Here is a 72,089-nt window from a genome sequence, read left to right as displayed (position 1 = left end):
TACCGCTCGTTTGGTGGTAGGCACAGTGTTATCCCATGTTTATTCCCAAATACTCACTAATCTGCTGTAGGGCATTATGGACAAATGGTGTCCCACTGTCACTACTAAGCCTAGAGTGTAGGTTTGCTCGCTGAGTTGTAGGTTTGATATCTAGACGTTTCATTACCTTGCATATGGAGGTTAGTGGGCTAGTGTAGGTTAAGTTGGCTTGGATCGGCGCAACATCGAGGGCCAAAGGGCCTGTACTGCGCTGTATTTTTCTATGTTGTATGTTCTCGGTAACATCATCAGTGACGAACGCCAAGTGAAGAGAAGTTGTTGTCTCCTGCTTTCTAGATATATGTTTGTCCGGGATGGGGTTGCTGGGGTTTGAGGTGATGCCATTTCCTGTTCGTTTCTTGAGGGGTTGACAGATGCTATCTAGATATATGTCCTTTTTAATGGCGTTGTGGTTGGAGTGCTAGGCCTCAAGGAATTCTCTGGCACATCTTTGCTTAGCCTGTCCCAGGATAGATGTGTTGTCCCAGTCGAAATGGTGTTTAAATTTCATCCGTGTGAAGGGCTATGAGGGAGAGAGGGTCATGTCTTTTTTGTGGCTAGCTGGTGTTCTGTATCCTGGTGGGTAACTTTCTTCCTGTTTGTCTGACGTAGTGTTTGTGCCAGTCCTTGCATGGAAATTTGTATATGACGTTGGTTTTGTCCATAGGTTGTACTGGGTCTTTTAAATTAGTTAGTTTTGTTTAGACTGTTGGTGGGATTCCGAGGGGACTTAATCGTCTGGCTGCCACTTCTGAGACTTCATTGGTGTATGGAAAGGTCGATAGGGTTTCTGGCTGTGTTAGGTCTACTTGTCGTGGTTTGTTCCTGAGGAATCTGTGGACTGTATCTTTTAAGTATCCGTTCTTCTTGAATACGTTTTATCGGTGGTTCTCCTCTGTTTTCCGAAGTTCGTCTGTGCTGAAATGTGTGGTGGTTCATTGGAATAGTGTTCTGATACAGCTTCTTTTTTGCGTGTTGCGATGGTTGCTGGTGTAGTTAAGTATTTGGTCAGTGCTTGTCGGTTTCCTGTATATGCAGAAAGACCAGATAATTCCGAGAGGCATCGCACTCCAATCACATCGCCATAATCAAACACATAGATCGATTTACCATCTGTCAACCCCTCAGAAAACGAATCGGAAATGATATCACCACAAACCCCAGGAACCCCATCCATAACAAACATATAAATAGAAAGCAGGAGACAACATGTTCACTTCACTTGCAGGTCGTCACTGATGATGTTATCTAGCCAGGTAATGAAACGTCTGGATAACAAACGTACAGCTCAGCGAGCAAACCTACACCCGAAACCTCAACCGGAGCTATAAACCTTCACAAACCTTGAGACTACTAAGCCTCTCATCGATGCTCCATCTCGGAATTATTTCAGTCAGGAAAGCTTTGGTTATGGCACTGGCATTCTGTTTAGCCGTGGGGAACGCTTGCCCCCATTTGGAAAACATATCAACTATTACCAGACAATACCTTTTTCCTTCGCAGGGTGTTAGATCGGTAAAGTCCAGTTGTAAATGTTCAAATTGTTTTTGTGGTTTTGGAAGTGCTACATTACTCATCTGTACTCCCCTCCCCACATTATTGTGGCACAGATAACACATCGTTCACAATATTTCTGGAAGTAATAAGTAAATCCCTCAGTGTACCACTGTGCTGAAATGCTGTCATATCTCCCCTCTTTTGACACATTTTCCTTACCGTGTGCCAGTTTGGCATAGAATGCAAATAATGATCGTGGTAGAAAAGGTTTAACATTGGGGCCACACCATACCCCTTAACTCAAACTGCACACTGCTTTTTACCACTCAAATTTGTTTTCAAGCCTGGACTTCGACTGTGACTCCAGTACGTCTGCTGTTAGCGTAAGGATTTTTGTCATTCCCATTTCAAACTGATCATTTACCGGCTGCTGGGCTGCTGTCCTTCCCGCTGAGTCTGCCCTTGCATTTCCTTGAGAAGCGGAATCGTTATTTTTCGTGTGGGCATCATATTTACACACATCGATTGATTTAGGCAATAGGACAGCTTCCAAGAGGTCAGAAATCTGATCACGGTGTGTGATGGGCTTTCCGGTGAAGGTCAAGGAGTCCCTATTTTTTCACAGGATTCCAACATCATGTGGGACTCCGAATGTGTATCTGCTCTCGGTTAAATATTCGCTGTCTTTCCCTTAGCCAATTTACATGGCTCAGTCAATGCAACCAGCTCCGCTGCTTGCGCTGACAGTTGTGGAGGGAGTGATCCTGCTTTGAATACCTCATGGGTAGTTACTACAGCATACCGAATACAATTCTGGCCTGTCTCCTTGCTCCTGAATGCTGACCAGTTAACAAAAAAAACGCCATATTTGGATTCTGAAGTGGTGAATTCTGCAAGTCTTCTCGAGGCAGCACATTTCATTAATTACAGCGATACAATCATGTGGGTCTCCGTCTCCTTCTCTAGTGAGAGGACTAGCAGCATGAAGGACGTTACATCGTTTTATTACAATGTTAGGCTTCTCCAAGAACACAGTATTGTATCTGAATGTATACGTGCTGCCGACGTATGTGCTGTCTTTTGCTCGGCAAGCAGTAAGGAGACTGCATGTGCGATCAGTTTGGTTAAGTCGCCATAGCCGATTATATCACAACCACAGCTCGCAGGCATTTACGCAATCCTGCCGCTACGAGGTCGGGCTTCGCCGAAAAATAAGTTGCCAGCCTGAATTTTCCCCCATGATCCTTCAACAACACAGATGTCATGCAGCCATGTTTTTCATCTACCCTTTGACAGAAGGCTTGTTTGGATTCGGAATCCCCAGTGTAGGTGTACTTTGAAACGTCTTTTTCAATTCAACTCGGCCGCTGTGATCCATTGCAACGGACCTTGGTTCTGCTACCCTTTTCCATGGGCCATGTCACTTCAGGGCGCCTCAAGATTTGTGTAATGTGGAATAAACGTTCTTCAGTAGGAGCGTATGCCCAAAAAAGAATAGCAATTGTTTGCTCATGTGAGGCCAGGAAATCTGCTGAATTACTTGCACTCTGACTTGACCTTCCCTTGGTCTTCCCTTGTTCAGATATTAAGTGACTGAAGAACTTCACCTGTTGTTGCATAAATTTAAGCTTTGCGAGACTGGCTTTGTGCCCTTCCCTCGTGCAACGCAAGGGAATCCTTCTCAAACTGTTCCTCTGTCGGTGCTACCATTAGGCAATCGTCTACAGATTGCAGAAGTGCAGACCCAGTGGTTAAAACAAAAGTCTCCAGATTCCTGCATAGAGCCTCATTATATATGGTGGGTGACTCACAGTAACATTGACAAAGTCGTGTGAACTCATAAGATTTCCCTTTGAATGAAAGAGTGAACCAGAATTGACTATCTGGATGCACCATTCCACTAAAGAATGTATTTGCTAAATCCACAGCAGGGAACCATTTACTGTCCGGTGGAAATTGAGCTAATACAGTATAGGGTTTGGGAACATTTGATGCGCGCGGGACAACACTGTTATTGACTGCCTGCAGGTCTTGAACAAACCTCCATTCCTCCGGTTCAATTGGAATTTTTGCCATTTTGATCAGAAAAATGGGAGTTCTCATCGGTGAGTTTACACAGGGGATTATCTCTCTAGCCTTTGGGAAAGACTGAAAGACTGGAGTAACTACGTCCATGGCCTCGGGTTTTAACGGGTATTGTGCTCTGGAAGGACGATACTCCGACTTCGTGGTTTCTCGTATTGGTTCAGAACATCATGTTTGCCTTTTACCCATAATTCAGTAGGGACCGTTATTAATCTTGGGTCTGAGAGGTTTATCTGAGGGAAACGCCAGGCCAGCCTTCTCGGCTCTTCAGGGCTAGAGGGGGTTACCACGACTGTTCTATTGCCTGAGTTAGACAAATTAATTTCTTCCTATATGTCGACACATCTGCATTGAACCACAGACCCACATCGTACCAGAACACCTAACATTTCGTTCTTTATGCCTTTAGTACCCATGGCCCCAAATCCTGCCACCAGTCACTGGACACCTTCGCCAGTGACACGCGAGGAGCATAGCCTTCCACATCAAAAATATAGAGCTTACTTGCCATCGCAGGTACTTTACATAAGTTCACACTGACTGCACATCTGCCATCCCTTCAATAAAATTCGCACAATAACAACTGACCTGGTTTAACCAATCTCCTGAACCAATACTTCTCTTATGGTTCCTCAGGGATATCGTGGTGTATGTGTGCTGTGCAGTGCAGCATATTCCCGCAAGAAAAAGCGGTGTTAATAGGATTAACATGGTTACCTGCTTCCAGGGCGAGTGAATTGCTTACTGAACTCATTGCTCTCTGGCTTAATAGCCACTCATAGACATACACCAGGGGTGGTGGGTTGTATGTTACAGTTTACACTTATGAATCTTCCCTTTGAATTACCTGCAAGCCCGTCTGAGTACTGAGCAAATGCAACCCAAGTCTCACCATGAGATTCTAAGCCATCAAATGTAAAGAACAGAATTCTGCTAACAAAATTGAGAATTAGAATGGATGCACATTACTGATTTCACACAATATGGGTGCGGTAAAACTCTCTCATATCACGATGCCTGATGCCTCCATTGAGTTCAGGAACATTCCACTCATCTTTATTGACGTCAACTCTCTGAACTGTCTTGATTTGAGGAGTGAATATGCTGGCCATGTATCTACCAAAAAGGTAACTGGTGTACCTTCCACACATAACACAGAGGTAGTTGTGGTTCTGTTCGCCGAGCTGGGAATTTGTCTTGCAAACGTTTCGTCCCCTGTCTAGGTGACATCCTCAGTGCTTGGGAGCCTCCTGTGAAGCGCTTCTGTGCTGTTTCCTCTGGCATTTATAGTGGCCTGTCTCTGCCGCTTCCGGTTGTCAGTTCGAGCTGTCCGCTGTAGTGGCCGGTATATTGGGTCCAGGTCGATGTGTTTGTTGATAGAGTCTGTGGATGAGTGCCATGCCTCTAGGAATTCCCTGGCTGTTCTCTGTTTGGCTTGCCCTATAATGGTAGTGTTGTCCCAGGCGAATTCATGTTGCTTGTCGTCTGTGTGTGTGGCTACTAAGGATAGCTGGTTGTGTCGTTTCGTGGCTAGTTGGTGTTCGTGTATACGGATCGTTAACTGTCTTCCTGTTTGTCTGATGTAGTGTTTTCTCCAGTCCTTGCATGGGATTTTGTACACTACATTAGATTTGCTCAAGTTGGGTATCGGGTCCTTTGTTCTGGTGAGTTGTTGTCTGAGCGTGGCTGTTGGTTTGTGTGCTGTTATGAGTCCTAGTGGTCGCAGTAGTCTGGCTGTCAGTTCAGAAATGCTCCTGATGTATGGTAGTGTGGCTAGTCCTTTGGGTTGTGGCATGTCCTCGTTCCGTTGTCTCTCCCTTAGGCATCTGTTGATGAAATTGCGACGGTATCCGTTTTTGGCGAATACCTTGATTAGGTGTTCCACTTCCTCTTTTTGTAGCTCTGGTGTGCTGCAGTGTGTTGTGGCCCTTTTGAATAGTGTCCTGATGCAACTTCGTTTGTGTGTGTTGGGTTGGTTGCTTTCATAGTTCAGGACTTGGTCTGTGTGTGTGGCTTTCCTGTAAACCTTTGTGGTGAATTCTCCGTTCGGTTTTCTCTGTACCATCACGTCTAGGAATGGGAGTTGGTTGTCCTTTTCTTCCTCTCTAGTGAATCGGATTCCTGTGAGTGTGGCGTTGATGATCTGGTGTGTTTTCTCTATTTCTGTGTTTTTAATTATTACAAAGGTGTCATCCGCGTGTCTGACCCAGAGTTTGGGTTGAAGTTGTGGTAAGACTGTTTGTTCTAACCTTTGCATTACTGCTTCTGCTGTGAGTCCAGAGATCGGTGAGCCCATGGGTGTGCCGTTGATTTGTTCGTATATTTGGTTATTGAATGTGAAGTGTGTTGTGAGGCACAAGTCCAGTAGTTTAAGTATGCCGTCTTTGTTGATATGTTCAACGTCCTGTTGTCTGTTATGTCTGTCCAGCAGGTTGGCTATTGTTTCTTTGGCTCGTGTTTTGTCGATAGAGGTGAACAGTGCCGTTATATCGAATGAGACCATAGTTTCTTCCTTGTCTATGTGTATATTTCTGATGATGTCCAAGAATTCCTGTGTCGATTGTATAGATTGTCTGGATCCGCTGATCAGGTGTTTCAGTTTCTGCTGTTGTTCTTTGGCCAGTTTGTGTGATGGTGTCCCTGGTAGTGATACTATGGGTCTGAGTGGGATGTCTGGTTTGTGCACTTTGGGTAGTCTATAGAATGTGGGGGTGTTGTTGCTTTCAGGTTTCATTCTTTGTAGGTCAGACCTGGTTATCTGTTCGTTTTTTATAGATTCCTCAGTGTGTTGTTTATCCTGTTGGTGAGCTGTCGGGTGCCGTCAAACTCCCTCTTTTGGTAGGTGTTGGTATCTGCAAGTAGTTGTTGTGCTTTTTGCATGCACTCTGCTTTGTCCAGGATGACCGTCATTCTGCCTTTGTCCGCTGGTAGTATAATTATGTTCTTTTCGTTTCTTAGTGATTTTAGTGCTTCCCTCTCCTTGGTGTTGAGGTTATGTGTTTGTTTTTTTCTTGTTATCAGCGGTACGATACTTTGTCTCACAGTTTGTTGTGTCTCTTCTGTCAGTCCATTGTTCCTGAGTGTGCATTCTAGTGCTGCTAGGAAGTCTGCTGTCTTGGCATCCCTGTGGTTGTCGTTGAGTCCCTTGGCCAGTATTGTTCTTTCCATGTCTGTGAGCTGTCTGTGGGAGAGGTTTTTAACCCAGGTATGTGTTGTGGTGTCCTCTTCATTGTGTGTTAGTTTGGCCATTTTTTCTTTTAGTACCGTTTTTTTGCAGTGTGTGGTCCTGTTCTGTCCTATGGTGACGGCCTGTTCTATGGTCCGGGTCCATTCCTGATTGGTGGTTTTTGAAATTAACGATTTTTGGCGCGCAATTTCTTGTCTGTATTTGTGTAGTCTGTTGTGAGCGTCTGTAATCATTACCTGGATCATCCTGAATCCGTTCTGTCTGGCTGTGTCCCGGACTTGTGGATTGTTGACTGGTGGTCTGTATCTGACACATGGTGGAAGGATTCGATTCTTTTGGCATTCATGCAGGAACCGGAGCTGTTTGTATGTGGCGCTTAGGCGGTTGGCACAGGATTCCCATTTCCTAGCTTGTCTTAGCATCTCTCGCCCGTAGGTGTTCAAAGTTTGGGAGAAGATTTGTAGCTCGGGTGCGCGTTGTTGTGGTTCTGTTCGCCGAGCTGGGAATTTGTCTTGCAAACGTTTCTTCCCCTGTCTACGTGACATCCTCAGGACTTGGGAGCCTCCTGTGAAGCGCTTCTGTGCTGTTTCCTCCAGCATTTATAGTGGCCTGTCTCTGTTGCTTCCGCTTCCTTCTCTCTCTCCTCCAATGGTGACCTCAGCATTTGCAGCTGAATATTACTAAAACTTCCTTCCTCCAGAAAAACACATTCCTTGATTTACATTTTTAACTGCTATACAGAAACTGGGCCATAATTATTTAGCATATATTGTATTTTTTCTTGACCATTCCGAGTTGTCTGTCGACCCTCTTTTTGTTCGCTCTTGCTTGCGCCGATTTTCATGGATATTGGAAAAGTGTTCATTCTCTCTAACTGTCTATCTGTCTATCTCTCTCTCTCTCTCAGGATACCATAATCTTCTCTTTGCCAATATAACTTGCTTTTACCTCCCGGAGGTCCCTTCTCATTGGGCATGACCGCCTCATTGCCTTGGTTTTCACAAACCAAGAACCCACGTAACTGGTACAGCTTTGGCGACTCCAACGCCGCCCATGGTGACTCCAAGTCTCAAACCACTGTTCATCTTGCTGTCACTTAAACTCTCTAGAGACGGCAATCCTTTCCCTTGAGTTTTACTCGAATACCGTGCGAGAGTTCACTGGTCCCTCTTCCTGGTTCGTATATTCTCTTCGAACAAGTCTCTATGTCAGATTACTTCAGCCACAACTCTTACCCTGACCCGATTTGATTCGGAACGCGACTTTGGGCTGATCCACTTATCCCCAGTCCTCTCACTCAAAGGGGCCAATTCAGCGCTCGAGATGAAGTGAAAGACCTTCAAGGCAGTGGCGCGTACACCTCCTGGGAATCTTCAAAATCTTACCCAGTCGCAGAGTCCCAGAAGAGCTCCCGAGTTTACTGCCGTGGAATTTCAATCGACTCGACGCAAATGCTACCAAGAGCAAAGAAAAAGTTTATTTTTGAAATTTGCAGAATGGACCCGACACATTTGCAAGACGCCTCATAAAATGGAGCCTAACGGTTTTCACATATTCCCTTTATACTATATATCGCCTTGCCTTATCACACCTCAAGCCAGGAACCTGGATCAGTCGAGTTCCTTTCCACGCATGGAGTTGTTTTTTTCTAATTCATTGACTGCTGATATTATAGATTATTGGCATTGACAGTCAGCTGTAAATTAGGTTGAACTTTACATTTTTTCTGTCTTTTTGCAAAGTTAGGTCCATACTTCTTTGTTTCAACCATGCTTTCACAGATTTCACAAAAAATGATACTTTTCTATTAAAGGGGATCAGGCTGACAGTGACTGATGGAGTGACCATGATAGTGACACAATGAGGGTGAGGTGTCAGTGTGGTAGTGATGCAGACTGTGTGAGTGGATCAGGCCGATAGTTACGCAGTGAGGGGGGGGTCAGAGTGATAATGATGCAGTAAGTCTGAGGGATCAGACCAATAGTGACGCAGTAAGTGTGAGGTGGTCAGGGTGATAGTGAAGCACTTCGTGTGAGGGGTCAGTGTGACAGTGACGCAGTAAGAGTGAGTGGTCAGGCTGATAGTGTACGCAGTAATTGGAAGGAGATCAGGCTGATAGTGATGCAGTAAGTGTTACTGTGTCAGGCTGATCCTGACACATAAAGTGGGAGTGTGAAAGTGACGTATTAAGTGTGATGGGGTCAGGCAGAGTCTGACGCAGTTAGTGTGAGACAGTCAGGGTGATAGTGAGTGAGTAAGTGTTTGCGTTCAGGCTGGAAGTGACACAGTAAGTTGAGAGCGTCAGGCAGATAGTGGCCAATAAAAGTGAGGTGTTCGGGGAATAGTGATGCAGTGAGTGTGAGGTGTCAGGCTGTTAGTGATGCAGTAAGTGTGAGGGGTCAGTCTGATAGTGAAGCAGTAAGTGTGAGGGGGTCAGGCTGATAGAGATGCAGCAAGTGTGGTGGGGTCAGGCTGATAGTGTCACAGTATGTGTGAGGGTTCAGGCTGATAGTGATGCAGTAAGTGTCAGTAAGTCAGAGTGATCCTAATGCAGGAAGTGAGAGGGGACAGGGTGATAGTGATGCAGTGAGTGTGAGGGGGTCAGCGTGATTCTGACAGAGTAAGTGTGAGTGTTCAGGCTGATATTGATGCAGTATGTTGAGGACGTCAGGCTAATACTGGCCAGTAAGTGTTAAGTGACAAGGTGATAGAGATCCAGGAAATGTGAGGAGTCAGACTGATAGACACGGTGAAATTGTGATGGGTCAGGCTGATAGTGATGCGGGAAGTGTGCGAGTGTCAGGCTGATAGTGACGCAGTAAGTGTGTTGGGAGCAGAGCGATAGGAACGCAATAAGTGTGAACGGCTCTGGATGATAGTGACAGGTCACTATGAGGGGGAGGATGGTGGTGGTCCAGTGAGTGTGAGGTGTCAGGATGACAGTGAAGCAGACTGTTATTGTGATGGTGACATGGCAATGTGATGGGTTAAGGTGACAGTGACGTCGATGCTTTCAGGAGGTCAGGTTGTAGTGATGCAGTAATTGTAAGGGGTCAGGGTGATACTGACGCAGGGAGTGTGAGATGTCAGTGTGTTAGTGACGCAGAACATTTGAGGGGCCAGACTTATAGTGATGCAGTATGGGCAAGGGGTCAGGGTGACAGTGATGTAGATGCAAGTGTGAGTGTGAGTGTCTCAGGCTGATAGTGATGAAGTAAATGCGAGGGGGTAAGGCAGTTAGGGATGTAGTAAGTGTGCAGGGGTTGTGCTAGAAGTGAGGCCATAAATGTGAGTGTTGAAGCTGATAGTGACGCATTAAGTGTGAGGGCATCAGGCTGATCTTGACGCAGTAAGTGACGTTGTCAGGATGATAGTTACGCTGTAAGTGTATGGGGGCACAATGCTCTTGACGCAGTAAGAGTGGGGAGTCAGGGTGATAGTGATGCAGTGAGCATGAGTGGGTCAGCCTGATAGTGACGCAGTATATGTGAGGGAGTTAGCCTGGTACTGGCACAGTATGTGTGAAATGGTCAGTTAGTGATGCAGTTAGTGTGTTGGGGTCAAAGTGATAGTGACGCAATAGGTGTAAGTGGCTCAGGATGATAGTGACACAGTGGGTGTGAGATACCTGTGTGATAGTGACGCAGTAAGTGTAAGGGGTCAGGATGACAGTGACACTAAATGAACGGCCCTCAGTGTGATAGTGCCACAGCAAGTGTGGGTTTGTCAGGGTGTAAATGATGTCGTAAGTGAGAGAGGGACATTGCGATAGTGTTGCAGTAAGTGTGAGGTGGTCAGGCTGATAGTGACACAGTCAATGTGACCGGGCAGTGTTTTAGTGACAAGATAATTGTGAGGCGTCAGTCTGATACTGACACAATAAATGTGATGGAGTCAGGCGGATAGTGACACAGTAAGTGTGAGGGGTCAGCCTGATAATGACACAATAAGTGTAAGGATTCAGGGTGATAGTAACATGTGAAGCGTGAGGGCGTGATTGAAAGTGACGCAATAAGTGTGTGGCAGTTAGGCTGATGGGGACGCAATAAAATGGCAAAGACTGTGTGAGTGGGTCAGGGTGATAGTGACACAATAAATGTGAGGAGGTCAGGGTGAGAGTGACAAAGTAAATGAGAGAGGATCAGAGTGAGAGTGACACAGTAAGTCTGAGGGGTCAGACTGATATTGACACAGTAAGTATGAAGGGGTCAGGCTGAGAATGACACAGTCATTGTGAGGGGGGAGAGTTTTATTTATACAGTAAGTGCGAGGCGTCAGACTGAAACTGATACAAAAAGTGTGAGTGGGTCAGGGTGATATTGACGCAATACGTCTGAGGGGTCAGGCTGATAGTGACGCAGTCAGTGTGATGGGGCAGAGTTTTAGTAACATGGTAAGCGTGAGGCGTCAGTCTGGTACTGACACAAAAAGTGTAATGGAGTCAGGCTGATAGTGACGCAGTAGGTTTTAGAAGTGAGGGTGATATTAACATAGGAAGTGCGAGGGCGTCACTGATAGTGACGCAATATGTGTGTGGCTGTCAGGCTGATACTGACGCAGTAAAAATGAGGATGTCAAGGTGAAACTGGTGCAGTAAGTGTGAGGATGGCAGATGGACAGTGATGCAGTAAGTGTGAGGGGTTCACGCTGATATTGAGGCATGCAAGTGTGAGGGGTTAGGTTGATAGTGATGCTGTGTGCCGGCGGGTCCGGCTGATAACGATGCAGAAAATGTGAGTGTCTCAGTGTGACAGTGATGCATTACATGTGAGAGGGTCAGGGTGATAATGACAGAAAAAGTGTTAGGGGTTCAGGTTGATAGTGATGCTGTAATTATGAGCTTGATCAGCATGATAGTGAGGGGCTTAGGCTAATAGCGACACAGCAATTGTGAGGGGGGTCAGGGTAGTGGTGACGCAAAACCTGTGAGTGGGTCAGGCTAATAGTGATGCAGTACGTGTGAGGTGTCAGGCCAATAGTGACGCAGTAATGGAAAGAGTGTTGGTGTGCTTCTGACGCAGGAAGTGTGAGCCGCTCAGGATGATAGTGATGCAATAAGCGTGAGGTTTCAGGTAGACACCCATGCAGTAAGTGTGACGTGTTCGGGGTGACAGTGACGCAGACACTTTGAGGGTGTCAGTTTGAGAGTGACACAGGAAATGTGGGGGGACAGGTTGAGAGTGACACAGTAAGTGTAAGAGGTCAGGCTGATAATGATATTGGAGTCAGGATAATAGTGGTGCAGTGAGCATGAGTTGTCAGGGTGATAGTGACACACACAGCGTGAGTGGGATAGAGTTATAGTGATGCAGCAAGAATGAGGAGGTCAGAGTGATCGTGTGCAAGGTCTGGCTGAATGTGATGCAAGGAGAGTGAAAGGTTTAGTGTGATCTGGACGCACTAAGTTTGCGGGGTCAAGGTGATAGTGATGCTGTAAGTATGAGTGGGTCAGTCTGATAGTGACACAGTACATTTGAAGGGATCAGGCTGGTAGTGATGCAGTAAGCGTGAGGGGGTCAGGCTGATATTGATGCACTAAGTGACAGAATGTCAAGGTGATGGTGATGCATTAAGTGTGAGCAGGTTAGAGAGAGAGTGACGCTGTTATTGAGTGGGGTTTGGCTGATAGGGATGCAGTCGGTGCGCATGTGTCAGGGTGCGAGTGATGCACGAAGTATGAGGGTGCCAGAGGGATAGTGACGCATTAAGTATGAGGGTGTCAGAATGATTGTGATGCAGTAATTCTGAGGGGATCAGAGAGAAACCAACGCAGTCAGGCTGTTAGTGACGCTGTCAGTGTGAGTGTTGAAGCTCATAGTGAAGCAGTAGGTGTGAGGTGGTCAGTGTGATTGTGGCGCAGTAAATGTGAGAGGGTCAAGGTGATAGTGACATAGTAAGTTTGAGGAAGCAGTGTTGCAGTGACACGGTAAGTGTGAGACGTCAGTCTGGTACTTACATAATAAGTGTGATGGAGTCAGGCTGATAGTGACACAGTAAGTGTCAGGAGTCAGGGTAATAGTAATAGGAAGTTTAAGGGCGTGACTGATAGTGACAAAGTAAGTGTTTGGCAGTCAGGCTGATAGTGACGCAGTCAAAATGAGGGTCTCGAAGTGAAAGTGGCGCAGTAAATGTGAGGACGCCTGATGGACAGTGATGCAGTAAGTTTGAGGGGTTCACACTGATATTAAGGCGGTAAGTGTGAGGGGTCAGATCTAGAGTGATCCAGGAAGTGTCGGCGGGTCAGGCTGATAGTGATGCATACAAAGACCAAATATCCAAGGCTCACTGTAGTGCTGAATAGCGAGACTTCTCAAGGCTAAGACAAAAATCAATAGTTCTCATCCTGGTCAAAATTCACAATGCTTCATTCTAAAATTGTCCTCTCCTGCTTCTCGATTCACCAATGAAGGAACAAAATTTAATTGCACCACCCGGTTTATCTCTTCAAATATTTTGCAACTCTAAATGAGATTACCTCTCTTGTTTTGAAACTGTTAAAAAAAGACCGGATTTGCCCAATTTCAATTCACAGGACTAATGTTCATCCATGATATCAAGGCTAATCGCCATTCGTGGTATTCCTCATATGGCATTAGTATCTTTCCTAAATTGCTCATAATTCCTCACACTGTGGTCCAAGTGCGGTCGAACTGAGCCACAATACATTGGAAATAATGCTTTGTTCTCCTGCTCTGAAATCCTTCTGCAGCTTTCACAACAGACTTCTACAACTGCTACTAGACTTCATTGACTTATTAAACAGTTCTCCAAGATGCAATTCCAAAAATCTGTACATCAGACTTTCTACTTCAAACCTTCGATAATAATCTCCACACATTTCCCTCCTGACAAGTGTGATAAAGTCAAATCGTTGCTATTTATTAAATCATGAGGGACATGGATAGGTTGACTCACCAAGGTGTTTTCCTGCTGGTGAGGAAGTCAAAATTTCGAAAACATTGTTTTAAAATTAGTTGGTAAGGATTTAAAAGGGACGTCAGGGGCAACTTTTTCAGTCGTGTCCAGAATGAGCTGCCAGAGAAATTGTTGGAGACTGGTACAACTGTAACATTTAATGGCATCTGGATGGATATGTGAGTAACAAGGTTTAGAGGGTTGTGGGCCAAATGATGGCAAATGGGACCTATTAATTTAGGAGAACTGTCCACTATGGTCAAGTTGGAAAGAAGGGCCACTTTCCATGTTGTATTGTTCAAGTACTTGATGACTCTAGAACAATCGCAAAAAATTTGCAAATAATTCCATCAAGACGATTTCAAGTTCCAAATCTTCGGTCAATCTTCCTCTCTTGTGCTCACAAGTTCATTTCCTGATGTCAGAACCTACGGATTAGTTTCTGGATCCCTTTCTGTAAATTGGTTCTGCATTCTTTCTAATTCCGATTTTTTTTAACGAATGTAGCTAGTGTTAATGGACTTAGCATCAATATTTCTAATACCATATTTCGATGAATATTAAAACACAACAGCATATCTACTTTGGCACCAGATGACGAGCAATTGAGTCAAAATCGATCGGACGCAGTGATACAATAATCCTCTCTTCGTGTGGTGTACATCTGAGACTCTATAATTCAATGAAGAATCATTCCCACAACTTCAGCTGTGTCAGGATCTAGTTTTCGGTGAAAGCCTGTCAATCTGCTCAGGTAACGTTTGTCTGGGTCTCTGCAAAGGATTCAGCGACATCTTTGGGTCTTGACAATTTGTTCTTCAAACAAATTACGTATTTCATGAATTCAGTTCTTTTACTATGAAAATTCGCAAAGTGGATGCAGCTGTGCTGGCCGAGAGGTTAAGGCGTTGGATTTGAATTCCAATGGGGTCTCCCTGCGCAGGTTCGAATCCTGCTCACAGAGTTGACTCTTCCAAAAGTCATTAATTACTTTGCAGAATTTGGATTTCGTGGAGCTTGAGCTTTGCATTCAATTGAAAGTAAATTTTTAACTGTGAAGAATCAGAAGTAATTTCAAGATGTCTAATTGAATAAATTATATGTCGAGACACAAAAAGCCATCAACTTCCAACACGAATCAGTTTCCAAACATTTGTCGAACTATCGTGAAATTTGGATGTTTGGGAGGCGGGCGGGGTGGGGGGGTGAACTTAAGCAAAACGAGAAGCAATGCAATACATTTCCCTGCAGGTGATGAGTTTTTTTGAGGATCAGTTGAAAGTCAAGCTGACAAAGTTCAACGTAATTTACAGCTGACTCTCAAGGGCAATTATCTATTATATCAGCGGTCAATGAATTAGAAAAAAAGAGTTACAAGTCGCTGTGAAAAGGTCACTCATCTGCCCCATTATTGTGCCATTTAAGAACACAGGATAAAGTCATTGACATTTGCACTGGGAACATTAGAACACACGAGACTTTGGGCCAAAGTTGGAAACTGCGACTGGAATGATTGGCTCTCTGATTCGCCGCGATGCACACAGGTGGAATGGTCTTTTCCCACTTTGTAAATCTACGAAGACAAGTTGAAAATAAGCTGCAAGGAAAATGTTCATAAAGGGTGTTTTATTTACACCAAATACGACAGTATCTATCGCCTTGTCTTGTTATTTACTTGTGAGGATTCGATACTCTCAGAACCGTGGCCCGGATCGTATTCCGGCTCATGGAATGCTGGTATTGTTCAGCTAACATGTCGGTGTCCCAGTACTTCTGCCGATTTTCCGATGCTAGCAGGTCATTGGTTTTGTCCAAAACATGATGAATGTTAACATAATACGAATAGCTGCAGTTGCTGGAAATCTGAGCCAAAAACGAAAATTGTTTGCGGAACGCAGAAAGACTGGCAACAGAAACATCGACTTTCCTGCTCCTCGGATGCTGCTGTGCTTTTCCAAAATTTTCTGATCTAAAATCAGGTTTCCAGCAACTGCAGTCCTCACTTTTGCCTAGTTCCTTCAGTGTCGCTGGTTCCCAATTCAAGAACTCCATCTCTAGCGGTTTCATGTCTGTACCTCCATGCTGTCGAGTTGAAGAGTGAGGAAAAGTAACTCACCCCCTCCATCTCTGGGGTAATTAGGGGCTGAAAGTGAATCGTATCACATTGAAGTGTATCTACAAGCGACTTAATCTCTGTCTTTTATTGGGAGCCATCTCTTTCATTGTAACCATCAGGAAAGACCATTTCGTTCGCTAAAAAGAGAAATGAATATGTCATTAACCTTTGTTTGTTTCATGTCCAAGAATACTCAGATCAATAGCTCCCTTGATTACCTCTGCTGGTCATGTTCGCAAAGAGGTCTAGCAAATTGCCAAGTGTGATTTTCCTTTCAATAAATAATTTTGACTCAGTTTTGCTGCAAATATCTTTTCCAAACATTGTGCTTTGCTTCTTTTACACTGGTGTCTCGCACCTTACAAATGACAGCAAAGGTATGAAAGGAGATGGAAGCATTTAACTCATCAAGTCAGCGGCAGCTTTCAATGAGATATCGGCTGATTTGCTCACTGCTCAACGTTGCTGCTTTGTCTGTCGTCATGGCCGCGTGGTTAAGCTGAATGATGAGAAGTTCTTTGGGGTTTCCCCATGTAGGCTCGTGTCCTGCTGACGTACGTTGTGAACGCTTTCCCGCTGGAACAATTTCTACTCGATGTTCAGAACGCTTATCTTGCAAACCAGACCGGTAATTTGATTAGACTTGGGAAATTCGAGTTCTTCATCAGAAATGTTCTGTATTTAAAGTATTATCTCTAAGAATGACGAGAGTTAAATTTGGGACAATCAAGGATAATAGTGGGAAGTTTTGTGTGGAGTCAGAGGAGATAGGGGAAGCACTAAATTAATATTTCTCGACAGTGTTCGCTATAGAAAATGAAAACGTTGGCGAGGAAGATACAGAGATACTTGCGTCTAGTGTAGTAGAGATTGAGGTTCACAAGGATTAGGTAATAGAAATACTGAAGATTGTGAAAACAGACAAGTCTCCTGGGCCGGATGGGATCTGTCCTAGGAACCTTCTGGGAAGCAAGGGAAGACATTGATGAGCCTTTGGAATTGATCGTCAAATCATCGTTGTCTACAGGAATAGAGCCCGTGGAATGGAGCATAGCATATGTTGTTCTCTTGTGCAAAAGGTTTCGTAGAGACAACCCTGATAATTACAGACCAGTGAATTCACTGCAGTTGTTGGTAACGTGTTGGAAAAGGTTATTATAGATAGGATTTATGACCATCTCGCAAAGAATAATCTGATCAGGGACAGTCAGCACAGTTTTGTGATGGTTAGGCCTTGCTTAACGAATCTCGTTGACTTTTTTGACAAAGTGACCAAACAGGTAGATGACAGTAACCCGGTTGATGTGGTGTATATGGGTTTCAGCAAGTTGTTCGATCAGTTTCCCCACAATAGGCTTTTATACAAAATGCGGAGGAATGGAATTATGGGAGAGTTTCCAGCTTTGATCAGTAATTGGCTTGCCAACAGAAAACAGTGTTGTAGTTGATGTAATATGTTCTTCTTGGTGTTTAGGTCCTGGCGACGTAACACAAGGGTTGGTGTTAGGTACACTGCTGTGACATGAGATCTAACCTTGCCAATCAGTCTCCCATGGGAAACATTATTGAACACCTTACTGAAGACCGTATGGATCAGATTTACTGCTCTGCCCTCATCAATCTTCTTTGTTATTTCTTCAAAAAAATTATCAAGTTTGTGAGACATGATTTCCCACGCACAAAGCCATGTTAATAATCTCGAATCAGTCCTTGCCTTTCCAAATACATGTACATTCTGTTCCTCAGGATTCCCTCCAACAATTGGAGTATTCTTGGCAGATGCAGTTTCATGTAGGGAATGCGAGGTCATATACTTTGTTGGGAAGAATCAAAAGACACACTCGTGTTAAAATCGATCGATAAAAAAAGAAGTGCGGTGCAGAGGAGTCTCAGTGTTCTTATACATGAAACGAACAAAGGTTAATCACATAGTTATTTCTTGCTGGCAAAACAAAGCCTTTTCTGATGCTCACAATTAAAGAGATGGTTTGCAAGAAAATAGGAAAATTAAGTCACCAGTAGAGTAATCAATTACCAAGATATCCCTCGTGATGTTTTATGGGACACCTGGCGGGAGGGTGGTCCTCCAACCAATCAAAGTGAACTAGAGGCAGAACTAGACTAAACCACGTGATCACCCTCGCGCGCGGAGGAGAGTCGCTGTAATGAATGATCGGGAAGTTATGGAGCGAAAGGATACGGTAAGGAAAGAAATAAATAAACAGAGGGAAACGGGAGAAAAACTGTGTTACTATGAGCGGAGAGGTTTTACAAACATGTTGTGCACGTCGGAAAACACAAATTTGAACAACCCAGTCCCGTGTTTGTAGTAAACGGGGAATTGCCTCAGCGCGGCTGCAGGCCTGAGTGAGCGCCGCCATCTTTATTCGGGGCAACGATTCAGTGGACACGTGTGCGGCCGCCATCTTTATAGGGGGCAAGGTGCAGCATGGCGCATGTGCAGCCTTTCTCTGGTACAGAGTCATTGGGCAGGATTTACACAGAACACATTCACACTCAGAGTAATGGATGTTTATTTCTGGATTTGTTTCGTCATTCATTTAAATGACTTGCTGTCGTAACTGAGTTTGCATGTCATTCAAAATTGGAGGTATTGTGCATCGTGAAAAAGGTTACCTCAGGTTACAGTGAGATATTGATCAGATACGGATTAATTTAGATAAATGTGTGGTGCTGCGTTTTGGAAAAGCAAGTCAGGGCAGGACTTATACACTAGGGGAAAGTGAAGACTGCAGATACTGGAGATCAGAGCTGAAAAATGTGTTGCTGGAAAATCACAGCAGGTCAAGCAGCATCCAAAGATCAGGAGAATCGACATTTCGGGCATGAACCCTTCTTCAGGATTCCTGAAGAAGGGCTCATGTCCGAAACGTCGATTCTCCTGATCTTTGGATGCTGCCTGACCTGCTGTGCTTTTCCAGCAACACGTTTTTCAGCCCAGGACTTATACACTAAATGGCAAGGCCCTGGAGACACTTGCGGAACAAAGAGACCTTGGACTGCAGGATCATAGTCCTTGCAAGTCAAGTTGCAGGTAGATAGGATGATGAAGAAGGTGTTCAGTGTATTTTCCTTTATTGGTTAGAGCATTGAGTATAGGATGTGGGAGGTTATGTTGCTGTACAGGACATTCGTTAGGCCACTTTTGGAATATTGTGTGCAGTTCTGGCCTGCCTCCAATCAGAAGGGTGCTGTGAAACTTGAAAGGTTTCAAAAAAGACTTACAAGGATGTAGTTAGGGTTGGAGGATTTGAGCTATAGGGTGAGGCGTAAAAGGCTGGGGCTGTTTTCCCTGGAGTGCCATTGGCTGAGCGGTGATGTTATGGAGGTTTATACAATCATGAGGAGCATGAACAGGGTAAATGAACAAGATGTTTTCCCTGGAGTAGTGGTCTCCAAAAGTAGAGGACATTGCTTTAGGGTGAACGGGGCAAAAATTCAAAGGGGGCTGAAGGGCAACTCTTTCATGCAGTGAGTGGAATGAGCTGCCAGAGAAAGTGGTGGAGGCTAGTACAATTAAAACTTGTTGAAGGCATCTAAATGGACACATGATATGATTGGGAAGCGTTTACAGGGATATGGGCCAAGTGCTGACAAATGGGAATGGATTAGGTTCGGATACCTTGTTGGCATGGATGAGTTAAACCGAAGGGTCTGTGTCGGTGCTATACATCTCGATGACTGTGGGATCATAACAGCTTATACAGCTTTGCTTCATCTCTGGGCTCCCTTATGACCACTTTGTCAATATCTAGCTTGCTCAGTACCGAACAATGGGTGTATTTTTGGTCTGTTTAGTATTTTACAATTACTTTTACAGACATTTTTGTAAGTTAATTTTTCTCTGCCGCCCAGCCCCTGACCATATGCTGCTTATTAATTTTTTTCTGGAAAATCTTTGACAGTCAAGAATTCATTTTTCCAATAAGCAAGTGTATTTTCCTTCCATTTCTGACGATCACATTCTGCACCATTTTCATTCCCTGTAATCTGTTTTGTACTCCCTGAAACATCAACTGTGTTTCTCCTTCTACGGAAACCAGTGATTAATGCCAAAGCCCTGTTGCTTGTGGAGAGGGTGATGTTTGACTTTCTTGTACAGCTGCAGTGGTGAAGGTGCTCCCACAATGTGGTTGGGTAAGAGACATTACAGAGTATTCATTACAGCAACAGTGATGATTTGAAGGTAATGTCCACATCAAGAACAGTTTGTAGTTTTATTATCCTGCTTATAATTTCACAAAAATATTATTGGGAACTTTAGACATGAGGCCAGAGAAGGATGATATTAGGTCAGGTGACCAAAAGCATTGCCAAATAAGCAGGCTTTGAGGAATGTCTTAAAGGAGGAAAGCAGACCTGTGAGGTTTTGGCTGCGAATTTCAGAAAATGTTGCTTTGGCAACTGTAAAAGCAGCCACACAGGTGAAGTAATCAATTAACAGGTCATTGGGAGTCTCGAACAGAATGGGTTGTCGAGATCTTCAAGGATGTGTGATGCAGCGAGCTAGGGATGATCACAACCAGGAATTAAATCAAGGGTGAGAATTTTAAATTGAGGGATGTGGGCCGGATGCTGGCAGGTGGGACTGAATTGGGTTGGAATATCTGGTCGGCATGGACGGGTTGAATTGAAGGATCTGTTTTTCATGCTGTACATCTCTTTGGCTCTATGTTGTTGATTATGAATAGGAGCCTTTTGATGGATCGACAAGTTTTGGTACGAGGGAGTACTTGGGCAGCAGAGATTTAGTTTTTAAGATTACAGGGAGATTGAATGTGGGAAGCTGGCCAGAAGTGTGTTTGGATACTGAAGTCTGGAGATAACACAGGGTGGATGAGAGTGTATGAGCTGAGACAAGGGTTTTACACAACTAGTAATCGTAGTCTTGGAGTGGGACTGGGCTGTCACCCACACCTCGCCTCTGGGATTCAGTTAGTTGCCAGGTTGTGAATCAGGGCAGTAACACAATCGGGAGCTGAGTGGCCCTGGTGGAGCCTAAAATGAGTGTCACTCAGCTGGCTGTTGCTGAGCAGCAGCTGCTTGATAGCCCTGTCGATGACATCTTCCATCACTTTACTGCTGATCGAGTGTGGACTGATAGATGGAAATTGCCTGGGTTGGGTTGCCCTGTGTTTTTGTGTTGAACATTCCTGGGCAATGTTCCACATTGTCGGTAGATGCCAGTGCTGGAGCGGTACCTGGCTTGGTGGGTGGTAAGTTCTGGAGCTCAAACCATCAGTATTATTGCCAGAATATTGGTCGGGCCCGTAGCCTTTGCACTACTTAACCATTTCTTGATGTTATTCGCACTGAATCATACAGGCTTAAAACTCACATCTGTGATGTTAGAAACCACTGGAGAAGGCTGAGATGGATCATCCCACTTTGCACTTCTGGCTGCAGATTGCTGCAAATGCTGTCATCTTATCTGGTGCGTGGGTGTGTGAGACCCCTCCATCAGTAAGGGTGGGGATATCTGTGATGTTTTCTCCAGAGAGTTGTTCAATTGTCCATCACCGTTCACAACTGGGTGTGGCTGAACTGCAGAGCTCCGATCTGATCTATTGGTTGTGGGATTTGTTTACCTCTGTTGCTTGCTGCTGATGCTGTTTGACATGAAATAGCTTCAGGAAATGGTTTAAGTAGAAATCAAAGAGATTAAACAAATATATCACAGACAAAAGTTGAACTGGACCAGAGAATAGGACCCCTTAAAGATTAACGAGGCTGTCTATGGAACCACCGGGGGGTGGGAAAGATATGCAAATATTTCACGTCCTTTTTACTGGAGAAAGATATGGAATCTCGAGAATTAGGGGAAATAAACAGAGAGAACTTGAAAAGTATCCATGTTACAGTGGAGGTGTTCCTGGACGTCTTGAATCGCATCAAGGTAGATAAAGCCCTGGGACCTGATCAGATGTATCCCGGAACTGTCTGGAAATCTAGGAAAGTGATTGTTGGGCCTCTCCTGAGGTATTTGTATCATTGATAGCGACAGGTGAGGTGCCATTATTTTAAAAAGGTGATAAGGAGAGGCCATGGAACAAGAGAATAGTGAGCCTGAAGTCAGTGGCAGGCAAGTTGTTGGAAGGGATTCTGAGGGACAGGATATCCATCTATTTGGAAAAGTAAGGAATACTCATTGACTGTTGTCACTGTGGCTTTGTACGTGCACAATCGTGTCTCACTAACTTGAGTGAGTGTTTTGAAGTGACAAAGAAAATTGATTAAACCAGGCTGTGAACATTGTTTATATGGACATTCGACAAGGTTCCACAAAGCAGACTGGTTAGCAGGGTTAGATAACATGGAATGAAGGGAGAACAAGCCATTTGGGTACAAAACTGGCTTCATGGTCGGAGACAGAGGGTGATGATGGAGATTTGCTTTGTGGACTGGAGGCCTGTGAGCAGCAGTGTGCAACAAGGATCGATTATTGGGTACTTAAATAAATGACTTGGATGTGAATATATGAGGTATGGTTAGTAGCTTTACACAAGACACCAAAATTGGAGGTGTAGTTGACAGCGAAGAAGGTTAGTTCAGAATACAACAGGATCTTGATCAGATGGGCCAGTGGAGCAAGGAATGGCAGATAGAGTTAAATTTCGATAAATGTTAGCTGTTGGATTTTGTAAAGGCCAATCAGGGCAGGACGTATACACTTACTGGTAAGGTCCTGGGGAGTGTTGCTGAGCAAAGAGACCTTGGAGTGCAGGTACATAGTTCCTTGAAAGTAGAGTCACATGTAGGTAAGGGAGTGAATGCAGTCTTTGTTATGCTCTCCGTCATGTTGTGGCTGTACTAGACATTGATTAAGCCTCTTCTGGAATTCCGTTTTCAGTTCCAATCTACCTGTTCCAGGAATGATGTTGTGAAACTTGAAACATTTCAGAAAATGTTTGCAAGGACTTTGCCAGAGTTGGACAGTTTGAGGGCAGTGCATGTTTGGAGTGAGCTGTCAGAGGAAGGGGTGGAGGCTAGTACAATTACAACATTTAAAAGACATTGATTAAGCCACTTCTCGTATTCTGTTTTCAGTTTGAATTTCCCTGTTCTGGGAAGGATGTTGTGAAACGTGAAAAGGTTCAGACAAGATTTACAAAACGTTGCCAGGTTTGGAGGATTTGGGCTACAGGGAGCGGCTGAATAGGCTGGGGTTAATTTCCCTGGAGAGTCCAAGACTGAGAGGTGACTTCATGGAGGTTTATAAAATCACGAGGGGCATGGATAAGGTGAGCAGCCGGGGTTCTTTTTCCTGAGGTTAGGTGGGTCCAAAACTAGAGCACATGGTTGAGAGGGCAACGATTTAAAAGGAATCTAAGGGCAACGTTTTCAAGCTGAGTGTGGTGTGTGTATGGAATGAGCTGCCAGATGCAGTAGTGGAGGCTGATAAAATCACAACATTTAAAAGGCATCCGATTGGGTACGTGAACAGGAAGGGTTTTGATGGATGCAGGCCAATAGCTGGCAAATGGGACTCCAGTAGTTTAGGATTCCTAGTTGGCATGGACGAATTGGACCGAAGTTCTGTTTCTGTGCTGTATATGTCTATGACGTTAATAAACTAAGATGCGTTCCTCTTTTGTGGAGAGCAAGCTGCAGCACAGATAATTGTCCTTGGAGCTGAGAAGGTGAAGCAGTGATTTTGACCTGGTGCAGATTTGGTTCCAAGGTCTTGAATTTGTGGAGAGAGAGGAATTGTTAACACTGTCCCAACTTTTAGTAACTACTTTCAAGTAATTGGCAAATAATACAAAGTGAAAATGTGAACACTATTTTACTCGGTAAGTTCTGAGCATCTGGAACAGTCTGAACGACACAGATTCAGCAGGCATTCTGAAAGAGACTTGGAATTTTAATTTTTAAGGAAAGATTTGCGGGGCTGTGGGCAAATAGAAGGGGAATTGGGACAGATTTGCAGCATCTCCAGAGGGAGAGAGTCCAGCCCCAATGGGCTGAATAGCCCCCAGGCCCTGTGATGTGTGTATCTGTGATACTGTCCCATTCACTGTGAATGATGAAGCTCATCCCAGGGCAGAGAGAGGGAGGAGCCCTCCACTCTCATCACAATGGGGCCTGGCTGATTGACGGCAACTCCAGACCAATGGGAGGAGAGTCTGTGTGGTCCTGCAGCCAATAAGAGTGAATGAGGTGTGTGGCCAGCAAGATGACACCTGTCGATGAGCTGTGCAGGTGCAGTGTCACTGTTTGGGGTTGGGAGAGACAGCAGAGACTGGGACAGAGGCTGTGGGACCTGAATTACAAACTCCCGGTAAATAAAAACCAAAAGAACTGTGGAAGATGTAAATCAGAAACAACAACCAGGAGGTTCTGGAAAAGCTCAGCAGGTCTGGCAGCATCTGTGATGAGAAATCAGAGTTAAAGTTTCAGACCCAGTGTCCCTTCCTCAGAACTGATAATGAGAGAAAAAATGTTGGTTTACATGCAGCAGGTAGGGTTTAGGGGAGGATGTAAGGATTAAATGATAGGTGGGGACAGAGCGAGAAGAAGGGAGTGGATAACGATCTGGCTGGGGGAGGGCGACTAGCTGTTACTGGAGCCTGTTAGTAGTTAACCATTGGTAGTATGTAATGGCAGGCTGTGAGAACAAGGTCTGGTGTGTGGGGGTAGGGGGGCTAGGACATGGGGTTGTTAAACTATGGTCAGCCACGAACTGTCTCCGTTGTAAGCTGTTTCCCACAGACATCACTCCATGATTGGAGCTGCAGAGGACAGCTGCAGATGGGCGGCACGGTGGTATAGTGGTTAGCACTGCCGCCTCTCAGCGCCAGAGACCTGGGTTCTATTCCTAACTCAGGCAACTGTCTGTGTGGAGTTTGCACATTCTCCCAGTATCTGCGTGGGTTTCCTCCGGGTGCTCCGGTTTCCTCCCACAGTCCAAAAATGTACAGGTTAGGTGAATTGGCCACGCTAAATTGCCCGCAGTGTTAGATGTAGGGAAATGGGTCTGGGTGGGTTGCTCTTTAGACGGTTTGTCTGATCTAAAAAACTCTTCAATATCCTTCCCGACCCCCTCTGTACTCCTCCTCAAAGATGTATCTTAAAGTTGTTCTCTTGAATCAATGTTTCCAGCATTCGTGAAGCACTTTAGCAGAATTGTCAGTGCGAAAGGCTCCATCCAATGCAGGTCGTTGTTGTTAATGTCTGACATGAGGAGAAACAGGAATGAACACTCTCTCTTATACCTGATGAACAGCAGCAAAAGCAGGAAGCACTGAGCATGCTCCAACCCACAAAGGGCCTCTGGTGATTGATCTCAGTACAGGACCAATAAGAGGATGGGGATGGGGCTGGAAGACAAGGTCGTGCCGGTTGGTCTGAGTGAATGAGGGGCGTGGCTACACTCACCCACGTGATAAGCTTCTGGATTAGTGGTGCTGGAAGAGAACAGCAGTTCAGGCAGCATCCAAGGAGCAGCGAAATTGACGTTTCGGTCAAAAGCCCTTCATCAGGAATAAAGTGATACCACGTGATAAGCTTCACTGGCAGCACTGTGATGTTGTGACCAAGGCATTGGAAATGTGTGAAGGTGCAGGGCATGGTTAAGGAAAGACATATTGACCAGGAAGATAAGGAAATTTTAATGGAACGGGCTGAGACGTTTTACAGAACTTAGTGCACATCGGAAAACACAAATTAGAAAATCCCAGGCCCGTGTTTGTGGCAAATGGCAAAATGCTTCAAATGGTGAAAGGTGTGAGTGATCACCGCCATCTTTATTGGGGGCAGTGATCCACGGGACACGTGTGTGGCCGCCAACTTTGAGAGGGGCAAGCTGTAGGGGGACGCATGAGCAGCCTTCCTTGGCAGGGAGTGATAGGGCAGGATTTACACAGTGTCAGAGTCAGGATGTTTTCAATGTCAAAGAGTGTGATGCTGGAAAAGCACAGCAGGTCAGGAAGCAGCCGATTGGTGGGAAGGAAGATGGAAACGTAGGACAGCTCAAGAGGGCAGTGCCGAGTTGGAAGGCTGGATCTGGGATAAGGTGGGGGAGTGGAAATGAGGAAACTGGTGAAATCCACACTGATCCCATGTGGTTGTAGGATCTGAACACAGATGATGAGGCGTTCTTCGTCCAGGCATCAGATGCCTGGGATTTGGCGGTGAAGGTGGCCCAGGACCTGCATATCTTTGGTGGAGCGGGAAGGGGAGTTAAAGTCTTTGGGCACAGGCAGTTTGGCTTGTTTAGTGTTTTACTGTTACTTTCACAGACCTTTTGTAAGTTAATTTTCCTCTGCTGCCCAACCCCTGACAATGTGCTGCTCTCTCAACGGACTAAATTTTCCACAGTATCTTGGATAGTGAATAATTCTTTTTTTCAACAAAAGAGTGCATTTTCCTTCCATTTCTGACCATCAAATTCTGCAACATTCTCACTTCCTGTAATGCATATAGCACTCCCTGAAATATCAACTATGTGTTTCTCCCTCCACAGACACCAGTGATTAATGCCAGAGTCCCATTGCCTGTGGAGAGGGTGATGTTTGACTTCCTTGTCCAGCTGCAGTTCGTGTGGTGAATGTGCTCCCACAATTAACTTGGGTAAGAGATGTTGCAGATTATTCACTCAGCGACAGTGAAGAGTTGACAATGTGTGTGCAAATCAACAACGGTTTGTATTTTTATAATTTCACAGAAATTGAGAATTTCTGACATGTCCCCATTCTGATGGGGATATTGGGTCAGGTGATCAAAAGTATTGCCAAATAAGCAGGTTTTCAGGAATACCTTAAAGGAGGAAAGCAAGTCTGACAGGGTCAGGGTGCGAATTCCAGACAGTGTTCCCTTGACCGTGTCGAAACAGCCAGACCGGTGAAGCAATGAATAAATGCATCTTTGGGAGTCTGAAAGAAAATTAGTTATCGGGGTCTCTCAGGTTGTGTGGTGCAGGGAGACAGGGATGTTCACAGCCAGGAATTGCATCAAGGGAGAGAATATTAAATTGTTGCTTGTTAATAGGAGCCTTTTGATGGATCAACAAGTTTTGGTACAAGTGAGCACTTGGGCAGTAGGGTTTTAGATACTCTTGAGCCTATATGTAAGTTGAATGTGGGAGGCTGGCCAGGACTGTGTTTGGATAACGAAGTCTGGAGATAACACAGGGCTGGATGAGTATTTCAGTAAATGAGCTGAGTCTAGGGTGGAGTTGGGTGATGTCACTGATGTAGAAATAGCAGTTTTGGATTCGGGCTCTTCCTCATCACTCCCCCTCACCAATTCACAAATATTGTTCCTTGTTCTGTCTGTCTTTTCTGGTTATGTCCTTCTCTCCAATTCTGCTAAGAACTAATATTTGACCTCAAGGTTGTTGGAAAATCCTGCTCCATCTCCACTCTCCCTTTCCTTTCTGAATTCCTCGTATGTGGTGTCCATCCAGGATCTATCTTTGTTCCTTCCTGTATCTCACCTACACACTGCCAGGAGGTGACATCGTATTGGTTTCCCATGTACACTGACAATGCCCAGCTCTCTCTCCCGATCATCCCTCTCCATTGCTCCACTGTTACTCATTCATCAAACTGCTTACCACACGCCTACAACTCGATTGGCTGCAATTTTCTCCAATGAAACACTGCAATGGTTAAACCCATTGCCTTCAGTTGCTGTTACTTTCACTTAGTGCTGAGCCCCTCCCTCTTACTGGGAAATGCCTGAGGCAGAACTTCACAATCTTGCTCTCATATTCTGACCCCAAAGTGACCTTCTAATCAGACATCTACACAATTGCAAACACCGGGAATTCCAATCTCTAAAATGTTGCTTTTCTCCACCTCACCCCAGCTCCATTGCTACTGAAACCCCTTATACATGTCTGTGTTGCATTAATGTTGACAAATCTCAAACAGAACCCATGATTCTGCAACTGACCCAGAGTCTGGTTCTAGGTTCCCTCATGATGGGACACATCCTCTCAGTATTTACCCTGTCATACCCCTTAATAAGTCTTTATGTTTCAATAAGATCCCCTCTCATTCTCCCCCAAATCCAATGAGTCAAGTCCCAACTTCTTCCGCCATTTCTTCAAAGAGAGTCCCTGCAAACCAGGGATCATACCAGTCAATCTTCTCTGAATGCTTCCGATGAAGTGATGTATTTCTTTAAATAAAGGGACCAAACCTTCTCTCATGACTCCATATGTGGTCTCACTCGCACTATATAATGTATCTCTCAGGTATATACTCCAAACTCTTATACTGCAAATCCCCTGAACTCAGGAATAATATTCCATTCCCCTTCCTGATCACCTGTTGTAACTGTGTGCTAGCTGTCTGTGTTTCCTGCACAGTTACCCCCTGGTACCTTTTGTGTTGCAGCTTTTAACAGTTTCCACCATTTAAATAGTCCTCTGTTCTTTTATTACCTCCTCCAAAATGAACAACTTCACATTATCCCAAGTTATGCTCCATTTACCAACTTGTCCACTTCTCCGAATCCCTCTCTGTAAACTGTTTATAATCCTTTTGGAAGTTTACTGTTCTACATTTTCTAGGAGATTCCCCCCTCATTCTTCTAAATCTTTCCAGGGAGCACCGGACAGTGGGAAGCATGCTGAGCTGCTGTCTTTTCAGAGAGACTCTTTGGAGTGACTGGGAGGATCTTGCTGCCCATTTGTCAGAATGGACACAACTTGCCCATCGAGCTGCATGAGACTTTCTTATTGACTTATTGACGAGGCACAGTGGCAGCACGGAAGGTAAGAAAAGGAAGAAAATCCTGCTGTCCGCATCTCACTGACAGCAACTCAGCATGCTTCCCACTGCCCGGTGCTCCCTGGAAAGATTTAGAAGAATGAGGGGGGAATCTCCTAGAAAACGTAGAACAGTAAACTTCCAAAAGATTATAAACAGTTTGTCCCATGTGTCAAACATCTGCCCTGTTCAGTCACATGAAGTCCCAAGGTGGAAACTCATAGAAACCCACACAGATTTCCCCCTGAACTGACTGCTGGTCTCCACAAGTGGTAATGTGTACAGTCATCCTGGACCAGGAGGAGGGGATGGAGTGAGTTTCTAACCTTACCTGACAGTTACCGATTTTATAAACTTGTATTACAGGATACTACAGGTGGATATTCAGATGGGAATCACAGTCATTGTAACGCCAAACTCTGATTGAATTACTCCATTCATCAGGACCTGGATATTTGCACTGTGTGTGAGTATTTTGTTCCAGCTCAATTCCATTTTCTGCATAAAAATTCTCCTTTGAATCAAACCGTCCTGTCAATAGATCTCCCCAAAATCTTCAGTATATGTCCAGTAATCCTTTTATGATGAGTTGATGAGTGTAAGGTTTAACATCCTGATGTATATGTTTTGTAAGCACTTGTCTCTCAGCTCCCCTCAATTTCCTTTGCGACAAGGAGAACAATCTCAGTATTCCCAAACCCTTGATTCCCCAATGTCCATTTGTGTGCTTTATAGACAACATCAGGATCGTGTTGGAACATTCTCCACTTGCCTGCATCAGTGCAGCCCTCAACAGAATTAAAGAAAGCGAACATCCTCCAGGACAAAACACTGTGCCTGAGTGGTGTCCCATCCACCACCTTCAGCATTCCCTCTCTCCACCCCCGACGCACAGTGGCATCACTATGTGAAAGGTAAAGTCAGTATTGTCCTACCAGACCATAGGGCTGCTCTCTGATTAGGGAGAGATGTCTGGTGGTGGTTTAACCTGAAGGTTACCACAGCGCAGGCAAGGGGAGAGGTTGAGAATGAGAGTCCATCTATTGTAGATGGATATTCTTGATATGTATTAACAACACCCATGTTCCTGCAACTAAAATCCCCCACTCCTTGAACCATCCTGGTAACTCTCCTGTGTCCCCTCTCAGGGACCCTGCCATCCTTCCCAATGTATGGGCGATCTCTGGTTTGCACAGTCCCAGCTGCTCTGTGTTCCTGTGGGTGATGTCATCATCGAGCACCAGTTGCACTAAACCTCACTGTCTGTGAGGGTGGGAGACACAAATCCCCAAAACATTTGAGATGTATTTAGTGTGCACTTGCTATGCCATGATAGATGACACTTTTCCACAAGTACTGGATAATAGATGAGGATACTTCGGTGGTAGTTTTCTTTCTCACAGACTCGATGGACCACCAGAGCGTTTTCCTGTTCTGTAGACCGCTGAGATGTTTATTATAGGAATATGACAGGCTCCATTGGACATCAGGTCAGAAAAGGTGATACTCGAATAGATGACACGTGATTGGTCGATATTTTTGGAAGGAAAGTGAGACACAGTGGTTTAAAAGCAAATTCAGAAGCTCAGCGCAGGAATTGTAAAGGGCAATCATCAAGTGAAAGATAAACATTGGGCATCCTGAAAGCTGGAAATAACGAAAGGCACATATAGCAGAGCTTTGAGAGACTGGAGGGGATTAGACATGGGGAGGATAATGAAGCTGGAGGAGATGCAAGTTGGAAAGGATTGTGAGGATGGAGGATGTTACAGAGATAGAGATATTTGTGATAGAGGTTCTTTTGATTTTGGGGCTGGAGTGGAATTACAGAGATGAGAAGGATTTGTAAGGCTGGATGGGGTGGCACTGATAGGGAGAGTTCCAAACATAGAGGAATTTACAGAGATAACGAGTCATAAAGTTACACAGCATCGACACAGACCCTGTGGTCCAACCAGTCCATGTCGACCGTAAATTCGAACTGAACTAATCGCACCTGCCTCTACTTGGTCCAAGTCCATCCTAGCATTCCCTATTGATATACGGGTCCAAATGTTTTTTTTTTCCTATTAGAATCCCATTCCCCTACCCTTTTGCTCTACAATTAACCCTGACTAATTCACTCAACCCAATCTTCCCTGAACACTATGGGCAATTGAGCACGGCCAGTTCACCTACCCTGTACATCTGTGGATTGTGGGAGGAAACGGCAGCACCTGGAGGAACACACGCTGTCATGGGGAAGAATATGCAAACTCCACATGGACAGTCACCCAATACAGGAATTGAGCCTGTGTCCCTGGCGCTGAGAGATAGCTGTGCTAACCATTGAGCCACTGTGCCACACTGAAATTGTAATTGTAATCACAGCTACCATGTCCTCTGGAAGTTTATTCCACGTGTGAACCACTCTGTGTGCAAAAACCAAAAATAAAATCCAGACCTTCTTTTTAAAGCCTTCCTTTTCTCACGTTAAAAAGTATGTCCCCAATCTTGAATCGCGCCCCCTCCTGGAAAGGGCATCTGCTGTTCACATTACTGAAACTCTTCAGGATTTTATAAACTTCTAATAAGGTCACCCCTCAGCCTCCTGTGCTCCAGTGAAAAAGGACCCAGCCTAGCCAGACTATGCTCATAATTCAATCCCTCCGTTCCCATTACCATCCTGGTAAATCTCTTCTGAACCTGCTCCGATTTAATAATATCCTTCCTATAACAGCACAACTGGAACTGGGCACAGTATTCCAGAATTCCAGAAAAGGCCTCCCCAACATCCTGTACAACCTCAACATAACCTCCCAACTCTTATATTCAAAGATCTGAGCAATGAAGGCAAATGTGCTAAAGCCCTTCTGAACCACCCTGTCTGCATGTGACACATAGTTCAAAGATCTGAACCCCTCGGTCTCTTTGTTCCAAATCACTATCCGAGGCCCAACTTTTAATCAGTGTAATTCCTGCCCTCGTTAGTTTTACCAAGATGTCATATTTTGCGTTTATTCCAATCCAAAAATCACAAACATCCTTCGAGTATAATGGCAAGAGGAGCATACTTCAGAGTAAAATCAGTAAGGCAAAAAGGGACAGGACACCGCTTTGGTGAATAGAGCGGTTTGAACAAACCCGGGAACTACAGACGCTGTGCTCGACTAGGTGTTTGAGGGAGCCCTGAGCGATAGGATTTGCGTGTATTTGGAAAAGCACAGACTGATTAAGGATAGTCAGCATAACTTTCTGCATGGGAAATCATGTGTCACATACTCGATCTGGTTTTTAAGAAGTAACAAAGAGGATTGAGGAGGGCAGAGCAGTAGATGTGATCTATATGGACTTCAGGAAGGCGTTCGACAAGGTTCGGTGCTGGGTCCACTACTTCTCATCATTTATATAAATGAATTGGATGTGAACACAGGAGGTATAGTTAGTAAGTTTGTAGATGGCACCAAAATTGGAGGTGTAGTGGACACTGAAGAAGGTTACCTCAGATTTCAATGGGATTTTGATCAGATGGGCAAATGGGCTGAGGAGTGGCAGATGGAGTTCAATTCAGATAAGTGCGAGGTGCTGCATTTTGGAAAAGCAAAGCTTAGCAGGACTGATACACGTCATGGTCAGGTCTTGGGGAGTGTTGCTGAACAAAGAGACCTTGATGTGCAGGTTCATAGCTCCTTGAAAGTAGAAGCACAGGTAGATAGGTTAGTGAAGGTGTTTGGTAAGATTTCCTTTATTGGTCAGAGTATTGAGTACGAGAGTTGGGAGGACATGTTGCAGCTGTTCAGGACATTGGTTTGGCCACTCTTGCAATATTGTGCACAATTCTGTTCTCCACCTATCACAAGGATGTTGTGTAACTTGAAAGGTTCACAAACGATTTATAAGGATCTTGCCAGGGTTGGAGAGTTTGAGATCTAGGGAGATGCTGTACAGGCTGGGGCTGTTTTCCCTGGAGTGTCAGAGGCTGAGGAGTGATCTCAGAGGTTGATCAAATCATGAGCATGGATCAGATAGATAGACAAGGTACTTTCACTGGAGTGAGGGAGTCTAGAACTAGAGGGCATAGATTTAGCATGAGAGGGAAAAGATATAAAAGGGACGTAAGGGGCAACTTTTTCATGCGACGGTGTTGCGTTTATGGAACGAGCTGCCAGAGGGAGTTGTGAAGGCTGGTACAATTGCAACATTTATTAGGCAGCTGGATGGGTATATGAATAGGAAGGGTTTAGAGGGATATCGACCAAGTGCTGGCAAATGGGACGAGATTAGGTTCGGATATCTGGTCGGTATGGACGAGTTTGACTGAAGGGTCTGTTTCCGTGCTGTATGTCTGTGACTCACAGCCGGGGATCAGCTCAGTGGGTTTCAGTCTCTTAAAAGGTAAATCTTACTCTGCGTTACTTTTTAAAATCCGCAACATTCAGTAGGGTGAGTGTCTACTAGTTTAAGTGCCTCTGTTATGATCTTTTGGTTGAATGTTTTAAATGTAAAACACAGGAACCAATGTATTCGAGAGTAGTCTTTTGTAAAGCTGTAAGACTCTGCCTTTTTCTGGGTCTACAGATTAAGGTGCAGAGATGGCCATTTGTACAGTGATGTGCACTTCCTGGAGGAGAGTAGGGGGAGTTTGAATGATCCTGATGATAGCCTGCAGGAAGTGATGCAAATCCTCTTGGATCACATGGATCAGATGGAGCGGTGCTTAATGGTAATGAAGAATTTACAAGAGTCAGGGTGTGTGATAGGTGGCAGTTTCAGGCCGAAAACCTGCAGATACAGTCAGGTAGATGGGTTACCACTCGGAAAGGTAGGAGAGGGAGGTAGGTAGAGCATCAGTCTCCTGTGGAGAATGTGAGGACTGCAGATGCTGGAGATCAGAGCTGAAAAATGTTTTGCTAGAAAAGGGCTTCTGCCCGAAACGTCGATTCTCCTGCTCCTTTAATGCTGCCTGATCTTCTGGGCTTTTCCAGCAACACATTACTTCAGCCATGAGTCTCCTGTGGCTATCCCCATCTCAAACAAGTTTACTGTTTTGGATAATGTCGGTTGTCAAAGACTTTGAGGGAATGTTGCACTGACAGCCAAGTGACTGATACTGAGATTGGCTCCACTATAATGAGAGGTCTATCAGATTCCAAACGCTCAAGGATGACAAGGGACTTTCTGGTCGGGCACAGACTGCCTTTTCTGCAGCTGACAGTGAGACATCAGAATGGGGTGTTACCTCCCTGGTGCCAGGGTCAAGGATGTTTCGGACAGGTAGCAGAATATTCTCAAAGGAAAGAATGAGCAGTGGGAGGTCATTGTATATTGGTACCAATGACATAAGAAGGGGAAAAGATAAGGTCCTGATGAGAGAATATAGCAAATTAGCCTGGAATATAATAAACCAGGTCCTCGGTCATAATATGTGGATTACTCCAGGTGCTACATGCTCGTGAGACTAGGAATAGCAGGATGGAGGAAATGAAGGATTGGCTAAGGAGCTGGTGTAGGGCAGAAGGATTCACATCTTTTGATCATTGTAATCTCCTCTTGAGTAGAGTTGATGTGCATAAGAAGGATGGATTGTACCTGAATTGGAAGGTGTCTGATATCCAGGCAGGGAGATTAGCTCGTGCTACTCAGGAGTCATTAAACCAGTGAGGGAGTGTGGGTAAACTCAAAGAGATAGTGAGAAAAGAGGTAAGTCTGAGGCTGGTACAGTTCAGAAGTCAGACAGTCAAGCCAGGCAAGGTTAAGGCACAGAACCAGGTAGAACTGACAAGTTACACTGCATTTACTTCAATACAAGAGGCCTGACAGGGAAGGCAGATGGGCTCAGGGTATGGTTTTGAATGTGGCACTGGGATATCATGAGTATTACAGAAACGTTGCTCAGAGATGGGTAGGACTGGCAGCGTAATGTTCCAGGGTATCGATGCAAGAGGAAGGATAGAAAGGGGGACATGAGAGGAGGCGGAGTGGCCTTTTTGATTAGGGGTAGCATTCCAGTTGTGCTGAGGGAGGATATTCTGAGATTACGTCCAGCGAAGTTATTTAGATTGACCTGGGAAATAAGAAAGGGATGATCACCTTGTTGTTATTACCTGCGTGGGTTTCGTCTGTTTGCTGTGGTTTCCTCCCACTATCTAAAGATATGCAGGTTGGGTGGATATTCCAGGCTGAATTGCCCATATTGTTCAGGGATGCGCAGGCGAGGTGGATTAGCCACGGGGAATGCAGCATTACAGGTTTAAGGTAGGAGGCTTTGAGGGTCAGTGTGGATGTGATGGGCCGAATGGCCTGCTTCCACACTCTCAGTATTCTCTGATAATTCTACTAGTTTTAAAATAGTTACAGAAAATAATAAACCAGATCTAAATGGTGTTCTTAATTGGACAAAGGCGAATTTTGACGGTACAAGGCGAGAATGTTCAATATTTCTTTGCTATTCCCAGGTAAAGGGACAGCTGGAAAGTGGGAACATAAGGACAGAAGGAATAGGAGCAGGAGTAGGCTACCTGGCCCCTCAAGCCTGCTCTGCCATTCAATAAGACCAGGGCTGATCTTTTCATGGCCTCAGCTCCACTTTCCTGTTCTCTCACCATAACCCTTAATTTCTTTCCTGTTCATAAATCTACCTTTTGACCTAAAGATAGTCAAGTTGATAATGTCAACTGCTGCACTCAGCAGCAAATTCCACAGATTCACAGATCTATCGGAAGAACTCCATCCTGAACTCAGTCCTAAATCTGATATCCCCTTATTTTGACTCTCTGCTCCCTAGTTTGCTCCGTCCCCAGTGGAAATCACCTCCCTGCTTCTCGTTTATCTACTCCCTTCATAATTGCAATTTTTTTCCTATTCAACCCCCAATACTTTGAAATTCCAATGAGTATAGAGCTAGTTTTCTCAATCTCTCCGCATACGCCAACCCTCTGAAATCCTGACTCAAACTAGTGATCCTCCACTGCACCCTCTCTAGTGCCAGTACATCCTTCCTGAAGTAAGGAGACCAAACCTGTACACAGTACTCCAGGTATGGCCCCTCCAGCACCCTGTACAGCTGCAGCATCACCATCTCTCTAGCAATGAAGGACAATATTCCCTTCACTGTCTTATTTACCTGCTGCACCTGCAAACCAACTTCCTGTGATTCATGCACAAGGAAACCCAGCTCCCGCTGTACAGCAGCCTGCTGCAAGTTTTCACCATTTGTCAGTTAGCTGTTCGTCCGACCAAAATGGATGACCTCACATTTCCCAACATTGTCCTCCATCTGTTTGATCCTTACCCACTCACTTAACCGATGCGTATCCCTCTGCAGACTTTCATTGGCCTCGGCACACATTGCTCTACCACTCAGCTTAGTGTTGTCTACCTTTCTTGAATCGATGCTGGGTCTGCTCTGAGACAATTTCTACCCAGATAGCTCATTATTTCTTCCTTGAGAGATCAGGCATCTCCCCCACTACAGAAGTTATGCTAACAGGTCCATTTTAAAATATTGGCATCCCATTTGCAGCTATCTAATCTGTCAGAACCGTCCCAGAGTCCAGCACATTTTAGTGAATTATCACGAGTGCGTTTGCTATTTAGCCTCTGCCATCTGTTATAGTCCCCTGGGATGCACTCCATCACGGCCAGACGACCCATCTACTACCTTTAGCCTGTTATCTTACCCAACACCACCTCTTTACTGAGAATGATTGCTTCTCTGTCCTCATCTGCCATTGCATCCACAGGCCTGCGACAACGAGAGTACACAGACAGCATGTTCCTGTTAAGGCTAAGGCTGGCAGGTGTAAGGAATGCTGCCTGTCGAGACAAATTGAGGGCCTGATCAAGAAAATGAAGGAGGGGTATGGCAGGTACAGGGTTTGCAAGAATCCCTCCAGGAGTAAAAGGGCAGTAAGAGTATAGTCGAGGGAAACCATGAGGGCTAAAAGAGGACATGAGATAGCTTTGGGAAATAGGTTTAAGGGAGAACCCAAAGAGATTCGACAAATACACCGAGGACAAAAGAGTAACCAGGCAGAGATTAGGGACCCTCCAAGATGAGCAAGGCTGTCTGTGGAACCGTCGGGGGTGGGAGGATTTCATGTCAGCTTTTACATAAAGAGGATGTGGGAGTGAGACAGTTTGGAAACATAAATCGTGATAACTTGACAAGTGTCCATATTACAGAGAATGAGTTTCTGGATTTCTTACAATACATAAAGCTGAATATGTCCCTGGGACCTGATCAGGTGTGTCCCAGAACTTTGTGGGAAGTTGGGAAAGTGATTGCCGGGCCCCTCGCTGAGATGTTTGTATCACCAATAGCCACAGGTGAGGTGCTGTAAAACGGGCGCCATTATTTGAGAAAGGTGGTGAGGAAAGTCCAGGGAACAATACACTGGTGAGCCTGAAGACAGGCAAGTTGTTGGAAGGGCTTCTCAGGGACAGGATTTGGATGGAATTGGAAAGGCAAGAAATAATTAGGGATAGTCAGCATGGCATTGTGCATGGAAATCACTAACTTGGACTTCAGAAAGATGTTCAACAAGGTTCAACATAACAGACTGGTTAACAAATTATACAAAATTGGCTGGAAAATTGGAGACAGAGGATAGTGGTGAAGGGTTGCTTTTCAGACTGGAGGCCTGTGATGAGCAATATGGTGTAAGGATTGGTGTTGGGTCCACTGCTTTTCATCATTTATATAAATGATTTCCATGTGAATATAGGAGCTATGATTAGTGACTTTACATAGACACCAAAATTGGAGATGCAGTGGACAGGGAAGAAAGTTACCTCAGAGTACAATGAGACTTCAATCAACTGGGCTGAGGAGTGGCAGATGGAGTGGAATTCAGATAAATGTGAGATGCTGCATTTTGGAAAAACAAATCAGGGAAGGGCCTGGGGCGTGTTGCTGAACAAAGAGATGTTGAGGTGCAGGTTCATAGTTCTTTGAAAGTGAAATAGGCAGGGTGGTGAAGAAGGCGTTGGGGAAACTTGCCTTTATTGGTTTCTGCAATTTGTATTGGAGTTGCAACATTATTTTGCAGCTGTACAGGACATTAATTCAGCCATTTCTGGAATTCTGCTTTCAGTCCTGGTCTCCCTGCTATCGGAATGATATTATAAAACTTGAAAGGATTCAGAAAAGATGTGCAAAGATGTTTCCAAGGTTGAGGGTTTGACCCACACAGAGAGAGGCTGAATAGGCTCAGGCTGTTGTCACTGGAGCATCGGATGCTGAGAGGTGACCTTCGAGGTTGATAAATCGTGAAGGACATGGTTAGGGTGAACAGCCCGAGTCTTATTCCCAGGTTAGGGGAGTCCAAAACCAGAGAGCACAGACGTGAGGTGTGAGGGAAAAGATTTAAATGTGATCTAAAGAGCAATGTTTTCAAGCTGAATATGGTACGTGTATGGAATGAGCTGCCTGAGGAAGTGTGGAGGCTGGTACGATTACATTTAAAAGGCATCTGATTGGGTACGTGTTTAGGAAACTTAGAAGGATATGGGCCAAGTGTTGGCAAATGGGACGAGATTAATTCAGGGTATCTGGGCGGCATTGACGAGTTGGACCGAAGTGTCTGTTTCTGAGCTGTGCATCTCTATGACACTAATAAATTCAAATTAAGATAGATTTCTCTTTTATGGAGAGTTAGCAAAAGACCTGACAATTCTCCTTGGAGCTGGGAAGGTTAAGCAGTGATTTCAACCAGATACAGATTTGTTTGCAGGATATTTAATTTACCGAGACACAGAGAAATTATTTTCACAATTTTTATTAACTACTTTCAGGTAATTGGCAAATAATGCAGGTTAAAAATGTGAAGGTTATTTTACTCAGTAGGTTCTGAGCATCTAGAACAGTTTGAATCACAGTTGGATGCAGCTTTTGTTCTTGTCAAAACAGATTTGGAATTTAACTATTTGAGGATAAATGTGGAGGGCTACTGGTAAATGGGAGTGGAGTAAGGGCAGATTGGCAGCATCTCCAGAGGAAGAAAGTACAGCCCCAATGGGCTGAATAGCCCCCAGCCCCTGTGCTCTGTGATTCTGCCCCATTCACTGAATGATGAAGCTCATCCCAGGGCAGAGCCACAGTCATGTACAGCAAGGAAACAGACCTTTTAGTCAAACTCGTCCACACTGACCAGATATCCCAACCTAATCTAGTCCTATCTGACAGCAGTTGGCGCATATCACTCTACGCCCTTCCTATTCATATACCCATCCAGCTGCCTTTCAGATGGTGAAAGCTTGTACAGTTACACCACTTCCCTGACAGTAGATTACATACACGCACATGAAAATAGTTGCCCCTTCGGTCTCTTTTATATCATTCTCCTCTCACCTTAAACCTATGCCCCCTCGTTCTGGACTTCCTAACCCCAGGGAAAAGACCTTGTCTCTGTATCCCATCCATGCCCCTCATGATTTTATAAACCTCTGAGGTCACCCCTCAGCCTCCTACCACTCAAGTCACAATGGGACCTGGCTGATTGATGGCAGCTTCAGACCAATAGCGGAGTTGGTGTAATCCTCCCGCCAATGGGAGTGAATGAGGGGTGTGGCCAGCAGGCCAACACGTGACCATGAGCTGTGCAGGTGCAATGTCACTGTGAGGGGGGACCCAGTGAGTGTGAAGGGAGTGGGAGAGACAGCAGAGACTGGGAGAGAAATTGAGTTTGTGTACTAGGTGGGTTGATAAACACACGCTGTTGGCTGCTGGACCTGAATTACAAACTCCCAGTAAATGAAAACCAAAGGAATTGCGGATGCAGTGAATCAGAAACAACAACCAGAAGATCCTGAAAATGCTCAGCAGGTCTGGCAGCATCTGTGAAGAGAAGTCAAAGTTAACATTTCTGATCCAATGATCCTTCGTCAGAACTGATGTACCTGAGAAACAATGTCGGTTTATATGCAGAAGGTAGGGGTTAAGGATTAAATGATAGGTGGTGATAGATTCCAAAGAACGCGATGAGAGCAGTTGGACAAAGGAGTGGATAACGATCTGGCTGGAGGAGGGTGAATAGCTGTTTATGGAGACTGTTAGTGACTAACCATAGGTAGTGTGTAATTGCAGGCGATGTAATAACAGGGCCTGGTCTATGGGATGGGGGCTACGACACTAATATGTGGGAGACTTAGGACCTAAAATTATAGAATCCAATGTTGAGGCCAGAGGGCTGAAGGGTCCCCAGGTACAAGATGAGGTGATGTTCTTCCAATTTGTGTTGAGGTGTGGCGCTGGATCTGCACAGCAGGTCAGGCAGCATGCAAGGAGCAGGCGAATTGACATATTGGGCCTAAGCACTACTTCAGGAATGTGAGGGTGGGGAAGAGGACAGATAATAGGTTGGGTGTGTAGGGCTGGTGGGAAGGTAGTTGGGAAGGCGATAGTAAAATGCAGGTGGGGGTAATGGTGAGAGGATGGAGTGGATAATTGAAAATGAAGATGGACAGATGGGACAGTTTGAGGGCGGTGCTGAGTTGGAGGGTTGGATCTGAGATAAGGTCGGGGAGAGGAGATGAGTAAATGTTGCCATGTTGTTGAAGGGTCGCTCCATCCCTCCTATTATTTACTCTTTTACCCCTATCTCCTGCAGTCCAAAGGTGTGTAGGTTAGGTGAATTGGCCATGCTAAATTTCCCGTCGTGTTCAGGGATGTGTAGGTGAGGTGCGTTGTTCAGGAGAAATTTAGAATAACAGAGTTGCGGAATGTGTCTGGGTGGGATACTCTTCGGAGGGTCAGTGTGGATTTGTTGGACCGAATGGCCTGTTTCCACACTGTAGGGAGTCTAATTTTCCCAGCTGCCATCGGTTCTGAGGAAAGGTCACTGGACCCGGAATGGCCCTTGGTGTGTGCAGGAGCTGGAAACTGGGAAGGGGGAGTGGCAGCGGAAACCGGGGGAAAATGATTCAGTTTAGACTGGGAGGTTTTATTTACACGTCTGTACATGGTGTGAGTCCTGAATTAGAAACACTTGGTCCCATGTTTACAGCAAATGGGAAAACGGCTGTGGGCCTCAGTCAGTGATAGGTCCTGGGTTATGGCCGCCATTTTTACTGGGGGCACGGTACAGCAAAGTGCATGGACATGTCCTCTTCCTGGGTGGGGGAGGGGTTATTTGAAAGAGGAGCATTTACACACCAGACACATACCAGAGAAATATTTTGTCTTTCCAATTCATCCTGCACTTCCTGAGATTTGTTTTGTGAATTCTTTTTATTGGATATTAATTGAGAATAATTGAGGACGGGATCTCAAAAAAGCAGATTTCTGCACTCAGCGGAGTCATCAGGATCTGAATATCATTAACATTTTACTGTGGAAGGAGAAAGGGTTGTCTGTTCTGTCTCTGGGAAAATATCTCCAATGCTTTTGTAAAGCAAAATGCAGAAAGATGTTCGGATTTGTGGTTGAATCCCCCATGGGCGATTTGGCCTGAGTGGGAGCACAGATTTATCCAAATTTTACCTTTTCTCTTTGCAGGAACTGTCAGATTTAGTCCCAATCACTCACTTCATGATGTTAACCTGTAAACTCCTAATTTTCAACTCCCTGCAGAATTCTCATTAAAATTCTTTGTGAACTCAAATTCCAGCACATTTTCAGGTGGAATGTTCCAGGTTCTGACAACTGTCTGTTCATCCAGAAACTGCTGAGGTCCATGTTGACTCTGGGGTTACAAAGGGCTGAGCTGAAAGATGAGATGCAGTTCCTGAGATCCCATTGCGATGCATTGGAACAGGACAGGAGGCTGAGGGCAGTGTAGGTGTGACCAGACAATGAAAATGACAGGGCTGCACTGAGTGTTGCTTGACTCAATGAGTGCGTTTTGGAGTTGGGTGAAAACAGAGGGAAGTGAGACAGGGAGAAGTTGAAGATGAAACTCCGGTTTAGTTCAGGCCATTGAGAAATTCACATGGTCCCAATGGGAACAGCCAATTTGTAAGTGATACCTGCAGATCATTTGTTAAGTTTTTAAAATATAACGTATCAGCTTAAATAAAGATTGGGGCTTTTGATATATAATGGAAATGTTTGAAGTGAAGGAATGTTGAAAGCTATTTTAAATTCTCTTAATGGGAGTAATTAGCTGAATCTAGAGAGACGTTGTGACAGGAGCCCTCAGACCCGTGGGGTGCTCCTCTTGTACAATGTGGGAAAGAAGGGATACTTTCATTGTCCCTGACGGCTTTGTGTGCAGGAAGTGAGCCCACCTGCATCTGCTGGGAAACTGCTTTTCAGACCTGGAGTTATGAGTGGACTCAGGGATACAGTAAAATGTAGCTCCTGAAATAAAATAATGTCAGACTTACTCACAGTGCCATGTGCTAGTGAGAGCAGGAATAAGAGGATAGATCAGCTGGACGTGTGACTGGCGAAATGGTGGACCAGAGAAGGGTTTAGATTCTTCAGGCACTGGGACCGTTTCTGGGTGGGTCCTGTACCAGTGTAGGCTTAGATGGGTCAGATTCAGGACAGGGAATGGGAGGTAGAATATTAGTGATGTAGTCAGCGGCTCAGAAAACCAAAGGGAAGGGGGATGAAATGAGGATTGAGTCCCTCTTCATCCATCAGTCCTGCCATCCCAGGAATTATAGTCAGCAAAATCTGGAGCTGTACAGCTCTCTGACTCTAAGTGCTTGAGCAAAATGGGGGAAATCCACAATAAAAACAAAAAGTGATGGAGATCCTTAGCAGGTCGGGCAGCATCTGAAATGGTGACAGATGCAGGAAACATTGCAGCCTTGAAGAAGTGTTTAGATGATCACACCAGGCACTACAATATCGGTTACACGCTGATTGCCAGAACGTGGGACGAGAATTAAGAGGTGCTTGATGACCAGCATGAATACGATGGGACTGGAAAGGTGACGTTTCGGGTCAGGACTATTCATCAGGGCTGACAAAGGGTTCCGACCCAAAACATCAACCTTCCTGCTCCTGTGATGCAGCCTGACCTGCTGCACTTCCCCAGATCCACATTGTATAGACTCTGACTTCCAGCATCTACAGCCCATAACTATCTCCACATCCCAGGACTCAGGCTGGTGACCCTCCTTTACTCTCTCAATAACCAGGAGAGCCTTCCTTGGGAAAGGGGAACAAAGCTATACACAGTACTCCAGGTGTGGTCTCACCAAGGCCCTTCCAGAAAGGAATCCCTGCTCCTGTACTCGAATCCTCTCACTAGGAAGGTCACGCATCATTTACATTCTCCACTGCTTCCCACTCCTGCCTGCTTCCGAAAAAGAGGGAATCGCAGAGAAACATGGAATCAAATGAGGTCAGAGTCTCTGTTATAAAACTGTTGAACACAATGCCCCCATCTTCTACATACTGGCCATCAAGCACACGTGCCTGGTGTGATAATCTAACCACTTCATCAAGGCTGCAATGTTTCCTGCATCTGTCAGCACTTCAGATGCTGCCAGACCTGCTGAGGATCTCCAGCACTTTCAGTTTTCTCTGTTGTGTAGTTCTGAAAGGGGGGATTTGCAGTTGAGAAATTCAAATTGAACTTCATGTTCAGTTTTGATAGTTACTTTATCCGTGCCGATGTGAATGTCGTTGGCCTTATCTGGATGGAAAGGTGTGTATTCTGCCCGTGGACGAATATTTCAAACGTCAGTGTGACTGGGAAAAAAGTACTGAGACAGTGAAGTCCATGTTAGCGTGGGGACTGTGGAGAGAGATTTCATTGGTTTTTGAAAGTCTAAAAAATCATGGCACATTTCCCAGGAACAGGTAAGCCACTGGTTTTGTATGAGGGCAATTAACCATGAAACCAGAAGACAAAAGGATTCCTGCATCATGGAAAAAGCTATGATAATGGGATTGTTGTAATGGGGTAAATTATCGATCATTGATTGTAATCCATTGGCGTTGTCATGACTGTTCCAACGCCGTGGGGAAACACTGGAAATGTGATGAATGCAGTGTAGGTTTCAGTTATTAAACTGGAAAAGGTGCTGAAGAAATTTACAAGGATGATGCCAGGGCTCAGGGGTCTGAATTACAGGGAGAGGTTGGACAAGCGAGGGCTTTTTTGTTTAGAGAAGAGGAAACCGAGGGGGAATATTTTATAGAAGTGTATAAGATCATGAGAGGCCTGGGTAAGGTGAATGCACTCAGTCCTTTTCCCAGGGAACCAAGGACTGGAGGGCATCAGTTTAAGGTTAGAGGAGAAAGAAAAAAAGGGAAGCTGAGGGGTAACTGTTTTACACAGAGGGTGTATGTATATGGAATGAGCTGCCAGTGGAAGTGGTTCAGGCGGGTACACCAACAACGTAAAAGGCATTTGGACAAATACATGGATAGCAAAGCTTCAGAGGAAGATGAGCCAAGTGCAGGGAAATGGGGTCAGCGTGGATGGACATTCTGATCGGCATGGGCCATTTTGGGCCAAAGGGCCTGTCTCTGCTGTAGGATGCTGCAACTAAGTGCATTTGCTATTTCTCCCACGAACTCTGTTAATATCCTGGGATGTATTCCATCGGGGCAATGAGACTTGTGTAACTTTAACTCCATTACCTTGCCCAGCTCTAACTCTTTCACGATAATGGTTATTATCTAGGTCCTCACCTTCCTCAGTCTCCTTATCAATTACTGGATTGTTCTTCGTATTCTCCACTGTGAAGACTGACTGCTGTGTACTCATCTTCCTGAACCCTGCTGGATAGGAATTACAAGGCACAGAACTCTGAGAGGTCTTCTTTGAGTTTTTATTGATGAGACATGGTAGTTACCTGGGTATTTTATGTGCAAAACGCCTTTCGGCAGCATCAGGTCCGATGTACGGCTCCCATTCTTCTACCTTTGTGATTTGTGACTTTGCATAGAGACTGTCTCTCAGGATTATCTCCATGGCAACAACAGTTTATAAGGTCTAGTTCAGTTCAACTCTGTGGTTTTACCACACACCCCTCCCCCCACACCCCCTGTGGCTCCCTCAAGTATCTGGCAGGCGCTTCAGTTTCAGTGGGGCTGTCTATCAGGATTCTGATGTGGAGGAGCCTGAGTTGGGGTGGGGTGGACAAAGTTAAAAACCACACAACACCAGGTTATAGTCCGACAGGTTTATTTGGGAGTAAAAGCTTTTGGAGTTTGCTGTGATTTTTAACGTGATCAGGATTATCTCTCTGGTAACTGTTAAATGCTTCAACAATTAGAGGCCATATGTTCACCAAACAATAGGTTTCCCTCTAACAGTGTAAACTGCTATTCTGGCCCTGGGCATTGCTACTCATCACTTTTTATACCCAAATTGACCTTTGAAGTTTTTCTAATCTCCTAATTTCTCCTTGGTCTTTGCCAATTTGTATGCCTTCTATTTCAATTTGATCGATTCCCTTATTTCCTTAGACACCCACGGCAGATTACTCCTTTTCCGACAGTCCTTCCTTTTCACTGATATATACTTTTGCTGAGCACTTCGAAAAATTGCTTTGATATTCCTCCACTATCTGTAAACTATCCCACAGTAAAGTCTTTGCTCCCAGTATACATTACCAACTCCTGCCTCATCCTATTGTAGTCTTCTTTGTTTTAGCACAGGATCTTCGGACTGGATTTAATCTCCCCGCTTTCCATCTGTGTTCTAAATTCAACCAGATTTATCACGCGTCTTTTGTCAGATTACGAGGTGAGGCGATGTTTCCTGGGTGTTTTGGTTTTCATTATCATTGACCTTGGCTTTGTAATAAATTACAGAATAGATATTCACAACAGAGTATTCTGGACAGTGTGAATGTACCACACAGTCTATAACCATAAATCACTGTTACCCCTCAGTTTAAAATTGCAAAATCATGATCTTCTACGCACTTCCTCACTATCTCAGTTTTGAATACTATTCCACATGACTATCATACATTTTCTGAAAATCTCCTTTGGTGAAGGTGGTGAGTTTTGGATTCAGCTTTCCAGTTATTACCGTACGAAGAGAAACACTGGGCACAGGAGAGGCAATGCAGCCCTTCGAATCAACTCCACCATTTAATACGGTGATGATTGAGCTCACCTCGGTCTCTGCTGGATTTTCCCGCCTGCGCGCTCTCTCTCTCTCTCACCCTTCAGCTCATTGCAAATTAGAATTCTGTATCTGTCCATTAAATTTACTCATTGTCTTGGCATCCACTGTGTTTTGAAGAGGGAATTCCACAGATTCACAACACATTGAGATAGGTACATTCTTCTTCATGAGAATAGAATAGAATCCCTACAGTGCAGAAGCAGGGTATTCATCCATCGAGTCCACACCAATCCTATAATCAGCATCCCATTCAGTCTCACCCATTCCCAGTATTTCCCATGGTTAATGGCTTAACCTGCATATGCATGGACACTGTGGTTTAGCATGGCGAATCCACCTAACCTGCACATCTTTGGACTTTGGGAAGAAACTGGAACACCGAACAAAACCATGCAGCCACTGGGAGAACGTGTAAACTCCACACAGTCACCTAAAGCTTGAATCAAACCAGGGTCTCTGAAGCTGTGAGTCAGAGGTGCTAGCCACTGAGCCACCTCTGCCTAAAACTGCTTCCCCTTATTGACCCCTCCACCCTGCAATTGACTGAATCTATATTCCTTACGTCAAAAACTGGGTTGTCTAACCAGATGTCTCATTCAAACCCAGTGACAAGTCATATGTCCTTTCTGTCTGAATGGGGATCCTATACACAACACCCTTCCACCCCACACGTTTCATTCACTTTCCAGAGGCAGGGCTCCAGTGACTTCATGAGGACTGTAACTCCCATAATTCCTGAGGCAGGAACCACAGGTTTTGGGGAAACCCGGCACTGTACATGTACAGAATGTGGGCGGGTTTTGGGGCACGTGTTTTGGGGTAATTAGAGGAAAGTATTTCACACTGTGATTGGCTAGAGGAGGAACGTATCTGCTTGTAGTATTGATCAGTTGGGGGGTGGTCGAAATGTCACTACACTCTCGTGGGACCACTCTCCATCCCCAGTTCATTGTAATGCTGGGAATAAACTAATGGGAAACAAGGAAGAATCTGATCCATTCTCCCAGACTGAAGGTTCCTCTTCTGTCCAGGATCTGCCACCTCCCTTTCTGTTTCCGTCTGTTTCATTCTGCTGTTACATTATTGACTTGCAGCAACTGAAGGGAAAGCAAGTAAACCCAGAAAGGGTGCAGAGTGTAACCAGGATGGGAAGTGGTGGCATGGATCTGTTTATCAGTAACTCCATGAGAATGGGGAGGGTGTACATTAGGGGGTAGCAGAGTCAGAATGGTAGGAGAGAGTAAGTGGGCTGGAGGGTTACAGCTTTGGGGGAAGAAAGGGGAAAAAGATATTCCAGAGAAACTAGAATAGTCTGTTCTGAATTTCTAATCTGTACATATTCCTTTACACAGGGTGCGAGATGGTGAAGATTTGCAGGGTGACATCTCAAAATCATGTGCAGATTGTGATTAAATTAACCAGCATTTGAAGAACCAAAGATGGAGAATGACTGGGCCAAAATCCTGCAACACTCTCCCTCCCAGCATTGTCGGTGTCTCTGCGCCAAATGGATTGTGAATGGTTCAAGACAACAGCTCACGACCATCTTCTCAATGGTACCTAGTGATGGGGTATAAATGCTGGCTGAGCCAGTGATGCCCATATCCTGGAAATGGGTTCTATCTTTATTTGCTGAAACCCAGTTGATGTTACTGCAGGATGATGAGGGACGCTGAGTGTGTCCTCCAGGAAGAGCACCATCACATTACCCCTGCCTACACCCAGCAATAACACAGCAACATCGCTGGTATAAAAGGAAGTGAAGCCCAAGGAGGACTGAAATATAGTTCTTCATGGTAAAGTCATGAAAGGGGATTGGAACAGAGCAAGAACAGGAGACTGAGCTGGATGGTCAGCTGTTTCCCATTGAATGGTGGAGCCAGATTCAAAGGCCGAATGGCCTTCTCCTGCTGCTATCTCCCAGGTATGTATATAGCCATGGAGCCCGGGTAGGAAGAAGTAGTCAGGGCAGGGATTCTGCAGGAGATTGCCCTTCCACCTCAGTTTTCAGTGAGGGATGGTTTGATGGATTTTATTTAACATTTATCTTTAACGCAAGGTTTGTGAATTTGTTTTTTTTTAAAATACAAGTTTATTCCACTATAAATAAAACTTAAAGAATTGAAACTATCTGCATATAACAGTTTTTAAAATTTCCAATGCCCTTTAAACAAAATCCTGTCTACTAACGGACCCCATTACTTTTCAGTTACTCAAACTCCAGGGAAATATTCCTTCCCTCTCTGAACCTTTGGTTTGATTTAACTACTTTCAGTTCTCGCTCTGTGAGCTGTGAAGCATTTTTCTCCCATTTCTCCCACCCAGGAGTGTTATCTCACCCAGCTGAGCGACCTTCCCAGCACCTACATCATTATTCCATTATTTTGCTTTTTGTTAACGTATAATCACCAGCAGGAGCACACCAGTGTCGTCAGTTGAATACTTTCAAACAAAGCCCATTATGGGCAAAGAAAACCATTACAAGTGACAGAGTGGGAAGGGATTAAATCAAAGTAGTGTTGGGCGTGAGGGGGTGGCGGTGGCGGTGGAGATAAAGCACTGTATCCCCTGTGGTGCCCACCTCTATCTAATGGCATAGAGAACATTGATACACCCCACATGCTCCTCCTCCAAGGAGACCCTGAGAATATTCTTTCTCCTCAATCATAGAATATAATCCCTACAGTGTAGAAGGAGAGCATTGGTCCATCAAATCCCACCAACCATCTGAAGAACATCCCGCCCACAGCACTCCATCCCTGTAACACTGCATTTCCCATGGCTGATCCACTTAGTCTGCAAATTCTGAACACTGTGGACAATTTATGACGACCGATCCACCTAACCTGCATATCTTTGAATTGTGGGAGAAAACCAGCGCACATGGAGGTGACCCCCACTATTATGGGGAGAATGTGGATACCCCACATAGGCCGTTGACCAAGGCTGGACTCTAACCTTTTACCTGGTGCTGTGAGACAGCAGTGCTATGATCACAATTTAAATCAATACAGTTGAACCCTGCTCCTTGTCACATTGTTGTTTGTGGTGACCTACTGCCCAGAGAGGCATCCTGAGGTTCAGAAAGTAGCAATATAAATTCAGTCAACTCCAGCCCAGTTAATGTGGTTAACAACAACATCAATACTCCAACAGTGTCATCATGTACCAGGTCCACTCCTGACTCTGATGGACAGTAACTGCAGAATCCGAGTCCTGCAGTGATGTGTGAACTCTCCATCACACGGAGCAGGGGGATGACCACTTCCCTGTGTGCACTCACTGGGCTCTCAGTCGTGTTGAGTCTCAGCAAATCCCTTGTCACACAGAGAGGGAAACAGCTCCTACCCAGTGTGAACCCGCTGGTGTCTCAGGGAGTCAGGATGAATCACTGAATCCCCTCTCACACACTGACCATCGGAATGGTCTCTGCCCTGTGTGGGCTCACTGGGGTCTCAGGGGGTCAGGATGAATCACTGAATCCCCTCTCACACACTGACCATCTGAATGGTCTCTGCCCTGTGTGGGCTCACTGGTGTCTCAGGGGGCCAGGATGAATCACTGAATCCCCTTCTCACACACTGACCATCTGAATGGCCTCTCCCCTGTGTGGGCTCACTGGGGTCTCAGCAGGTGGTGCATTTTAGTGAATCTCTCCCCACATTGGGAGCAAGTGAATGGTCATTCTCCAGAGTGAGCTCGCTGGTGTTTCAGCAGATCAGAGGACTGAGTGAATCCTTTCCCACACATGGAGCAGGTGAAGGATCTAAATCCATTGTGCCCCCTCTGGTGTCTCAGCAGATTGTAAGATCGAATAAATCCCTTCCCATACGTGAGGCAGGTGAACAGCCTCTCCCCAGTGTGACTGTGTCAGTGAGCCTCCCACTGGGAGGGGTAAGTAAATTTTCTTCACATTTACACAGCTTCGCCCTGGTCCCGTTTCATTGGTGTCCTCCCAGATCACATGACCGGTTAAATATTCGACAACTAGCCGAATATGGGAATGATTTCTCTGAGCTAGGAATACTCCTTTCCCTTCTATATTACTGATAAGGATCAGGACCTGCAGAATTGGACGACTCTGCAGTTGATGTGATGTTAAAGCTGAGTTTTCCATCTGTGAACTCTCTCTCTCTGTGAAACAAGTTTTTCCCGATCATTACTGCAACTCCCAACACCAGCTCTCCCTTCAGCTCTCCTGAATGTCTAAATTTGGACTAATGCAAATACCTCAGGAATGTGCTTTTCTCTCACTTGTTTCTGAAAGTAAATTGGAGCCATTTTGAATAAATTTATACACTTTACCAGCAGAACTCATGCCTACTCTGTCATTTACGATTTGTAACCTCTGGGAAATTTGTTACCATCTTCGATGACCGTTATAATGCTCTGCCCACTTCTCTGGAGCCAGGATAAGTCAATTCTAACAATTACCAATAGATTGTATCTAAACAGAATGTCCCAACAACAGTAGGCACTCTGACACTCAGTGCCCATCATTTAAGTTCTTTTTCTTAAAACCCCTCATGTGTCTGGCAATCTGGCAATACAATTGAAGATATTTTATCCAGTAACCTTTCAGTCTCAATTGCCAGTTCCAGTCCATGAAGCAGCCAGTAACACGCCATCGTGACTTGAATTCTAACAGCAGCATTTCCTTGGCAGAAGAGATTGAGGAGAATGAAGCTGTCTTCTCTGGGCTATCTAAACATGAAACACTTCAAATGAACAAAAATCTTAAAGAGATCAATATGGTAGACACAGCAAGGATGTGTGTCCTGGCTGGTGTGTCTGGAATGAAATCAGCACTAACTGTGGTATCTTTACCCAGTATCCCCTTTAGCTGCATAAATGTTTAAGATTTATTTGCTGCTCTAATTCCACTCTCTTGATCACTCCCATCTGTAACTGCTGTAATGTTGGCAGCCGTGCAAATTGATAACATTTGATTCAATCCATCCCAAAACCTCTCTGTATCTGTGTCTCATTTTTGTTCACTGAGACCCTCATTCAATCTGACCTCTTTACAAACCCTGCTCTGATATTTCCTTAGAGGGCTCAGAATGAAATGTTCACAGAATTGTTAATGCGGAAAGGAGGCTGCTTAACTCATCAGCTCTCCAAAGGTAAGAGGGCTGAGAGGTAAATAAGAGGGGTGTGTGGGGTTGGTGGGATGGGAAATCTGAAGGCAATAGGTCGATGTCGATGGGAGGGAATGATGAGAGGTTGGAGTGGATAATTGGGAAGGAAGATGGACAGGTGGGACAGTTCAAGAGGCAGTGTCGAGTTGGAGGGTTGGAGCTGAGAGAAGGTGGGGGGAGGGGAGATGAGCAAACCTTGATGCCGTGTGGTTGAAGGGTCCCAAGGTGGAAGATAAGGTGTTATTCCTCCAGGCATCGGGTGGCTGTGATTTGGCGATGGAGGCAGCCCAGAACCTGCATGTCCTTGGTGGAGTGGGAGAGGGCGTTGAAGTGGTCGGCCACAGGGTGGTGGAGTTGTTTGGTGCATGTGTTCCAGAAATGTTCTCTGAATCAAGTTGTCGTCCTGACTCCCCAGTGTAGAGGAGACCACATCTAGAGCAAAGGATAAAATAGGTGAGGTGTCTGGACGTGCAGGTAAATCTCTGCTGGATGTGGGAGGATCCTTTGGTGCCATGGATTGACGTGAGGGGAATGTGTGGGCACAGGTTTTACACCTCTTGAACTGGCAATCAAAGGTGCTGGGAGTGGAGGGTGGGTTGGTGGGGAGCATGGATCTAATGAGGGAGTCGCAGAAGTAATGGTCTTTGTGGAATGCTTAAAGGGGTGGGAAGAGAAATATATCTCTGGTGCGGTCTGATTGTAGGTGGTGGAACTGGCAGAGGATGATGTGTTGTATCTGGGTGGAAGGTGAGGACTGGGGGGTTCTATCCTTGTTGCGTTGGAGGTGTGGGGTTCAAGAGTAGAGGTGCAGGAAGTGGAGGAGATACACTGGAGGGCATTGTTGACCACATGGGAGGGGAAATTGTGAATCCTTGAAAGAGGAGGCAATTTGGTATGTTCTGGAGGGTTCTGCCAGCTTGCATCAAGTTTCACTGGAACACTGCAGTAAGCTTGAGACAGAGATGTTGGCCAGGGAACAGACTGGTCTGTTAAAGAGCAGGCAACTGGAAGCTCAGGGTCTTTTTTTCAGCAGAACGGAGATCATCAGTCGCCATTTCCACCACCGCCACTGAGATGCTGCCAGACACAGGTTCCTGTCCCCTCCATTAACAGCGATGTACCCTCCCAGCAAGATCGCAATCCACTCCTTTGTCTTTCCAAATATTCCTGTCTCTCTTTGCACTCCATCTCAACCTATTATTTACTCTTTATCCCCTATCTCCTGCACTCCAGAGATATGCAGGTTCAGTAAATTGGCCAAGCTACATTTCCTGTAGTATTCTGGGATGCATAGTTTAGGTGCATTAGTCAAGGGAAATGTAGAGTAATAGGGTCGGGGAATGGGTTTGGGTGGGATAATCATCAGAGGGTGGGTGTGAGCTTGTTGGGCCGATGGCCCTGTTTCCACACGGTGGCTGGGAAAATTTAGAATTCCTACAATCGGATCTAAGGAAGGGTCACAGGTACCAGAATGACCCTTGGTGTGTGAAGGAGGTGGAAACAGGAAAGAGGGAGTGGCAGCGGAAACTGAATTAAATGTATCAGTTTAGACTGGGAGGGGTTTAATTACACTCTGTTCAGGTCGCTAGTCCTGAATTAGAAACTCCTGCTCCCACGTTTGCAGCAAATGGGAAAATGTCTGTGGCCCTCAGGCAATGATAGGTCCTGGGTTCTAGCCGCCATCTTTATTGGGGGCAAGGTACAGCGAGGCGCATGGACATGTCCTCTTCCTGGGTGGGGGCGGGGTGATTTGAAGAGGAGCATTTACACATCAGACACATACCAGGGAAATATTTGTCTTTAATATTCATCTTGCACTCACAGTGAGCTTTGTCTTGTGAATTTTTTTATCAGATATTAATTGAGAATAATTGAGACGGGATCTCAAAATCATGTTTCTCCAGTCAGCGGAGTCATCAGGATCTGAATATCATTGGCATTTAACTGTGGAACGAGAAAGGTTTGTCTGTTCTGTCTGTCGAAAAGTAGCTCATATTTTTAGGTGAAAACAATGTCCTGTGGCCCAACATTTCAACTCCCCTCCCACTCTGCCGAGGACATGGTAGTCCTTGGCCTCCTTCACCGCCGCTCCCTCACCACCCGACGCCTGGAGGAAGAACGCCTCATCTTCAGCCTCGGAACACTTCAACCCCAGGGCATCAATGTAGACTTCACCAGTTTCCTCATTTCCCCTTCCCCCACCTCACCCCAGTTCCAAACTTCCAGCTTAGCACTGTCCCATGACTTGTCCTACCTGCCTATCTTCCTTTCCACCGATCCACTCCACCCTCCTCTCTGAACCATCACCTTCAGCATCACCCCACTCACCTATTGTAGTATTTCCTACATTTTCCCCACCCTCACCCTCCTCTCATTTATCTGTCCACACTGCAGGCACCCTGTCTCTATTCCTGATGATGGGCTTTTGCCCTTAACGTCGATTTTACTGCTCCTCAGATGCTGCCTGAACTGCTGTGCTTTTCCAGACCCACCCTATTTCAGACTCTCATATTTTTGTCAAGCAAATAGCAGAAACATGTACAAATTCACGGTTGGATCACCCTTGGGGTATGTGCTCTGTTCTAGGCCGTGCAGCCCAGGAAGGCGATATTGGTCTGAGAGGGAACACAGATTTATCCAAACTACACCTCGACTCTTTGCAGGAACTGTCATGTTTAGACCCTGTCAACCACTTCATGACTTTAACCTGTGAACTCCTTACTTTCAATTCCCTGTAAATTTCCCATTAAAATTTCTGATGGACTCAAATTCCAAGAAGTTTTTAGGTGGAATTTTACAGATTCTGACAATTATCTGTTCATCCAGAAATTGCTGAAGGCCATGTTGACGCTGAGTGCTGCTCGGCTCAATGAGAATGTTTTGGAGTTGGGTGAAAACAGAGGGAGATGAGACAGGGAGAAGGTGAAGCTGAAACTCAGTTTTAGTTCCGGCCATTCAGAACTTCGCATGGTCCCAATGGGAACAGCCAATTTGTAAGCGACACTGCGGAGTATTTGTTAACAGTTTTTAAAGTATAATATATCAGCTTAAGTAAAGATTGGGGCTATTGATTATAATGGACATGTTTGAAGTGAAGGAAGGTTGAAAGCTTTTAAATTCTCTTCATGGGAGTAACTAGCTGAATCTAGAGAGACATTGAGACAGGAACCCTCAGACCCGTGGCGGGCTCCTCTTGTACAATGTGGGAAATAAGGGACGCTTCTAGTGTCCCTGACGGCTATGTGTGTCGGAAGTGTGTCCATCTGCGCTCCTGGGAAACATCTTTTCAGACCTGCAGCTGTGAGTGGACTCACTGTGGACCATCTATGATACTGAGAATATTATGGACAGCACGTTTAGTGAGTTCTTCACACTGCAGGTGAGGGTTACACAGGCACAAAGGGAATGGGTGACCATCACATAAAGTTAAAGGCTCAGCAAGGGAGTGCAGGAGTCCCCAGTGATCATCCCCTTCTCAAACAGATACTGTATACCGGTTGGAATTCTGTTGGGGGTGAATGGGTGGGGTGGTCTCTCGGGGAAATCAGCAACAGCCAGGGTCATGACACCACAGATAGCTCTGCTGCACAGAACAGGAGGAAAGACAGTTGCAGGGCGATAGTGACATGGGATCAATCGTCAGAGTAAGGGCAGGTACTTCTGTGGCCACAGACATGAATCAAGGATGGCATGTTACCTCCCTGGTGCTAGGATCTGTAATAGCATGGAGTGGCTACAGTGAGTTCTGCAGCTGGAGGGTAAATAACCAATGGTTGTGGAACACACAGATACCAAAGACATCGCGAAACAAAGGGATGAGGGCCTGAAATATGTATAAAGGAAAATCAGAGATCTATTAAAATGAAAAGTAATAATGTCAGACTTGACCCCAGTGCCATGTGCTCCTGAGAGCAGGAACAAGAGGATATATCAGCTGGATGTGTGGCTGCATAAATGGTGTACCAGAGAAGGGTTTAGATTTTCCAGGCACTGCGACCGTTTCTGGGCTAGGTGAGACTTGTACCAGCCTGAATGGTTACCCCTGGGCAGGGCTTGGACATATCTCTTGGTGGGGTGGTTGCCAGTTCCATTGGTGAGATTGTAACTAGTCTGGCAGGGGGTTGGGAGCTAAAGAGTGGCATATATGGGCCAGATTCAGGTCAGGGAATGGGAGATAGAGTATTCGTGATGCAGGCATCAGCTCAGAAAGACAAAGGAAAGGAGAATTAAACGAGGATTGAGTCCTCTTCATCCATCAGTCCTGCCATCCCAGGGGTGCGAGTCAACAAAATATTAAGAATTTTAAATGTCTATGACTCTAAGTGCCTCAGCAAAATCGTGGAAATCTGCAATAAAAACAAAAAAAATAATTGCTGGAGATCCTCAGCAGGTCTGGCAGCATCTGAAATGTTGACAGTTGCAGGAAACATTGCAGTTTTGAAGATGTTGTATAATGCCATCCCACAACGTCCACTACTCCAGGCAAAATGTCCTCAGCCCCTCCTTATGGGTCACATGTTTCAATACTGGCAGCACCCTTATAAATCTTTTCTGGACTTTTTCAGGTTTCCCAACATCTTTCCGAGAGCAGGGAGACTAGAATGTAAATCAGTCTGGGCATTCCAAAAGTGGCTGAGCCGATAAACTGTACAACCAAACCATGATCTCCCAACTCCTAAACTCAATGCAGTGCCCACTAACAGCTAGCATACCAAACACCACCTTCACCGACCTTTCTACCTTCAGAGCAACTTTCAAGGAACTATCAAACCATTCTGCACAATGTATTTGTTCGTCAACACTTCCCAGGAACTTGTTATTATGGGGCTGAGTCCTATCTTCCTGAAATCAGGGAGACTAGAATTGAATGTAGAATTCTAAAACTGGCCTCACCAATGCCCTGTACAGCCACACCGTGACCTCCTAACTCTTATACTCAGTGACAGAATCCATACAGTGTGGAAGCAGCCCATTCAGCCCATGAGACCTTACCAACCATCGGAATAGCATCCCACCTGAACCATGTGACCCAGCATTACCCCCAGTTAATCCACCTAACCTGTACCTCTTTGGATTTTTTGAGGAAACCAGAGCGCCCAGAGGATGCCCGTGCAAACACACAGAGGGAGAATGTGCAAACACGACACAGAGTGGAATCGAACCCAGGTCCCTTTATTGATGAGTGCACAGACCAATAAAGGTCAGCGTCCCAAATGCAGTCTTCTGTACCCAGTCTCCCTGAAACTCGACTTTCCAGGAACTGTGCAGTTCTGAGCTCTTCAGAGGGATTGAAAGTGAGGAGGAGAAAACAGGAACAGGGTTGAGTTGTAGATCTATAAAATAACTCTCTGTTCCCCCCTCTCTGTTTCCCTCCCCCTCTGTTCCACTCCCCGTTCTCTGATTCTCCCCTGCCTCTGCCTGTCCTCCCCTGCCCCCATCTCTGTCCTCACCTGTGCGACCACTCTCAATCCCCACATCCTCTCTTTCCCCCCACCCTCAGCCCACCCTCTCTGCCTACTCTCCCATCCCTCTCCCCTAGTTCTGTATACCCCAACCACAGGGAAAGGACCTTGTCTATTTGCCCTACCCATGACCGGCTGATTTTATAAATCTCTATAAGGTCACCCCTCAGCCTCCGATGCTGCAGGGAAAACACCCTATCCATCGTTGGCAACATCCTTGTCATTCTTTTCTGACCCCATTCAAGTTTGAGAACATCCTTCCGATAAGAAGGAGACCAGAATTGCTGGAATATTTCAAAAATTGCCTAATCAATGTCCTGTACAGCCACAATGTGACATCCCAACACCTATACTACATTCTCTGACCAATAAAGGAAAGCATACCAACTGCCTTCTTCACGATCCTATCCACCTGTGACTCTACTTTCGAGGAACTATGAACCTGCACTCCAAGTTCTCTTTGTTTCGCAGCACTCCCCAGGAACTTGCTGTTAACTGTAAAAGTCCTGCTAACGTTTGCTTTCCGAAAATGCAGCATCTCACATTTTTGTAAACTGAACACCTCAGCCCATTCGCCCATCTGATCCAGATCCCTTTGTACTCTGAAGTAATCTTTTTCACTGTCCACTACACTGCCAATTTTGGTGTCATCTGCAAACATGCTAACAATACATCTTATGTTCACATTGATATAAATGGCAAACAGTCGTGGATTCAGCACCGATCTTTGTGACATTCCATTAGTCACAGGCCTCCAGCCTGAAAAGCATCACTCTACCACCACTCTCTGTCTTCGACCTTTGAACCAGTTCTATATTCAAATGGCTAGTTCGCCCAGTATTCCATGAGATCTAACCTTGCGAACCAATCGCCCATGAGGAACCTTGTCGAACGCCTTACTGAAGTCCATGAAGCTCATGTTCACCGCTCTGCCCTCATCAATCCGCTTTGTTACTTCTTCAGTAAACTCAGTCCAGTTCATGAGACATGATTTCTCACACACAAAGCCATTACTAATATCCAGGACTTAAACTCTGTACATTGGCGTCTGCGTCGCCCAGTTAAAGGAGTTAATATTCTGGATAACGTTCACGTACACCAGCTTTGTGTTTGTGACTGCGTATTGAGTCTTGTTAATAACACCAACACAGGTGAGGTCCTTTTGAAAGGCAGTCCCGATATCCCTACCCCCTCCCACCTGCTCTGTCTCCTCCATCCCCACCGTAGACAGTAAGTACGTGGAGCTCATGAAGTTTCCATGTGAGTGAGGTTGAGTAAATCTTCCTTTCTTTCCACTAGCCCACTATGAAATGATGGTAGTGTCCTTTCCTCTGGAACAAGAGGATCGGGTTCAGAGTTTGGTAACAGCGGCTGTGAAGAGGGTGATTAGAAAACATGCCCAAGCCACCAGGCCATACTGTCTCCCAGCTGTCCCTGCCTGAGTCTCCAAACAGAACCTTCCTGTAGTTTCTCTCCTGTCAGACTCTCCCATTACACAGTTTGTCCAGTATTTCCTCCTGCTGCTGCACTGATCCTGTCCCTCACTGACTTGTCCATCCCCCAGTGTCCTCCACATTCATTTATTGTTTACAATCCCATTGTCCCAGTCTTCCAGCCCCGCCCCCTCCACTCTATTGGGCAGCAGCTGATATCAATCCTCCAGGCTCCTGTGTGATCGAGAGCATGTTCTGTCGGAAGGGAGATCAGTGCACGGGCGCAGTACTGGCCAGTTGGTGAATGTGCAGGGCGGGTCAGTGCCAGGGAGGGACTGTGGATGTGTGGGATTAATCTGTCGTTATCAGCTCCCTTCCTTCTTTCCTCTGAGGACACGACCCAGGTGAATAGCCCTTTGCCTGGTATCCTGACGAGTGGTCAACGTAGCAATGGGGGAGCATTTTGCAGCAAGTTGTCAGAACTCTTATGAATAGTCAGGATTGTTATGGAAAATGACAAGGATAAGCCTCCTGTTAGAGTTCTAATTTGGTTAATTTTTGTTCAATCAGATAGGATTTGGCCAGTGTATGCAGAATGGTTCTCATCAGAGAATGGGGGTTCTGGGAGATGGGGGGGAGGATTCACCAACACCCTGGAGGCTCCAAGTCAAACTCATTGATTTGGTTCTTAGTCTGTAGACAGCAGCTCGGAAACTGAATTCAAGGCGAGGAGAGAGATTGTGAGAACTGGGTGTGGAGGAAAGGAGGAATGAGATTGGTTTGGATTTCAGTTTACAAGAGAGAGAAATTGTGAGACAGAGATTTAAAGCTTTGGGGGAACAAGGAAACTACAATTTAATACTATCATTGTCTTATCAAGTCCCATCCTGTATTAACAATGGTGACTTGTTTTTTTCTGTTGTAGGGTACGGAAAGGGTGGATTTGCAGATGAGAAATACAAATTGAACTTCCTGTTCAGATCTGATAGTTACTGGATCCGTGCCGATCTGAATATCATTGGCCTTTTCATCTGGAAGGAAAGGTGTTCATTCTGTCCGTGGGCGAATATTTCAAATGTCAGTGTGATTGGGAAAAAGTACCGAGACACAGCCAAGTCCATGTTAACATGCTTTGTGGCTTTGAATGGAGGCTGGTTGTCAGGATTATCTCCGTGGCAACGGCCGTTTAAAAAGTCTAGTTCAATTCAGCACTTTGTGTTTAAACAGCACACCCCTCCCCAACACCTCCGTGGCTCAGTCAAGTATTTGACAGGTGCTTCAGTTTCGGTGGGGTTGTCTGTCAGGATTCTCATGTGGAGGAGTCGGTGTTGGAATGGGGTAAACAAAGTTAAAAATCACACGATACTAGGTTATAGTCCAACAGGTTTATTTGGAAGCACTAGCTTTCCAAGCACGATGTAATTTTTAACTTTATCAGGTTCATCACTATGCTATCAGACTTCTTCAGATAAGTACTTCAACAATTAAATAGGCCATATGTTCCCAACGCAATAGGTTTCCTCGAGCAGTGTAAACTGCTATTCTTGCCCTGGGGATAGCTGCTCATTTGTAGACCCAGTCAAAATCCCATCAAGCTTTTTGTTGATCTTTAAAGTTTTTCTAATCTCCTAGTTTCTCCTTGGTCTTTGCCAATTTGTATGCCTTTTATTTCAATTTGATAGACTCCCTTATTTACTTCGACACAAATGGCAGATTACTCCTTTTCCTACATTCCTTCCTTTTCACTAATATATATATAATTTTGCTGTGCACTTTGAAAAATCACTGCCTCATCCTGTTGTAGTCTACTTTGTTTAAGCACAGGATCTTGAGATTGGACGTAATCTTCCAGCTTGCTATCTGTGTTATAAATTCAACCAGACTTCTCACATATTCTTAAAGTGCCTCTTTGGATTCATCCTAATCTTCTCAGCCAAGGTTCTTTCATGTCCACTTTGTCGCCCTCCTGATTTCCATCAAAGGTAAACTCCTATATCCCTTATTGTGCGCCAGGGACTCCCTTGATCCCCGTTGCCTGTGGCTGAGCCACGCATCCCTATTTTTTCTAGTCAATGTCTAAATATCCTTTGTCATCCTGGGTTCCCCATTCCTGCCAACCTTGCCCTTCACCGTCACAGAAACATATAGACCTTGAAATCTAGCTATCTCACGTTTAAAGGTTTCCCACTAGCCAGCGGGCCATTTACCTGCAAATGAATTACTCCAGTCGACCCCTGCAAGATCCTGTCCAATCCCATCAACATTCCCCTTGTCCCAATTTAGAACTTAAACCTGTGGACCAGCTTTGTCCCTCTCCATAGCTATTTGAAAATTAATAGGAAGATGGTCACTAGTCCCAAAGTGCTCCCCCACTCTCACCTCAGTCACCTGTCCTGCTCTGTTTCCCAAGAGTTGATCGAGTTTTGCCCCTTCCCAAGTAGGACCCTCTACATACTGCTGGAGGAAACTTTCCTGAATCCACTTATCGGATTCCACTCCATCAAATCCCTTCACGCTCTGGCAGTCTCAGTCTGTTACAAAAATTAAAATCCACTCTTATGACAACCATATTGCTCCTGCATGTCTCCCTTCTCCCTGCATATTCGTTACTCAAATTCACGTTGACTATTTGGAGGCCTATAGTACAACCCCGGTGATATCATCATCCACTTCCTACTTCTTAGCTACACCCGCAAAGCCTCACTGGATGATTGGTCAGTTATTTTATCTCTGTTTTATCTGTGATAATCCCCTTAATCAGAAATTCAACTCCTCCTCCCCTCCTTTCACCATCCTGTCCCGCCTAAAGCACCTGTACCTGATGCGTGAAGCTGCCAGTCCTGACCCTCGCTTAGCCATGTTTCTATAAAGGCTATATTATCTCAATCTCATGTTCCTATCCACGCCATTAATTTATTGGTTTTACCTGCCAACCCTCTTGCACAGAAATAAAAGTAGTTTAATCCAACAGGCATTCCTTACTCCTTATCATGTTCCAGCTTGACCTGTCTCTTCACTTTATTGTTTCTGATTACTGTATCTCCTATCAGCCTCGATCTTGCCTCCCTGATCATGACGATATTTTTCCTCGCCAATATAGTTTAAATCCTCCATTGTGTAGCATGAACAAAATTCGCCAACAAGATACTGGTCCCCTTCCCAGTGCATGCACCACCTGTCCCTCCTGATCAGGTCAACTCTGTCACAGAAAAGACAACAATGTAAAAATCTGAATCTCTCTGCCCCCCACCCCCGCACCAATTCTTTAGTTACTTATTTATCTGCCATATCCTCCTGTTCTTACTTTCATTAGCTCATTACAATGGAAGTAATCAGGAGATTACCACCATCAAGGTCCTGGTTTTTAACTTTTCTCCCAGCTCTCACTAATCACTCTGTACGACCTCATTCCTACATCTACCCGTGTCATTTGTGCCAACGTGCATAATGATTTCTGGCTGCTCCCCCTCCCCCTTGAGAATGTTCTGCAGCCGCTCCTGGACCCTGGCACCTGGGCGGTAACTCAACATTCTGGATTCCCATTTGAGGCCACAGAATCTCCGATCTGTCCCTCTAACAATCGACTCTCCTATCTCTAAAGCCCTGTTAACTGTTACCCTTTCCCACTGTGCCCCAGAGTCAATGGTAGTGCCACCAACCTGGCTACTGCTGCTTTCCCCTGGAATGTATTTCCCCTGAACAGTATCCAAAACGGTGTACTTGTTTTCGCGGGGAATTGCCACAGGGGATTCCTGCATTCTCTGCCTACTCCGTTCGCCATTCCAGGTGGTTGCCAACTTCCTCTCTGTCTTGAACACAACAGGGAGCAAGGACTCCTGTTGGATTAAATTGCCCTTATTTAAATGCAACAGGACAGATCGGTAAGCCTGATGTAGGGAGGGGGCGGGAGTGAGAGAAGGAGGGGGCGAGAGTGAGAGAGGGAGGGGGCGAGAGAGAGAGGGAGGGGGCGAGAGAGAAATGGAGGGGGGCAAGAGAGAGAGGGAGGGGGGCTGTAGTTACCAGGGACTGTGGGAATTTCCCTGAGCTCCCCACATACTGTAGGAGGAACGTTCAACAGTCCTAACTGCCATCTCCATTGCTGCAAGACTAAAGTTGAAAGGATTTTAATTGAGCTTGCCTGAAGTTTTCGCTGAGCTGCTGCTGTCCAAAACCTCTTGAGCCAAACATTACTACTGACTCTGCTCCCAACCGCATGTCTCTCTACCCCTTCACATTTAGTTTTGGTTAGGGAAGGAGGGAGACACTGCAGTGATGTAGCACTTGGGCATTAAGCACTCCTTGACACCTGGCCACTGACTACCTGCTCTCCATCCAAGATCACTGATTGGCCTTGGAAGATGTCTTACTGAGATTTTCCTTCTGGTAGTGCTAACTGCGCTGATGCTAATCTTCACCCCGACAGCCAATCTGCGTTGTCACAGTCCCTCGGTCCTTTCTGTGTAAGAGTACTGCATTTATTAATTCCTTGAATCCATCGACTGCATTCCAAACTGTGTCTGACTCCACAGCGAGAGAGGTTGATGTTCCAGTGAATACAAGGCTATTGTAAAAATGGTACAATTCGACATAGGGACAACGGTATGTCTATCCGCTCACTGAGTCTGCTTTTCCACTCAATTAGGTGAGATCGATTTTGATAATCCCCAATTCCACTTGTCTGCATTTTCCCCAAAAACCTTGTATGAGAATGTCTGCCTCAATCCTAAAGATATTTAATGAGCCAGCCTCAACAGCCTGAAGAATTTTCGAAAATGATTTCCCTCTTACTGATATGAGACTTGGTGGTCTTTAACCCCATGTGGTATTTCTAGCACTCTGTTTGAAAGTTGTATCAATATTAGATATTATCCTATCCTATCACACCTTCTCTGTGGCCAGAGGCAAAACAGAAATGAAAAGTTAAGAGACTGTAATCTCCTCACGTCAGCCTAAGATACATCTCATCCTAGTCTGTGTATTTGCCTACTCTCTATCCCGCAAAAACTTCCAATTCTTTGTCAGCTTCTGTATCAATTCACTCGAGGATCACACGGTCACTCTCCTTGAATCCAGGAACTCCTTCTTCAAACTGAAGACCGAAAGAAAGTTAGTGTTTAACATATTCTCTGGCTCCGTGCACAGGCTGCCCCCTTGGTCCTTAATACTCCCCATTCTCTCCCGTGTTATCCTCTTCCCCTTAATAACCCGAAAGAATGTCTTTGAATTCTTGCTAATCTCTACCCTCGAATGTTTTAACTCCCCGCCACCACTTCTGCTCTTCTACTGACTTTGTAAGTTTAGCCCTACACTTTCTATATTCTTTTCGGACCTCCGTTGACCTGCTCACTTTGTAACCGCTTTAAGCTTCTTTTTCCTTTTTAATTCTGTTCAGAAATGTGTCGACACCCAAGGTTCTCTGGGCTTGTATTCCTAACATGCTGGGCCGACGCTGTCATCAATTACATTTTGCTCAAGTGACCCCCTAACTCGTGCCCCACGCTGTTCTGCTACAGTTGCACCGAGAAGCATCTGCACTTTGGCCAGATTCTGTCATATCTTTTCATAAAATCGGTCTCCCAAATGCAAAAAGCTTTTATTTTTCAAACATTTTTGGGTCTTTTCCTTAGCAAACTCAAGACATAGGAGTCACGGTCACTGCTCCTTTCATGCTCAACCCAACCCTGCCTGCAACATCTGACTGGCTTCGTTCCCCACGGTGAGGCCCAGCACAGCCCCGCCCATTGTTGTATCTGCTACACGTTGACATAACAAGCTCCCAGGAATACATTTCAAGGCATCTGTCCCATCTTAAAAATGTTATCACTGTCCGAATGAATGTTTGGAATCGAAATGCCTGAATATAATGATCCTATTGTTGTATTAGCACATCTCAGTAAATTGGTTCTATATCAGCTCCTGTACTTTCTTTTGTTTGGGAGTCTATAATATATCCCCAGCGGTGTGTCTTCATGGTTTTGATCCTGAGCTCTAACCACCAAGCCTCATTAGATCCTTCTTACTGCAGTAACTAACTCCACAATTAGTAATGCCAACCCACTTCCTCTTTTACCACCTCTCCTGTCGTGCCTATAGATCGTGTATCACAGGATATTCAGTTGTCAGCTCTGACCTCCCTCAAACACATTTCTGTGATGGCAAAAATGTCACACTTGCCCACTTCACCTCATTCCCTTATCACATCTGTTTATCCGATATTCCCAGCATTAAGGTAAACGACATCCAGCCTGGAATATAACACCTAGAATATTCTTTAGTCATTCATTGTTTGTTCTCACGCTGCACAATTCATGAACCAAAACTGTAACTCTGGGAATGAATGAATATTTGTTGAATTGTAATTTCTCTTTTAATAAATGTATTCATCAAATGCAACTTCCCAGAACTAAACAGTCAACTTCACATGCAATGGGTTTCTGCTGATTAATTCCCTGTTCATTGTGCAGAAGGGAGAGCTCTAAGTAATGGAGAGAGTGAGAACTACAGGTACTGGGGATCAGAGTCGAAACGTGTGGCGCTGGCAAAGCACAGCCATTGGGGCAGCATCTGAGGAACAGGAGAGTCAAAGCTTTGGGCATCAGCAGTTCATCAGGATCTGCAGTTCTTACTTTCTCCATTACTTAGTTCTGGAAAGTTGCATTTGATGAATTCAAAGGAGGATGAGAGATGACTTGAGAGAGGTGTATAAGATGATGAGAGGCAAATATAGAGTGGATAGCCAGATACTTTTTCCCCTGGTGCAAATATCTATCATCAGGGAGAAAAACCTAAAGGTAAGTGGAGGAAGATTGAATGGAGATGTCAGAGGTAGGTTCCTTTCACAGAGAATGGTGGATGGTTGGAATGTACTGCTGGCAACTGTAGTAGAGTCAGCTGCATTGGGGATATATTAAGAGACCATTGGATAGGCAATTGAATGATAGCATAATGAATGGTGTGTAGGTTAGTCTGATGTTAGAGTAGGATAAAGAGTCGGCAGGACGTCAAGGCCAAAGGGTCTGCACTGTACTGTTCTATGTTTCACTCAGCATGTGGATTCTTTTCAATTGTTGAATGTGTGAGGGAGTGATGTGTGTGAGATCAGGACGCTCTGTAGGGGTGTTAGACCAAGACGTCCACTTCTGGGGTGCATTCTTACAATCACCTGAGTAACAGTACAATATGTGTGTGATGACCTACACCAGACAGAATCCGTCAAGTTCTGTTATTAAGGTGATTCTGGACTTGTCATTTGCTGCTGTGTTCTTAAGATAGATTTTGTTGGTTGACCCATGTATTAATTTTTGTCCATCAACAGAGATGTACATTTTTATTTGTATACTGGTGAATGTGAAGGTAACATTTATTGGACACGGTTTTGGAGCTTTCTTTGAGACACAATGTGCTGCAGAATACTGTCACCTTGTTAACACCTTTACCCAGTGTCTGGTCGAGATAGCAGATGCTTGGAGTCTGGGAGGCAAGCCAGACATCATCACCATAATTAACTTGTGCGATGTGATTCTGACACTCCATGTCCATTCATCTGCCCCCAGTCAAGGCTCAGACCGAAGATGGAGTCGAAATAATTTGTTGTGAAATAATGTTTGAATAACTGCCGTGACCCAGGTGGAAGCTCTCTGGATTCATTTAAGAGCAGACAAATGTCTTACCCAGTATCACAGGCAGCTGTGACTGAATTCAAATCTTTTAAAGACTTTTTTCAATGTAGGTTATGATTGCAATCTGATCTGAAAAAATCAGATATTAGCTATGTTCGTGAATTGTGATTCACAAAAGTGTGAAATATCATTATTCAACCAAACAATAATTGCATAACCTCTGAAAACAATTAGGTTGATGTTATATTTATGGAACTAAAATATACTTTCCTGCCAACATTTTATGATACAAAAATAAAGATTGTATGTTTTATTTAATACCGAACAAAGAACATGTTGTCTGACGTTAGTGCTGATCACAATTACATGCTTTTGCACAAATGAACATCAAGTAACCAAAAAAATACATCATCCTCTCTCTAGTATTCTTACATACGGATGAGGAAGGACACCACTTCAACTGGGACAACACATCCATCCTAGGAAAAACCAAATAGAGGCACGCACGAGAATTCCTAGAAGCATGGCATTTCAACCTGAAGTCCATCAACAAAAACACCGAGTTAGACCTCAACTATTACCCCTGAGAAAAGGAGCAGGATGTCACTTCACCACAGGAAATAACATCACCACAGGAAATGACATCACCAACCCAAAGAAACTCAAACATATAAATAGAAAGCAGGAATTTTCAGCGTTGGTTGCCCTGAGGCCCACTGAAGATGAAGATGGTAAAACATCTCGAAATGAACCTCCCAGCTCAGCGAAGAAGCCTACATCCAAAACTTCAACCTGAGCTATAAATCTTCTAAAACTCGCTACAATTACATACTCATTGTCAGTATTCAAATGAATACATCGTTGCTCCAACATTTGGAAAGTCGTTGGCGTCTGAATGCTTGTATTTTTCGAGTGAGAAAACGATTGAATAGTCATATAGAAATTGTGTTCTTACATATTTATACATAATCGATCAGTTTAATTTCTCACTAAATGTGCGAGCTTCAGTTCTTTTCCAACAATTGAAAAATGACAATAATTCAATATGAACAGAGAATATTAGATTAAATAAATGATTTGTGTTATTAAATTGAAGTGAACAACAATTTGAAACCTTGCAATTTTCAGAATGAATGGCGTTAATATGAAATGTGAAAAAGAATGAAGAACATATATCCGAATGAGTGAACAGTCAGACATTTTCGAAAGAGTTTTGTGGCAAAGCAAAGGAAATATTTGTTTTATTTGTTGGGATACAAAATTTAAAGTATTCGTGTGCTAAGTACTAATTAGACTTCATCATCAAGCTGAACTTGCAATACTTGCATTATAAATGATTATGCTGCAGCAAAATGATCAGATATTTGCCAACATTTACAGCTGGAAATAATCTGATACTGGCGTTGACTTGCATGTGTACATGATAGAGTACAGAACTTTAATGTACACAAGGAAGCTATTTGGCCACTGTGTATGCATCAGCTTGTGAAGTGTCTCCCAAATCCTCCCATTTGCCACCTCTATCACTGTTGCCCTCAAATTTCTGAACTTTCAATTATATATCCAGTTCCCACTTGAGTCTTCATTCACAAATCTTCCAGGTCGGTCATTCCAAATCCTAACAACTCTCTCAATAAAGAGCTTTTGCCTTATCTCACTCCAAGGTCTTGTGCCGACGATCTTGAAACTGGGATGCTGTAATGCCAGCTAAGAGAAACGAAGTATTCTTATTTTACCATTTTTTTTTCATAATTTTGATTACTGCAATAAGTTCACATCTTCGTCTGTTCTGATCAATCAGGAGTAATTTCATTACTCTAATTTCTCGCAGCCTACCTTTAACTAATTTCTTCATTCCACTTATCATTCTGATTAATTATAAGGTTCCAGGTATTCTTCTTCAAAGCAATGAAGGGCGTGTGTGTGTGTGTGTGTGAGAGAGAGAGAGAGAGAGAGAGACAAAAAAAATTCTCTGTAATGTCTGAATTACACCCAGTGCCTCGTATAAAAGAGGTAAGGATTAGGTAACGATTAACATATGGTAAAAGAGCTAGTTCAGGGGCGATGGTTTCAGATTTCAGAATCATTGGGCCCTCTTCCAGGACAGGTGGGGGCTTTAAGAAATGGAGAGATTGCATCTTAACTGGACGAGCACCAACATCCAAGTGGGGAGGCTTTCTCGTGCAAATTAGGTGGATTTAAACTAATAAACCAGGAGGCTGGGAAACAAAGCAGCAGGTCTGAAATTGAGCAGAAGATAGAGATGAATAGGACATCAGGCACGGCCAGTCTCATAACCATGCTGCGAGAAGGAATCAAATCAGTCCAAACTGTGAGTTGGAGATTGGAATAAATGATAGAAATGTCAGCAATAAACAAATGAAGATGGGATTCGTGAAGGAGTGAGGTGTGTGAGATCAGGAAGCTCGTACTCAAGAAACAATTAACGGGGAAAAATAATTCGAAAAAAACTTATTTAAAATCCTTAGGCCTAAAAGCACACAGTATTTGGATTAAAATTGATGAGCTGCCAGTAGGTACTGAGATAAATGGGTATGACCTGATAAGGATGATTGTAACATGGTTACAGGAAGATCAGGACTGGACAGTGAACTGCCCATGGGTACTCGGTATTCCGAAAGGATCGACATGAAGGTAAAGGAGGGGGAATTGGTGTGTTGGTGAAGGATGATATCAAGGCTATATTAAGAAATGATATTGGCACGAGGGAACAAATTAAAATCAGTCCAGGTGCAAATAAACAGCAACTGAAGAAACCTCTTTGGAAGAGTAATTTTCAGCCACCGTCTCCCCAAAGTACTTCTGAGGTTGCAAATGATGAGGATTCGTGACAAGGAAATAACGGTGGGATAAACGGGCATATTGAATCAATTAATCAACTTGGCAAAGGGTAGGCTCTAAGTACAAATCGTAGAGTATATGAAGGATTGTTTCTAAGAACACATGTCATGGAGCCAACCAGAGAGCAGGGTTCTGTAGATTTGATATAAGCAAGGAATGAAAAACGATCTTTCAGGAAAGGATCCTCTTGGAAGAATGACCACAACATACTGGTGAGAACAGAGTCACATACGAGAGCCTTAGTGTTGGGTAATAATACTTAGAGTGGCCTAAGGAAGGTGTTGGGGGGTGGGGGGGGGGGAGTCAAAGGCAGGAGAGATGAAGAAATTTTGCAAATACTTAAGGGGATGCTAAATACGTCTCAAGTAAAGTATATTTGTGAGAGAAGAGGAATTGCATGACAGAGAAAATGTATCCATGTCTAGATAAGGAATTCAATGACAGCATGAGGGCAAAAACTAGGGCAAATCATACTGCACAAGTTAGTCATGGTCCGGGGATTGGGGAAGGCAGTGGCCTAGTGCATTACAGCTGAACTGCTCATCGAGAGACCCAGATAATGTTCTGGGGAAATGGGTTCGAATCTTGCTATGGCAGATGGTGGAATTTGAATTCAAATTTGGTATTAACAAACTGATGGTGAACATGAATAGATTGTCAGGAGAAGCTCACCTGTTTCACTAATGTCCGATGGGGAAGGAAACTGCCATCCTTCGCTGGTCTGGCCGATATGTGACTCCAGACCCACATCAATGTAGATAACTCCTAACTGCCCTCTGGGAAATCAAGGATGTGCAATAAATACCGGCCTACGCAGCAATGCCCTCTTCCTGTGAATTAATGAAAACAAACAAAAAAAATCAGCAAAGGGTTAACACGCAAAATTCAAAGAAGCTATGACAGGAAATGAACGGAAACATAAATACTGATACCAGTAGCTTTCACTAGTACATAAAAAAGAATCGCAGAGTGAAACTAAGTGATGGCTCCTTGCAGGATGAAACTGACAAGATAACGATGAAAAATTCAAAAATGGCAGAGCCATAAAAGCAATGTTTTCTGTTTTCGCAGACTACACTAAAAACTGTAGTTCCTACAGAGGCACTTGTTGGGATTACTGCTGTTTATCATTTTAATAAATTACCTAGATGAGGGCATAAAATGATGTGTTAGTAAATTTAATGATGATACTAAGGTTGGTGAAGTGTGGATAGTGGTGAAGGATGTTGCAGGTTACAGAGGGACATAGATAAGCTACAGAGCTGGGCTGAGAGGTGGCAACTTGAGTTTAATGTGCAAGAGTGTGAGGTGATTAATTTTGGAAGTAGCAAAATGAATGGTAAGATTCTTGGCAGTGTCCATGATCAGAGAGATCTCGGTGTCAATGTACGTAGATCACTGAATGTTGCCAATCTGTTTCATAGGCTTGTTAAGAATGCGTACAGTATGTTAGCTTTTATTGGAAGAGGGTTAGAATTTTGGAGCCACATGATCATACTGCAGGTGCACAAAACTCCGATGTGGCCGCACTTGGAGTACTGTATATTTCTGCTTGCTACATTAGAGGAAGGACGTGGAACGTTTGGAAAGGGATCAAAAGAGATTTACAAGAATGTTGCCTGATTTTGAGAGAAGGTCTTATAAGGAAAGTCTGAGGTCGTTGTCGCTGTTTTCATTCGAGAGAAGAAGGATGAGAGCTGTCTGGGTTGATCTACATTAGATAATAAGAGGATTAGATAGGGTAGACAGTGTTATGAATTTTTAAGTGTACTATACCTTCAAGAGAGTTGAAAGGCTGGCCAGAGTACTGGAAAAATTAAAAATGTAATATTTGGTCAAACAGCTAGCAGGATCTTGGTTGCTATGAGACAAATTCAAATTCAAATTCAGCCAATCAGTTTAAATAATGTGCCAAGATGCCAAATGCTAATCAAGTTTGTATTTAGTGTTTTTAGAATATTAAAACCTATGGAACTATCCAATCTTTTGGGGCATAAATATCAAACATTTTGAACAGTTGGCCAGAGCGGCAAAGAGCAGCAAGCCACAAACAAGTCCAGCCTGGCAGCAGAAAGATCTGCTCTCTGACAGGGACCTTTATCAACCAAAGACCTGGGAAGCAGAATCCCCAAGAATAAGAAAAGAAGACAGGAATATGGAGAAGAATCGACAGCTGTCCGGTTATGAAATAAGAGTTCTAAAAAAAATCTTCATCAGGATTTTTTGATCGGACTATTATTATAGAGGTGGAGGTATCAGTGTGCATATCAGTCTATTGGTGCGTAAAAACGGCGAACTTGCAAAATTTTGGACAATACCATGATGACCTTTGACAAGGTAAGGTGCTTTTCGGTGATCAAAAAGAAGAACAAATGTCTGTGGGTAAGCAGTTTGCAGGTGCCCAAATTGACAGAATGGATCAAACCCGTTCAGTTATCAGGACCAAAAAGCATTTATATACAAGCAACAGTTCAAATGCTGCCAATTAACTTATAACAGCACTTGGAGAGTAAGGATGCATTTTAGCGTTAACAATATGAAACCAATCATATACTAAGAATTTCTTGTGTCAAGGAGATATATATAACAGAGAAGCAATTGGGCGAGGGGAAGAGTCCACTGCTAGCTGAAAAAACGATGACAGGGAAGTGTCATCTGTGAAAGAAATATTGGGATCTCACAAAAAATCTCCATGCTCTGCCTAAAAAGCTCTATCCATCAATAAAGGTACACAACACGCTGAGCAAATATTCTTGAAACCAGAAAACAACTGAGAAGGCATTTCAGACAGAGAAAGACGAGAGAATAAGATACAGAAATTTCAAGACAGTCCGTACTGGATGAACTTTGAGAGACTAAGTTTTAATTTTACTCTTCGTAATAATGGATTTATGAGTGGAATCCGCATTAGTGAAACCGCATATCAGGAAAATCTTGTTTTTTTTCCGGAAAACGTAATTAGTTACAGAGAGATTGTTCAGTTTGTAAGTGATTTGTTCAGTTAAAGTTAGAATCATATAATACGTAGAGCAGGGAAACAGGTCCTTCGGACAAACAAGGATCACACTGACCTTCCAAAGAGTAAACCACTCAGATGCATTCCTCTACACTATTGACTATATTTACCCCTGACTAACGCACCTAACTTACACATCCCTGAACACTATGGGCAATTTGGCATGCCCAATTTAAGTAACCTGCACATCATTGGATTGTGAGAGGAAACAGGAGCACGTGTTTGAGCCCACGCAGACACGAGTAGAATGTGATAACTCCACATAGACAGTTGCCCGAGGTTGGAATCAAGCCTGGGTCTTTGGCACTATGAGGCAGCAGTGCTAGCCCCTGAGGCACGGTGTCACCCTTAGACAAGCAAATAGTACTTGTTAATTACAGAATGCGTGAAAGGATTCCATTTCATTGAACCATTCCTTTATAACAAACTGGGTTGTCAAAAAGGAGGTGGGTTACATCACTTGTCACACTCTCTTCGCTGGGTTCATTGCTTTTAATTATCAGATGGATGTTGACCACCACTTCGTTATATTATAGAGAGTTCGAAGTTGGTCAAGTGAATGATATATTGGTGTATGGGGCATAGCAGGAAACATGTGTCTGTGTTAGAATAGATTGATGATTTGAATGAAAAACAGTGTATTAATCCAATGGAGAGATTGCAAAGCTGAGGCACAGAGGAATCAGACACCTAGATAGCAAAACAAAAACACGTTGCGTGCACATCATAGGGAGGCGATATAACTTTGCAAACCTTTTCAAAGAGAATACATTCAGGAGTAGGGAAGATATCCTACAGTTTTGTAGGGTACGGTGAGCTGAGGGCCCAATGACATGAAAAGCAGTCCGGAGAAGATTCACTCAACTGATTCCTGTGAGGAGCATTTATCTCTGGAAGAACATTGTCAGATTGGCCTTAGATCAGTTGGGGTTTAGGCAAATGACGCATGATCC

General features: G+C 44.6%; 1 long non-coding RNA gene and 1 other non-coding gene across 3 annotated transcripts; both read left to right on the top strand.

Moving 5' to 3' along the window:
- Nucleotides 1–14,605: 14,605 nt before the first annotated feature.
- trnas-uga (transfer RNA serine (anticodon UGA)) lies at nt 14,606–14,687 on the top strand. The gene has a single exon. It is a non-coding gene; the product is annotated as a tRNA-Ser (tRNA).
- A 5,208-nt stretch (nt 14,688–19,895) lies between these two features.
- On the top strand, nt 19,896–47,054 carry LOC140454340 (uncharacterized). Of its 2 annotated transcripts, none has more exons than XR_011952677.1 (4): nt 19,896–19,997; nt 26,326–26,432; nt 28,946–29,045; nt 46,956–47,054. It is a non-coding gene; the product is annotated as an uncharacterized lncRNA (long non-coding RNA). The 2 variants fall into 2 exon arrangements; XR_011952678.1 differs by having other exon boundaries at nt 19,902–20,046.
- Nucleotides 47,055–72,089: the final 25,035 nt, after the last annotated feature.

This window comes from Chiloscyllium punctatum, chromosome 29 (assembly GCF_047496795.1).
Source record: "Chiloscyllium punctatum isolate Juve2018m chromosome 29, sChiPun1.3, whole genome shotgun sequence".
NCBI lineage: Eukaryota > Metazoa > Chordata > Chondrichthyes > Orectolobiformes > Hemiscylliidae > Chiloscyllium > Chiloscyllium punctatum.
The sequence above is the reverse complement of the archived record's forward strand: the minus strand, read 5'-3'. Positions and strand labels throughout refer to the sequence as shown.